We start from the raw sequence: 72,089 nt of genomic DNA on the forward strand, positions 1-72,089 counted from the left end.
GCCTCTGAAGTTAGATGAGGGCTATTAGACCCAACCGACGACAAAAGGTTTTTCTACCATATCGAAGATGGATGCTGCTGGTCTAGATTAAGGCCACCCTTTCGGGCCTCAATTGGTGTGTAAAAGGAGGGGCTAGATCTACTATTCGTATTCTAACACTTGCCATGAACGAGTTGAAATCACTATGCACACACCTAATGTCTAGCTAAGTTGTCCCTTGCATTCTGATATAAATCGGCTTGACCCGATTTGAATTAGATTTTGGATAGAATTAAGTACATAACTTGCAAAGACGATTTCGGATGATCCAACCATTGGATCCTTCTAAAATTTTTATATATTATCGTTCTTGAAGAGAGATTTACAACGAATTCAAAATCTCTATGTTTGGACAATTAGATCTAGAGTTATCGACTAAATAGTGGATGAAGGTCAGGATAAATTCTGCACGATCCAAGAAGAAGAGGTCGACCCTTAGAGACAATGGTGGTGCAGTGGATAAGAGGGGTTAGGCTGGATGAGACCTTGCCAACAAAAGAGGTGGCACGGGTTGGTGAAAAAGGAGGTGGGAGATAGTGTAGCCTTCGGCTAAGATGAGAGGGTGGAGATAATGGCGACCAAGCTTAAGCCAATAATCCTTCTTACTTAATTCCTTGATTGCTTTAATTAGAGCTGCATTTCACAGATATATATAGAGGCTAATCCTAAATTGACTCATACTAGGATTTGCCTCAAGGACTTACATTAGAGATAAACATGACTCAGCTAAATTAATCTTTATTATCTAGCTTGGATTAGTGCTTCGTAAGGTTGTAGATAGATTTCGAATCTGAGGACACACTAAATATGAAATTCTGGATCTAGACGTTGCCGATCTTTTCTAACTAGTTTCATATTATTTGGACATCTGCTGAATATCTTGCAAATATTTTTCTAAAAATTTCGCAAAGATAGATTTAGCTAATAAAATTCTAAGCTACTAAGACTAACTAAACTATAAAAGTAGATAAGATAAATAGACTCAACACATTGAGCCCAATGTCTCCTTGATGTGATTCGATCTGACCCGATTTGCATTACATTCGAACCTTGCCGAAGTTCACAGCTAGGTTGAGCCTTGGTTAGACCCTTGCTAAGGTCTTCCACCTCTTGGTTGGGCACCTCCCCACCTTGGACGAGCTTTAGAAAGCCTTGGATGCAACTCACAATCAACTACCACAAAATTAGCTTGAGTTGTGCTTACGTCAAACCGACTAGGCCTACATAGCCTCTTTTTTGGTTTTCTCTTCCCTTTTAGAGCTAAGAGAAGCCCACTTAGGTAGACTGAAGCAATTGGTTTGGCTCAACGACCCCGAACCCAAGCATAAAGGGATTAAATCCACCGAATTGCACCGAGCTGAGGATACAAAATTTTAGAACATGATGTGGTAAATTCGACTTGAACTGAGTTCAAGAGTGAAGAGGCCAAGCCAAATCAAGAGGGTGCAACTTGGGGACAGAGTTGCTGATCGAGTGGCTCGACAAACTGATGGACAAGTCCACTTGGGAGTTGCAATTGGACATCGTGGGGTGCTTTCCGAATTTCACACCTTAATGTTGTAATGCCTACATAACCTCATGATCATTGCGAGTCCATATCGAAAGGCAGAATTGGATTCCAACTCACATTGATAAAGTTAGGGTTATCGCAAATCTCCAAGGTGAAGAGTGAACTAGAGATCCAACGATTGGATGGTAGAGCACTTTTGGAATTAAGATAGATTCGGGATAGAGAATTAATATATTGGAGTGGATCGTGGAAAGGTGAGGCTGAAGAGGAATGGTGGTGAGCGGCCTATGGATATGGCAAGGTGGTGCGGATGGCAATGGTGGAAATCGGTTGAGAAGGGATAGAGAAAAAGTAGAGTGGTTCCTTAGAGTCAAGGGGTGTGATCAAACGAAGAGAAAGGCAACAATGAAGATCCTAGATGGTGGCTAGACTTCCAAAAAGCTTGGAGGTAGTCGAATAAGGATGAAAGAGATGATCATGCAAATTAACTTCAATAATCCAAAATGACTATCTAGGTGCACAACACATCTATTTATAGGTGGCTCCCTAACTCAACTAGATTTGACAATAGGATCGAATAGGCTTAAATCTTATTGTCTAATATAGGCAAAAACACTTAATTAAGACACCTAAATTGGGGTTCCTCACTATCAGATGTTCGAATAGTCTTGAGCGCTCGAACGCCTAATTTTTTTCTGGCTCTCAAGTAAATACGTTCGAACGGCCTTGAGGGCGTTCAAATGCCTAATTAATCTTCTACTCTCGGGTAAATGCGTTCGAACAACCTTGAGGGCATTCAGACACCCTATCCCGAGACTTGCTCCTCTGACTAACTAAAACTTTTATTTCTTCTACAAACAAACTATTAGATAATTATTAGAGTCCACCACGCTTCCCCATCATGTCCTCAAGGTGTAGAGTAAGAAAACGATCCATTATTATCTAAAGCTCCCATGTCCTCATTAGCATCCTCACAACCATCTATCAGCATCACACTTTCTATCGTGCATTTTCTATCATCTTTGTGCATCGGTGATTAGGTGCGAAGTGCTCGTCATAGCCAAAGCAAATACTCTTTGCTCATCACTCCTCCGCCTATGCAAGTGCGAGAGTTCAGACGACAGGTGGATGGCCTCTCTTCACGTCAGCTAAAGGCTTGAATTGAGCCTTTAGGAACTAGAAAACCTATTGCTAGTCTCGATACTACAACCTGACCACTTGTAGTCATGGTCGGTCGAGCAGGATCGTTATCGTCCCATCCAAGCCTTGGTTCTTTGTTTTTACTCAGTAATTCTTTGTGCTTCCTCTCCATTAATATAGCATATAGAAAAGCATCATCTAAGGTGAGTAGAAGCAAAGCTTTGACGTTTGCTTGGATCTCTCCTCACAACCCTAACAAAAAAGAACTCCGTAGAAGCGCATCCGGCTAAGTCGAGTTGCATCTACTATTAATTTTCTCAAACTCCTCTTGCTAAGCACCAATAGTAGTTTTCTACACAAGCTTGGTGAAGAGGGCATCAAAATTCTCATATCCTTCAGCGCCAAAATAACAAGCAATTTTAGCACTGAACTCCTCCTAACGCTCCAACCTACCATTAGTAGAAGCCGATTTGTACCAATGAAAGGTAGGCCCTTTTAAATGAAAACTTGCTAGTTATACCTTGACATCTTCCTTAGTCTGTTAGAAGGCAAAAAATTATTCAGCATGGTACAACCACTCGATTAGGTTTTTGCCTTTATATTTGGGAAAGTTGATGCTCATTGTTCGGGTGTGGATGCCTCAATCTTTTGTTAGTGGACGTCGTGGTGCAGGCCTCACAAGTGGATGCTCATGGTCTATTCGGTGATGGCCCCTCATGTCTTCTTTTTGTGGTTCATCATCTCGAAAGTCATGCCACCTATTATCTTCCTCAAAAGCCATCAGGTTCACCTGGTAAATCAATACGCCCAGGGGTGGTGTGGGCAACTCCTCTTCTATCGCTTCTTCTTACCTTTGTGGCATGGGCAACAATGGTTTATTCCTTGGTTGTGAGCATCCTTGAGGTTGCTTTGTGGGAGTGGTCTCCATGGTTGTGGTAACTGATGGAGGGTTCGGGATGGTCACCTTAACTGCAAGTGCATTGACTAAGAGTGCAGACATCCTCTCTTACGATGCCCTCACTGCTTCCTGTTCCACCCTCATCCCTTCCAACATATGAAGAAGTAGTATGTCTGTGGAGGCAAGTCTACTCTTTGATCTAACTTGGCCAACCGTGGGTGATTCTGATTAGCTCGGGTCAATCGGAGTATCACCCAATCTTTTCTTATGGTTCCATGATCATCATTTCTTCTGAAGACTTTCGAGACCTTGTATTCACCATTAATAGAGCTTCAAGATGGTCGAAGGTTCGACCAGCTCTGAAATGAAGTCATAAAACTTGATATTCTTGTTTCATTTTTGTTTTGGAAAAGCAAAGGTAACCGAGGGGTGTGCATTTGTGTCACCATTTGGTGGCTTTCAAATAAATGAAAGTGCCCATGTACATTAGAATGGTATTAATAATTATGAAATGTCTTCAAAAGTTTTAGTACTGTAATATCTTTCTCGCTTCTCCTAATCCTCCATTTTTTATGACTATAATTCATAGTTTATTTACAAAATTTATAATTAATTTATAAAGTATTTTACTCTACTCTTCTTCTACTTATTATTCTATATTTTACTCTTCCAGGACCTTATTTCCCATATATGATAGGTTTGCATATAATTGTTTCCAATGGAAAGAAAAGAGACAAAGAAGGTTAGTAAATATAATTGTAAAATTCGTAAATTAACTATAAAATTTAGAAATTAACTATGCACCTAATATGAAATCATACAATAAAAAAAAATATTTGTCCCTTCTTTTAGTTGCTCATAGTACCAATATTCTCTCTTTTTGAAAGGTTTATTATAGCATTTGATTCTTTTAACTCTTTCAACTAGGAAGAAAATATAAAGTATACTTAAGAAATTGTTTTAGATAATTGAAAGTGCTTATATACATTAGAAAGGCATTATTGATTATGAAATATCTTCAAACGCTTTGAATATGACAGTGTATCTCTTACTTCTCATCCCTTTTATTTATGACTATAATTCATAGTTTATTTATAAAATTCGCAGTTATTTTTAGAAAAAAAATTTACTCTATCTTCGTCTATATATTCTTTTATAACTCACTCTAAATATTCATCCCTATATGTGAATGAGTCGAATTACCATATTTCTCTTATATAAGAGATTTGTATAGAATTATTTTCAATAGAAAAAAAGGAAGATAAAATAAGTTAGTAAATAAAACTACAAAATTCATAAATTAACTATGTAACCAATACGAAGTATACAGTAAAATAAATATTTTCATTTCTTTTAGCTACTCATAGCACCAATATTCTCTCTTTTAAAAGGTTGATTATAGTATTTGATTCCTTTAGCTATTTCAATTAGGAAAAAAAATTTGATATACACTTAAGAAATTATGTTAGATAAATAGAAGTGCTCATATACATTAGAGAAGTATTAGTGATTATGAAATATCTCTAAAAATTTGAATAGGATAGTATCTTACACTTAAGAAGGAGTGAGAGATGAAAGAAGAAGAAGAAGAAGAAGAAGAAGAAGAAGAAGAAGAAGAACAAGAAGAAGAAGAAGAACAAGAAGAAGAAAGAAAGAAAGAAAAAAACAAAGAAAGAAACAAAGAAAGAAGCAACAACATAAGAAGAAGAAGAATACAAGTTATTTCTATCTATTACAGTGTCTCGTTAGTATTTAATGGAGCACTAAGAAGGGTAAATTTATAAGAAAAAAAGTCTGACTTGCATTGAAAAACAAAAATGGGCTTAAGTGAGAAAAATAAAAATTAAGTATATTTTTGGTGCAAATTTTCCAATTTATATTGTCTATAAGAGAGAAATTTATAATTCACACCCTATATTTCTACTATTCACCGGTCAAACATTACCAAGTTAAGGAGGACTTTAAAAAGGAAAGCTCTTCTATTCTATATGCACATTTTTGTCATATATGACTATAACAATAATTCATTACATGTAATTCTATTAATATAAATCTAAATGGTGGAATGTTAGTGCGATATTCTTGTAATGATAAATTCTTGAACAATTTCACATTGAGTTGTATACATTAGATGCAAATGTATGGTTAAATCATATAACTTATAGATAATCAAATTATTCTAAGAAATTAAAAACATTTGTAAAATTTGAAAAAAATAAAGCAATCTGGGGCATGTGTTACTGCATGTGATGCCCCTTGTTTCCTCTCAACTCCTTCATACTATCATGTTTCTTTTAGCACACCCAACGATAATGGCATAGCGTGTGGTAGGACACTAGCATTGAGTCGTTGTCACTCCTCCTTTTCCCTCTTTCTTCTTATTTTTCTTCTCTTAGTTCTTTTGTTTAGTTTCTTCTACAACAAAGCAATATCTCTACTATCTCTCTTATTTATGTCGCCTTTGTTCATCGGACCTATAGACCATCACCGTCGTCGCAGACACTCTCCAACCTCTTTAATTTAGTTTTCATGGCATGTGGACTCTTTTGGTCTTTCCGTCTTTTTGGTGCCATTGAGCTTTTAAGAAACAATTGGTCGGCCAGCGGTGGTCAATTGCAACCTCATGACCAATAAGCTTCTCCTCATTAGGGCCTTCCTCAGAAGCCCCTTCCTTGTACCTTGTCATAGTCCTTTCAACTTCGCGGTGGCTTGGCTCTGTTCTAACCTTAGTGAGCTTGCCAATTGCAATCTTGTGTTAGACTAGTGTTGAAACCCATTGCACATTTTCCTCCACCTCTAGTGTCATTGTTGGTGTGGTTGGTACGTAACATCCGCCATCAAATACACGTGCTCCTTATGTGGGTGAAACCCACGTAATGCCCATATGAAATGTTGGTCATTGTTTCAACATAATAAATTAGAGAAAACTCACATTTTCACAAATAATACAGATCGCAAAAGTCCATAACACCTATGCCACAATAAGCTCCAAAATACATATCCAAAAATATAAGCAAAGATTTCCACGTAGGGGCTACAAGCCATAAAGCTTAAATTTGCATGAGAATAAATAATTAAAAAAATATATAATAAATATCATCATTAAATTCTCCACGAACTCGGGCTCATCTACAAGCTGAAAATATTTCCATAAAAATATGGTGCGCATAAAGCCTAGTAAGTTTCTACTTCTACAATCTAAAAATAGTATAATAAATATGCAATAGTAGATAAATATAAATATGCACATCATGATCAAAATGAATACATCAACACCACTTACTCATCATATTCATCTAATGCGCACCTGCATTAGCAATCTACAACATAACATGCATCAATTCGGACTATCAAATCCTCAAACTCAAGCTCACACCGAGCTTTGCCCCTAGGCTAAGTCAACACTATACCACATGATAAGCATCACCTCAGACTATCAAGTCTGTAACTCAGACTCATATAGAACTACACTCATAAGCCACATCAACACTCACACCCAACCACACAATACCCATAATGGATGGTAGATCCTACTCTTCACTTTCTAACTTAAACACCCTAAAGGGTTTAACTCTCGTCAATCATTAGTAAATTGCTTATCGCCTATCGCCTAGCTAAATGGCAGCCTGATTATCTGTGATCAATAAACTAATACCTCAAGCATGGACCCTAATATATAAGCATAATACTATCCTCTGCCCCTAATCCTAGCTGGAGAGGTGTTGAGTATTGGCCAGACGCAAAAGTCCCTCCCTTTATAGTTGTACATGTGTGCAAGTGGTATGATAATATATAATACACAATAAGCATAATGAACACACATCATTATCATGTATTTCGTGCTATCACACATGATCATGCCCAACAGATATGTATAGAAATCATAATACGCATAATCTTACTTAACATCAAATAAAATTATCATATACGACATGCATTACTAATAATAAGAAAATATATGCACATGCATGATACAGATCTGATGATGCCATAAGGTAAGACATTGTATTTTTTACACAATTCCTAGATTATAGAAGTTTTAATTGCTTGACAACGCTTCCTAGATAATGGGTTGTAACTGCGTCACAGGATTATCCTCACAAGGTACGAGACCCACCTTAATATAAAGACAATAAAATATAAGCGTCACATTCCTATCACTAAACAATTAAATAATCCTACTGACATCCGCTTAGATAGGTCTATTTAAGAATTCTCATATTCATTAGTCAGGTAGGACTAGCACAGTTGTACCAAGGCCTAACGCGTTATTAAATGTAATTGAAATAATTTACCTCAAATTATTGTTCATATCATTATTATCAATTTACAGTAATTCACCTAGTCAATATTTAATTAATTAGCTTCATAAATTAGTGCAATTTGCTTAATACACTAACTTGTTAAGGTTGCTTTTTGTGAAGATGACTTTCTATCTGATTCGATAATCTGGACAAAACTTGGCACTAAACTTGCGAAAGCAATTGGAATCAATCTAACCGTTGCAATGATTTAATATTTGGATATGTTGTTCCTCTATGAGTTAAAAATTCAACACAACTAGAATCTCATCGATCAGGTTAATAGATCGAAAGTTATGTAGAAAAAAATGACAAAAGGTCAGGAGGTAGCAGGATGGATGTGGAACATGTGGTTAGAGTTATAGAAGATGATTATGGTATAGTGGATGGATGAGTGCTTTGAACAAGATAAGGTGGGAGAAGGGAGCTTATATGTATGGTTGGTCGCTAGAGGGAGGAGAGAGAAACGACGGAGGATTAAACTCGACCATAAACAAAAACTCGGGTTGGATTCCAAGGGGAATGAAGGAAGAGGAGAAAATGGCTCAAGCCTAGATGAAAGAAACTAATTTCCGTTCTATCAGCGAAATTAATTAAGTTCTCACTTAGATAAAGTGATTTATCCAAGTGAGAACTTAATTAATTTCTAGTGTCAATTTAGAAAGAGCTTGAATTCTCTTACGAAGCATATATTTCATATTGAATGAGGAGAATTACTTCATGTCTAATTGCTGGAGCTCAGAGAATGATACTAGAGCAATGAAGGCACCGAAAAGTTTATGTACCATCTTCTACCACGCGCGGATTGGAGACTTACATATTTCTTGGTGACAAAATTAATTGGAGGCTTTCTCCTACAGAATAATTTATCGTGAAGGAGTTTGAGTAAACGAGTCATTGGTGCAGGTGGTGTGATTATAAATGAAACTTGTTTCTGTGGTTTAATTGAGTAGATAGATCCGGTTTGGCAGATCCATGATATTTTCCTCTTTGGTGAGAGAGCTTTTCTACTTTTCTTATTCGTTAGCAACTTTTTATTTTATATTTTTACTGTATTTTGCTCACTAACGTGAGTTTACTTTTTTTAGTTTGAATAGTATTCAAATTTAATTTTCTTACTCAGTCTTAATTAAATTAATTTTTAAGTACGATTCTAAATTAATTTTTCAGACTAGTTGGATCTGGAAGAACTGACAGATACCTATAACCAGATTAATTGAGTGTATGTGCGTGGGTACCATATCCCAGGCAAAATCAATGTCCAAAAGTTTACGGTGTTTATATTGTCTAAAGTCAAATATTACCATGTTTTGAAGAAGAAACCTGAAAAAGTAAAGCTCTGCCATTCTGTACACGCGTTTTCGTCGTATCCAATTGTAACAGTAGTCCATTAAATAGAGTTCCACTAATGTGGATTTGAAATGCAAAAGATACTTAAGACCTTTAGTAGTATATACTTTCAACACAAATGCCTTTAATTGGTAAAGGTAAAAAATATAACTGTTGCCATCGTAAGTTCATAGGAAAATGATAAAAACTTCACATATCAAACATGCTGAAGATTTGAGACAGTGGATATTTGGGTGGTAGAACATCTCATACATTTTATTCAGATAATTTTTCCGGCATCTAATAACTTCTTTCCGGTTTGCAATACCAAAACTTCTGTCACATTATCAAGATAACACCCTGTGACCACTCTTATGACCACTGTTCTAAAAAAACACTCTTGTGACAACATAGAAAGGAAACTTGCATAAAATTTGTTAGATGCTGAAATTTATAAGACAAAAAAGTTCATAACCGTTGGACTTTCTTCATCTTTTCATAACATCTTCCATATCCTTTTCCTTGCTCATTAGGTTCCTGTGTAGAAAGAATGTGCAAATATAAATTATGATTCTATATCAATATCCAGAGAGAACGATTCAAATGTGCAACAGGTACATTTATTTGGATTTTTCTCAGACTGGGCATTACTTGCATCCAATAACAAAGAGAAGTAATAACTACCTGAAGATGCTTCAGCATGAGCGTAAAGAGAATAAATATGCAAAATGATCCTTCATAAAACAGGGATTGCAGTAATTGTTTGACATTTGAGGTTGACCAAGCTGTCCAAGGTAATCCACCTTTGTTTAACTGAGTGACCTTAATGGAAGCATATCTTGACAAATTTCAAGGAATGAATGCCACTCTAATTAGATATACTAATGGAAATGAATTGACCAATCAACTACAATCATAATGGTTTTCACTGCATTATTCCCTATTGTCAATAGCCCTTGATATAATGGACCTCTTTTTTCTACTCTTCCAAAACTCATCTTTCTTGCCCTTTTTCGGTTTTATATCAAACTTGCTATTGACTATTCCCAATATAGCACTTCTATCTCTTCTGTTCTTTGTTGCAGCTTTCACATCTAAAATAGCTCGCAATTTCTGATAGGATCTGGCATCGGGCACTTGTCCGCTTCGAACCATTTGCTTGTGATAATAGAATGCCCTAGTAAAATCACGCACCCGAACATAAGCGTATATCATGGTGGAATAAGTAATGGAATCGGGCTTCAAATTAAGAGCTGCCATCTCTTTCAGTAACTGTGGCAATTTGTAGTGTTGTCCTCCCCGTGCATAGGCGTTCATCAATATATTATATATCATGACAGTGGGCTGCAAACCTATCTTTCCGAATTCATATATCACATCTCTTGCTTGAACATAAAGGCCGTGTTTTGCCAAACCATCTAGAAGAATGTTAAATGTGACTCTTGTACCTTGAACTTTACTGTTCATCATTGATTTCCAGATCTCCATTAGCTTTTCTGTTTCACCAGCTCGCCTAAATGCATCAAGCAGAGCTGTGTAAGTCTCTATAGAAGGTTTTACTCCTTCTCTTTTCATATTCTCATATGCCATATAAGCTTTTTCATGCCATCCATCCACTGAATATGCATGAATCAACACAGTATATGAATGCGATGTAGGCTTTATTCCTTCTCTCTTCATTCTCAAAAAAGAATCTGCTGCCATGTCGCTCATTTTTCTCTGCCTACCGTAGGCACTTATAAGGCAGGTATATGATTTAACATTTGGTTTTAGACCTAAATTTTGCATCTCAGAGAGTAGAGATTCAACAATCTTAGGTTGCATTCTTCTACTATAGGCATCCATTAGAATGTTATAGGTTGCTGTTGTTGGCTGTAAGCCCTTTCCTTTCATTTCTGCAAAAAGACCTTCTACCTCTTCAACCTGGTTAGATTTTCCATAAGCATCTAGCAAAGTATTATATATGATTGTGTTGGATGCAATTCCTTTCTTCTCCATTTCTGATTGAATGATGAGGGCTTCCTTTTTCAGCCCCTCATCGCAAAAGGACTTCATAAGAGCGCCGACGACTTCCAAACTCCATTTGATACCTTTCCTGTTCATTCGTTCAAAGAACTGCCATGCATCCTTTGCACATTTCCCACTTCTCCTCATCATAGTTATTAGAATAGAACATGTCACATGATCCGGCTGGATATTGTTTGCTTCCAGAAGATCAAACACTTTCCAGGCATCTTCATACCTGAAATGACCAAAAAACATAATAATATCAGAGCAGATTAGAGGATACAAAAGAGAACACCAATAATATAGTATACAAGAGGTTAACAGTGCCATTTTTATGCTCTCCAACACCACTGATCTCTGCGAATTGCATAGTAGCCAAAAGATGCTTTTCGATACTCCTACATCTTGCTCATATCACAATGTTTTCCATCTCAATTTATTCTTTTTCTGATAAAAGATCTTTTTTTCCTTTTATATTTATTTTTAAGAAAAAAAATCTTGACGACCCTATTAAAATTAAGATAGTATGATATTCAGCTTACTAGCTGGCCCGGAGCCCTGATTTTACTTGCACAAAATTGTCTTCTGATCAAGTAAAATCAATGAACAAGACCTTCTTGAGGTACTTCAATAAATAGAATAATATTCCATATCTATGACTTTTAACATTAATATAAACTAGAAAAGACCAACTGTCTAAATTCATAAAAGAAAACAAAAGGTCATCAGGATGTGCCTCCTGAATAACATTTCCACCACAAAATAATTTAAAGGAGAACCTTTAGACAATAGTGAATTGCACCAATCATCTGAAATGAATGAATTACTTTGCAAGCCTTCTTTACTATAAAGAAGAAGACAGGGAGAACGCAAAAAATGTACCTAAAGTAATATTAAGCCAAGTTATCCAATTGTACTATCTTTCACGCTAGGAAGATGCCCAGCTCATAGACTCTATGCTTTAACACATTCATTACCCAAACCATGTTCTTCGCTCACTAAGCTGCAGAAGAAAAGAAACGCACCTTCCGCAGCAAGCGAGGCCGGAAATCGCGGCATTGTAGACACGCACATCCCTAAACTTCTTTGCCCGAGGCAAATTCCCCAAAAGAACGATCAGCTTCTCTCCCATCCCGGCCCGACCTAATACCGGAAATAGAACTGAGCATGCCCTCGGGGTCACCAGCGGCGGCTCCTGCAACCCCATCCATTCGAAGAAATACAAACACCCCCAAACCAATCCTTCCTCGCCCATCCTCCCCAACAATTCAATGCATTCCCCTTCCCCGATCTTTCCGACATAACGACCCAAAAAGTCTCCCAATGTAGCATTCTCTGGGAGCTTCCTTGCGATCCCAAGAATCTCCTCCACAACCCCATTTTCCGAACCCGGATCATTTAAGACCTCAGGACCCAATTCCTGTACTTGCTCATCTTCCTCTTCGTTGTCATCACCCAGGTTGGACTCGTCAGTTTCCACGTCAGCGATGTGCCACGAGGAGCGGCGATTCCTCTGCAGAGAGAGCCGGCCTTCCTGCTTCGGGTCTTCGATTCGAGTCCGGTTCTTGAAGAAACTAAAAATTGGGTCAGAGTCCTCTTCGTCTTCCACCTCGGATTCCGATACTTCTCCGAGTAATCCTTCCACTTCGTCCCCTCCTTTCTCGTCTTCTCCGGATGGTTCGGCTCCTTGGTCATGGAACTCGAGGTGGGGAAGAAAGATCGGGACGGAAGAGGAATACGAGAAGTTTTGGATTTTTGGAGGTCTCGGATGGAAGCGGAGTGAAGATCGGAAGGGAGAAGGAGAAGGAGAAGCGGAGGGATTGAAGAGGTGGGCATTGGGAGTTGAGGACGGGAAGGAAAAGGGTTCGAGGATTTTGAGCGCCATGGCTAGGAAAAGGAGCCGAGAAGCAGATAAATGAAATATCGATTAATCATCCAAAAACTATAGAAGAACTCAAATCGTCCTACTTCTTAGTCCGTAAGTTTTTTTTTTTCTCTTTTAAACAAGCAACAAAAACATTACTTAAGATTCCTTGGTTCACTTGTGTAATACGAATATGCTTCTTTTATAATAAGTCTCCTTATTCTAGTGTAATAACTAAACAATATCTTATCTTACTAGATTCTTACTCTAATATTATTTTAACATTCTCTCTCATTTTATTCTATACAACTTTTAAAAACTAATTTATTAGTACCTAGAAATTACTATTTTATCATTTTGAGCTGATAGCACTAATTTAACATCTAATCAGCTACAATTTGATTTCCCTCTCTCTCTTCTCTTTCTCTTCTCTCGAAAGGCAGCCATGGCCTTCATCACCGAGCCCAACGCAAAGCTCCCTCAACCTCTGCACACCTTCTCCGACGAAGCATTGCGACCACGCTTTGTACGACTCTCCTCCGACGAAGCACCGCGACCGTGCTTTACACGTCTCTCCTCCGACGAAGCAGTACGACCACGCTTCGCACACCACTCCTTCGACGAAGCACTACGACCACGCTTCGTGCACACTCTCCTTGTAGGAGCATATCTCTCCCATCTCTTCAATTAACCAGCATTAAACAGATATGTACAAGAGGGTAAAAACGAAGTAGATTGCGGGGTTATAACAAAGAAGAGTGCAGGATTATAACCCTGCATACCAGCGCAGTGTGGATTTATAATCATGCATTACCACACAGTGCGGAATTCTTACCTCTCATACTCGAGTCAGGGTTATAACCCCGCATACTAGCATACTGCGAGGTTATGACCCCTCAGCGCAAGAACAAGTCTGCATCTTCCCGCATGGAAAAATTTGACACAATACACTATTTACACAAATTATAATGTACAAATTACTTACATGAATGTGGCGTTTTGCCTTATGTTTCTCCATTGATACGCACACCTAATTCGGTTGAGAAGACTTCAAAGTAGTGCCTTTTGATGTTTTGTTGTAGATGCAAAGAGAGGTTATGCAAACTACAACTTAGAGCCATCGTCCTCCTCGACCGCATCTCCTTATGGTGGGGCAACATCTCCACCCTCGCCCACAATCGCTCCGACGCTCTCACTAAGTAGCATCAATGAACACCCGAGTACAAGGTTATTATAACCCTGCATAATATGGGGTAATATCCTACACACCAGAGTGTGGGGTTATAACCTCATACTATAACCTTGCACCATGCAAGGAAGTCCATAGTAGAAATGCCTCCATACTATTTACTATTTAACATATAGTCAAGGGTATTTTCATCATTGGGTTTAAAACATCACCAACTCTCAATACAATTTTATTATTTTAATATCAACTTTATATCACATCAAATATAATTATTACACCTTACACTACTATTGAACTAAACATTACAATAGCTTATACTAGTATTAGCCCTCTTCTTCTAGTTTTAAAAATTAGAATACTTATGCTTATTCCACCCTTATTCTACAAGTGAACAGGGGCTTGGTGTTTTGAGCTGATATTAGCGGCCAAAATAGGCAACAAGGAGGGGGAACCGAGCCCTCCCAGGTGCAGCTGAGAGCCATATTCCTACCATAATTAGCAAGCCAATCAGCCGACTGATTAGCTTCACGATAGTGTTGCGGTTCTTGATTTAGATGCATAGTGAAACCGTTTTAATTTGTATTCGTTTCTATTTATGTTTTGGGAAAATAAAATAGTTTCAAACAGATGTGTTCGAACCCAAATGGACTGCGTTCGAATGCAATCATTCGAATGCCTGATCTTATGTTCGCACATATAGAAAATGTGTTTTGGTCATTCTAACGCGATCTGGATGATTTGAGTTGCGTTGGATTTCGAACTCATAGAGGAATAACATATCAAAATTTCATATCAATCCAATGATTAGATCAATCCTAGTTATCTTCACAAGTTTCGTACTGATTTCTGTCCAAATTATCAATTTGGATAGAAATTAATATTCACCAAGAGCAAGTGTAATAAGTTGGTATCAGAGCCAGCCTTCCTTGGTGTGCATCTGCAATGACACCAACCACTAGATCTATGGTGACTCAAAGAAGAGAAGAAGAAAGGGAGACATTCCCGCGCGTGGGAGAGAGAAACTCTACACCTCCACACAAGGGAACCCAAATGTAAAAGGATCATGCACACACAATGCTGGCTCCTCCATCCTCCTTCACGGATCCAAACATGGAGATACTATCAAGGTCCATTGAAGCTTTGGGACAGATCTTATCACCATCCTTGCCCAAACTATTGAGTGGCATCGCTATTCATCAAAGCTAAGTCCACCTCCGTACGATCTGACCGGTTTCAATGTGGTTAACTTAGCCCTTTGACAGACTTCGCAAGCATGGATAAAACTCCTCACATCTCGTCTCAATCCTGACCACGTGCAACTTTAAGATATCCTCTTATAAGTCCTCAAGACACCCTCATGACCAGTTTCTAGAGTTTGGTGGAAGTGCTCCAACAATTTCTACCGCAATCCATCATTTGCAGGCACTCGAATGCATCCGCGGTCTAGTAGCAAACCTCCTTGATTCTCTAATTCTGGATGGCGCTCCGGATCATCCATCACCTCCTGTAACAATCTCAAAACATCCGGGTCAGATGTACATGTGTACCTCAGCTCGTCAAGAAAGGGAAAGGTAGGAGAAGAATAGGCTACAAGCTCGGCGGTATTGGGTTGGCGCGATAGTGCATCCGCCGCTCTATTTTCCATTCCCTTCTTGTATTGGATTTCATAATCATACCCCAGCAATTTTGTGACCCATCTCTATTGTGCCAGAGTGTGTATATGTTATCCCATAAAATATGGAAGACTCCTTTAATCGGTTTGGATAATGAATCGTCTACCGATCAAATAAGGCCTCCACTTTGTCACCGCATATATAATTGCCAACATCTCTTTCTCATAAGTCGATAATTGCTGAGATTTTTATAATAAAGCCTTGCTAAGATAGGCAATGGGACGTCCTCCTTGCATTAGTACAACTCCTATGCCAACATCCAACACATTACATTCCACAATGAACTTTTTAGTGAAGTCCGGTAGCACTAGAACGGGTGCCGTTGTTATTGCTGTTTTGAGTTTTTCAAAGGCTGTAGTAGCTTCATCCGTCTATCTAAAAGAATCTTTCAATAAAGAAGTGAGAGGAGCAGCAATCTTGCCATAGGCGATGAAGCGACGATAATATCCGATCAGCCCCAAAAATTCTCGCAATCCGGTGGTAGTAGTAGGAATAGGCCAAGCGGTCATGCATGCAACCTTTTGAGGATCTGCCGCTACACCATCTGCTGAAATGATGTGGCATAAATACTCCACTTGTGGTACTCCCCATATGCACTTAGATTTCTTGATCTTTAATTGATCTTGCTTCAACAAATTTAGCACATCCTTCAAATGCCACCAATGCTCCAATTCAGTCATGCTATACACCAAAATATCGTCAAAGAATACCAAGACATACCTTCGCAATAGAAGCCGAAATATATCATTCATGAGGCCTTGAAAGGTAGCTGGAGTATTAGTGAGACCAAAAGGCATCATCCAGAACTCATAATGCCCGTCCGGAGTCCAAAATGTAGTTTTGTACACATCCGTCGGGTAAACTCTAATTTGATGATACCTAGCCCTCAATCAAGCTTACTAAATATGGTTGCCCCTACAAGCTCGTCCAGCAGCTCCTCTATAACCAGAATAGGATATCGATCCTTGATGGTAATAGCATTTAGTGCTCGATAGTCAACACAAAAATGCCATGTCCTATCCTTTTTTTGCACCAATAGCACGGGGGATGAATATGACCTTTGGCTTAGTTGTATGAGGCATTACTACAACATCTCAGCTACCATATTGGAGATAACTTCTTTTTGCACATGTGGATACCGATATGGCCTCACGTTCGCTGGTGCAGCCCTGGGTACAATCTCTATGTGATGGTCCACCGCTCTCCTCGGTGGCTCCTCAAATAGTCCAGAAAAGTTATCTAATAAATTAAACAATTCAATGGTAGTACTTAAACTCGTTTGAGGCTCATTTCCTACTGGTCCTAACTGAAAAAGAGAGGTCAAATCATACGCACAAGGCAGCTCCACCAAAGGCTTCATCGTAGAAATCAGTGAAGACCGAATGCCATCAAGCCGCACATCTTTATTTCCTTGTTTAAATTTCATCCACATGCTTCGAAAATAAAATGTGACGGGTCCCAAGCTTTGTAAACACTGAGTGCTAGGACAATGTTCGCTCCTCGCAGCGCCAACGGATACAAGTCCACAATGATGTCGTGTCCTTGCACCCGTATACTGACTCGGCGACACAAACTCTCCTCCTTAAGCTTCGTGCCGTCTCCAATAGCAACGTCAAATCTCGTGGTCGGTTCGGCATCCAAACCCAATCTCCTTATTAACCTCTCGTCTAGAAAGTTGTGTGTACTCCCGGAATCGATGAGGATGTGTACACAATGCTTTCTGACAAGTCCGTCCACTCGTAACATCCTCGACGTAGAAGTACCTGAATATGCATGCATCGATATTTCAGCTTTGATATCTTCCTCCGCGCCCTCCTCAACGGCCTCATCATGGACCTCCTCTGGGTATTAATGTGAAGGTGAATGGTGGATGTGATTAAGGGATATAGACAAAGGGAATGAAGTGGTCGAGATCCCAAAGAAAAGGGGTGGCTCGATAGTCGAGGGAGATTAGAAGTTAGGAGAAACCTTTCTAATGGTAGAGGTGGAACGATGGTAAAGAGGGAGGAGGGAGATTAGGGTAGCAAGATGATAAAGAGGCAAGAAATTAATATTCCAATAGCATAATAAATTTGGTTGTCATCCACATACAAGTCCTAAAATAATAAGTAACCCTAATTCCAGAGGATTCCCGCCGATCACATTCGAACGCACAAAACACGTTCTCTGTATGTACGAACACGATGCAGGCGTTTGAACGCGTCTGACCGCATTTGAACGCGCATTATGCGTTCTCTGTATTTGCTAACCTAATGCAGGCGTTCGCAAGGGCATTCGAACACGACCCCACCTGCGTTCGAACGGGACTTACAGGAATTTTATTTTAATGAAAATAAACAACTAATGCAATAAGAAAAGATCCTAACAAAATATATCAATCTGTATTAATTGCTTCTATCGGAGAATTAGTATAGATAAATGTAGAAAAATGATATTAAGCAAGTTGTATTTTTTTAGCGAAGCTTATTAATTAAATATTGTTTGTGTGATCTTCTATAAATTTTGGTAATAGTGACTTGGGCAATAATTTTAGGAGAATATTTTTATTACATTTAATAACGCGTTAGGCCTTAGTACAGCCGTGCTGGCCCTACCTGATTAATAAAGATAGGAATTATGAGATGGACCTAACCAAGCTTGTAGTGGACATCAATAAGATTATTTAACTAATTAGTGATATGAATATTATGCTCATGCTTTTTATTTACTTTTCTTATTGTGGTGGACTCCGTACTCTATAAGGACGATCTCGTGGAGTAATTACGGCTAGTATCAAGAAAGTCGTTCAGGCAAGTGAAACTTCTATAATTTAGGAGTAGTGTAGAGAATGAAATATTGCACCTTATGAAATCATCACATCCATATCATGCATGTCCATACGTTTTTCTTACCGTTATTATTGCACATCATGCTTGGTAATTATATTTTGCGGTTTGGTAAGATTTCATATATTATGATGTCTTTCCATACTTTTAGAGCATGATAATGGAAAATATCATGCCACTTGCACATGTGCACGACTATAAAGGGAGTAACTGCTACATCTCGATAGTACTCGACACCTCCCTAGCTATGGTTAAAGTGGGGGGATATTCTTATACTTATATATTTTAGGGCCCACGTCTAAGGTCTTAGTCTATTAATCCCAGACAATCAAGCAGTCGTTTCGCTGGGCGATGGGCAGTTTACTGTTGATCAACGAGGCTCATACTCTTTAAGGTATTTAAGATAGAGAGAGAATAGTAGGATGATGTAGACCTAGCGGTACCCGAAGATGTAGGATGAGAGCGTCCATGAGCTACAGCTCATGATTTCTGCTCGGTGGTGCGATGATATGGAGTCGAGGCTCAAATAGTAGTATCGATGTGCGATACTAACCATGGTGATGGGCTTACGACTGAGGTCCTTAGTTTGCGGTTGAGGACAATCAGTCATGTTGTTCACCGGGTGATGGGCTGACGATTCTACCGCTAAGGTCTGCCCTCCCTTAGGTTTATACATGTAGTTCGGTGTGAGGATTGATGTGGCCTATGAGCGTAGCTCTACATGAGCCTATGTTACAGGCTTGGTAGTCTGAGATGATGCATATTATGTGGTGTACTGTTGACATGGCTTTTGGGTGGAGCTTAGTGTGAGCTCGAGTTTGAGGACTTGATAGTCAAGACTATACATTGATTTGATCATGATGCACATATTCATATTTATTTATTGTTGTATCATTCATCGCACTACTTTTAGACTATAGAATAAGAAAGTTGCTAAGTTTTATGCTCACCATCGTTTGATGAAAATATTTTTAGATTAGTAGATAAGACAAAGTTTATGGTGGAGCTGACGAAGAAATATCTTTAATTTTTCTTATTTATTTGTTTTTATAAATTAAGCTAGATGGCTTATAGCCCCTGCGTGGGCAATTTCTCTTATATATATGGATATGTATTTTGGGGCTTGTTGTGATTTATGGTGTTATGGGCTTCTTCTTATCTGTATTATTTGTGAAAATATGGGCCTTTCACTTGTATATGGTATTGAAGTATTGACTAGTAGTTCACATGGTAATCACGTGGATTCTATCCATGTGAGGGGAATGTGTTTGGTGGCAGGTGTTACAAGAAGATCTCCATAGGGGATTAGGAGCCAGTCTTGTAACAACTAGAAAAAAATCGGAACGCACTTTCCTTCCCTCTCTCTTTTCTTTCTTCTCTTCTTTCTTTCGTTTTTTTCTTTCCTGTTTCTTCTCCCCGCCAGAAGACCTCCCCCCGCCCCCCCTATCTCCTTCCCGCTAAGCCGGAGGGCCGCCGGAACCGCTAGCTAGTGGATCGAAGCGCTAAAACTTTAGATTTGTAATTAATTAATTATTTTTGAGTCTTTCTTCTCTGAAACCGCCGGTCTGCTGAGCTCCCCTCTTTGGTTGCCTTGTTGGCAGCTATTGCCTTCTTCGCTGGTCGGTTGGCACTATGGTGCCTTCCTCAGCAGGTAAGGAGTCACCGAAGTACCGGCTTGGCTGTCGACGATGGTGATCGCTGGCAGCTCTTTCTCCTGCTCTTCCTCGGCTAATCTGAGTCGAGGAAGTGGGGGGTGGTCAGGCTCGGGGTGGGTGAGACCCAGCCTGAGTATTGGGCTCGGGCTAGGTGCGGCCCAGCCTGAGTGCCGAGTCGGACTAGGCGTGGCCCAGCCCGAGTTTCTGCCCAGGCTGGGCTAGGCTGGGTGCAGCCCAACCCGAGCTTGGGGTGGGTTGGGCTGCCTGTAGCCCAACCTAAGTGAGTGGTAGGTTTGGGGCTGTAGGCAGCCTCGCCCTAAATTATGGGTGCAGCTTAACCCATGTGACTTTGGTGGATAGTGTGGGCTTCGAGTCCATATCTTAGTGGATCAAGTTGGTGGTCTTTGGGTTGGTTGCAGCCTAGCCCCTTTCTTTAGGCCTGATCTAAATAGGTCAATCGTTGTTCATCTATTTTATTATAATTTCAAATCCTTGATCTAATTATCTAAGTCAATGGGAAATATATTTAATTATTTTAGAGGGTCAGTTGCTAGTCATATTATGGGTGTAAATTAATTTTAATGAATTAGACCGTGAGCCTTAATTAATCAATATTTTTAATAGATAATAGTGTTCGCTACATAAATTGTTTTATAATCTTATTGAGCTAGAACATGGCCTAAGAGTGTCATTACAAATAACACATATCTGTATTAATTGCTCCTATCAAAAAATTAATACAGATAAATATAGGAAAATTATATTAAGCAAGTTGTATGTTTTTTACGAAGCTTATTAATTAAATATTGTCTATGCGATCTTCTGTAAAGTTTGGTAATAATGATTTGGGCAATAATTTGATGAGAATATTTGTACTTCATTTAATAACATCTCAGGCCTTGGTACAACTATGCCGGCTCTACTTGATTAATAAAGGTAGAAATTGCGAGATGGACTTACCCAAGCCTATAGTGGACGTAAATAAGATTATTTAACTAATTAGTGCTAAGAATATTGTGCTCATGCTTTTCATTTACTTTTTTTTATCGAGTTGGACTCTATACCCTATGAGAATGATCTCGTGGCGTAATTGCTGCTAGTATTAAGAGAGCGATTCAGGCAAGTAACTTCTATAATCTAGAAGTAGTGTAGAGAATGAAATATCGTACCTTATGAAAAAAATCACATTTATATCATGCATGTGCATATATTTTTTTTATAGTTATTATTGCACGTTATGCATGGTAATTATATTTTGCGGTTCGGTAAGATTTCACATATCATGATGTCTATGCTTGCTGTGTTGGATATATCATGCCACTTGCACACATGCATGACCATAAAGGAGGCAACTACTGTGTCTCGATAGTACTCGACACCTCCCCAGCTAGGGTTAGGAGCGTGGGATATTCTTATACTTATATATATTAGGGCCCACGCCTGAGATCTTAGTTTGTTGATCATAAATAATCAGGCAGCTGTTTCGCTAGGCAATAAGCGATTTATTGTCGATCAACGAGAGTCATACCCTTTAGGGTATTTAAGATAAAGAGAGAGAAGGGTGGGATGATGTAGACCTAACGATACCCGATGATGTAAGGTGAGAGCGTTTGTGAGTGACAGCTCATAATTTTCACATGGTGGTGCGATGATGTAGAGCTGAGGGCTCAGATGGTAGTATCGATGTGCAATGCAGACCTTAGTGATGGGCTTACGATTGAGATCATTAGTCTGTGATGGCGGACAATCGGTCATGTTGTTAGCCGGGCGATGGGCAGGCGATTCTACCGGTAGGGTCTACCCTCCCTTGGGGGTATGTGTGTGCTTGAGGGTGAAGATTGATGTGGCCTATGGGCATAGCTCTGCAAGATAATGCACTGATATGATCTTCCATTTTAGGTCGAGGCTCAATCTATTCCGAATTTCAGATCTAGACGAGATCTAACACGGAACTTTGGAAATAAATCCTGAAAGATCGTCGTCAGATCGACGTAAGATTTTGATATGTTGTAGCCTCGGAAAAGAGTTTTTCAACAAATTAAGTTTCAGGCGAATCGGATATAGAGATCTCAAGATATGTCCGATTAGTGGATAAACAGCAGGGGGTCTATCTTAGAATCCATGGATGGAGGCACGAGATCCTAGATGATGGTGGATGGTGGTGGACTGGCGTTAATGGGGTGGCACCGGTGAATAAGTCGTGGTGGAAGGGTTATGGGTGATGGAAGGGTTAGGGCAAGTGATGGATAGATTGGAAGAATGGGGAGGAGTGAGCTACCCTTAAGGGACTAGGGTGATTAGCCGAAAAAGGGAGGTTAAAAGCGGCGTCGCCGGGGATCGAGAGAACGGGGGCGAAGAAGATTAAGGAGACAAGGCAAGAACTCATTCATCAATAATAGTTCCATGGTTGCCGTCTACACCTTTAGAGGCTAACCAAACAATTCAAAATTGGCAATTATTAACCCTAAACAGTATATATTCGCCGACTGCGTTCGAATACGCCCGATCGCGTTCGAACGCACATATTTCGCACTTCTCTGGATTTGTGAACGTGATGCAGGCGTTCGTAGGCGCATTTGAACACGACGTTCGAATGCACAATTCACACTCTCTAGATGTGCGAACCTAATGCAGGCATTTACAAGCGCGTTCGAACGCACACCACCCGCATTCGAACACAACATACATAAAACTTGTTTTTTTAAGAATTAAACACTAAAATAAGAAACAAACACATCTCTAAAGTGTATCCATACTAAAGAAGACATCGGTGAAGTATGAATCGTATCAATCTACCACGTTCTGCAACCTTATCCTCAAGGTTTGAAATTACGGAAGCGATCTTTGAACTCGGACTCAAGCTCCTCCATGCTTTGGTTCCCCACATATCTAAAAATAGAGGAAGGGTTGGTGCTGAAAAGGAGACGAGCTCACTTGTGTCTGGTTGGGGCGAAAGAGCATCGGCCACTTGGTTCTCGATCCTCTTTTTGTAGACTAGTTCGTAGTCATACCCAAAGAGTTTCGTGGCCTACTGTTGCTGTGCTAGGGTGTGCACACGTTGCTCCATGAAGTAGGGTAAGCTACGCTGGTCCATGTGGATAGTAAACCGTTGGCCAATCAAGTAGGGTCGCCATTTGGTGACGGCGTGTAGAATTGCAAGCATTTCGGGCTCGTAGGTGGATAGCTGTTGTGACCGGTTTGACAATGCCTTGCTCATATATGCCACAGGTTTGCTCTCTTGCATTAAAACTACTCCAATGCCCTCACCCAAAGCGTCGCATTCCACCACAGAGGGCTTGCTGAAATTTGGTAGTGCTAGAACCGGTGCGGTAGACATGACTGTCTTCAATGCTTCGAAGGCCTTTGTCGCCTTGCCCGTCCATTGAAACCCTCCTTTTTTGAGTAAGGAGGTCAATGGGATAGCAATCTTGTCGTAGTTGGCAACGAATCGCTGGTAGTACCCCGTCAACCCAAGGAATCCCCTCAATTCTCGCTGATTAGTGGGAATCGGCCAGTCCATCATACTCTTGATCTTACTTGGATCGGCTTCCACTCCTCTAGCTGAGATTATATGTCTCAAGTACTCAGCTCGTGGCTCTCCCCAAAGGCACTTGTTCATCTTGACTTTTAACTAGTTTTATCGCAAGATGTTCAATACCTCACGCACATGCCGCAAGTGCTCGCTCCAATTCCTGCTATACACTAGAATATCGTCAAAGAAGACGAGCACGTACCAACGCAAAAGTGGGCGAAAAAGGTCATTCATTTGCCTTTGGAAGGTGGCCGGTGCATTGGTGAGCCCAAATGGCATGACTCGGAACTCATAGTGGCCATCGTGAGTTCGAAACGCTGTTTTGTGCACATCTTCCAGGTCGACGCAAATTTGATGGTACTCCGCTCTTAAGTCAAGTTTCCTAAAGTAAGCCGACCCTATGAGTTCATCCAGCAACTCCTCGATCACTGGTATTGGATATCGGTCTTTGACGGTCATCGCATTCAAGGCTCGGTAGTCGACACAAAATCACCAACTTTTGTCTTTCTTCCGAACTAGTAGCACCGACGACAACTAGACACTTCTACTCAGTTGAATAATCTCTTGCTCGAGCATTTCCACCACCAATTTGTTGATTTCTTCCTTCTGGACATGTGGGTACCGATAGGGCCGAACATTTACTGGTTCAGCCCCCGGAATGATCTAGATGTGATGGTCGTGCCGATGGGTCGGCAGTAGTCCTCGGGGTTCCTCGAAGAGATCCTTGAATTCTTGCAACGGCTCTTGCATGTAAGCAGCTATTTTTCTTAGTGGTGGATGTTCTGGTTCAGCAACAGCCATTTGCAATAGTAGAGCTCGGTCCCCTACACAAGGCAGGCCCAAAAGTGGTTGCAATGTCAGCCTTTGCCGCGGTTGATTTCCATCCAGCAGCACCCTTCGACTATTCCTCCGAAATGTCAGCGTAAGCTTTGAAAAATTAAATGTTATGAGCCCCAATCTTTGAAGCCATTGGGTCCCCAAGATAATGTAGGCACCTCGCAAGGCCAACGGATAAAGATCCAATGTGAAAGTTTGGCCTTGCAACTCGTCGTGGTTCCGGTTCGTATTATCTCGCCCACGGATCTAGATCTCCAAGGTGATCTCCATAGTGGTTCGCTCGTCGGATGGGATCACCTGCAACTGGGCCTAGTGGAACCATCCTTGCTTGTCTTTGCCCATAGGGTGGTAGCAGCAGCGGCTCTTGTGGTTGCAAATTCTGCGGGTTCATGGGAGTGGACTCGCGTCGTGGGGTCGATAGTGCATTCTTATTCGCCATGGCTTCCCTTATCGCCCGTAATTCCCACATCATCTCCATCATCATCTCATTGTTGATGGCCATTTGTTCGGAAAGAGACCCCAACACGGCTTGAATACTAGGTTCTTCTGTATTTCGATTTGATTGGGCGGTTCCACGGGTGGAAGTCCCCGCAACCATTTTCCCCTCCTCTATTGGGAGAATCTCTTCTTCCTCATCTCGCCGTGCAGCCATGGCTATGGTTATCATCATAGGAAGTGCGTGTCCGAGGAACGGTGGCTCTGATACCAGCTTGATACGATCTCCCATTTTAGGCCAAGGCTCGATCTATTCCGAATTTTAGATATGGACGAGATCTAACACGGAACTTTAAAAATAGTCCTAAAATATGTTGCCGTTGGATCAACATGAGATTTTGATATTGTAGCCCTGGAAAAGAGCTTTCCAACAAATTAAGTTTTAGGCAAATCAGATATAGGGATCTCAAGATATCGTCCGATTAGTGGACGAATGTTAGGGAATCTATCTTAGGATCCGTGGATAGAGGCATGAGATCCTAGATGATGGTGGATGGTGGTGGCCGGCGTTAATGGGGTGGCACTAGTGAATAAGTGGTGGTGGAAGGGTTAGGGCAAGTGATGGATAGATTGGAAGAAAGGGGAGGAGTGGGTCGCCCCTAAGTGACTAGGGTGATTGGCCGGTCGAGGGAGGTTAAAAGCAGCGTCGCCGGGGATCGAGAGAATGGGGGTGAAGAAGACGAAGGAGACAAGTCAAGAACTCAATTAATCAATAATAGTTCCATGGTTGCCATCCACACCTTTAGAGGCTAACCAAATAATTCAAAATTGGCAATTATTAACCCTAAACAGTACATTTTTACTGACTGTGTTCAAACGCGCCCGATCACGTTCGAACGCACATATTTCGCACTTCTCTAGATGTGCGAACCTGATGTAGGCGTTCATAAGCGTGTTTGAACGCACTCCACCCACGTTCGAATGCGACATACAGAAAACTTATTTTTTTAAGAATTAGACACTAAAACAAGAAACAAAGACATTCCTAAAGTGTATCTATACTCGAGACGACATCGGTGAAGTCTGAATCGTATCATGCACATTATGTTATGTGATGTTGACATGGCCTATGGGCGGAGCTCAATATGAGCCCGAGTTGAGGACTTCATAGTCCGAACTGATGAATTGATTTGATCATGATGTGTATATTCATATTTATTTATTGTTGCATCATTCGTTGCACTACTTTTAAACTATAGAAGTAGAAACTTACTGGGCTTTATGTTCACTACCTTTTGGTGGAAATATTTTCATATTAGTAGATGGGCCGGAGTTTGTGGCGAATCTAGCAAAGACTGGCTTGAGTCTTCTTATTCAAATTCTTATTTTTATTCTTATTTTATTCATGTAAATTAAGCTAAATGGCTTGTAGCTCCTACGTGGCTTTGTCTTATTTTATTATGGATATGTATTTTGGGCTTGTTGCGACCTTAGTGTTATGGGCTTCTTGTCTGTATTATTTATGGAAATGTGGACTTTTTCGCTTGTATATTGTGTTGAAATATTGACCAGTAGGTCACATGATAATCACGTGAGACCTCCGGGTGATCAAACCAGAACCATTCAAAGCAAAAAGGCCCATAATTGGGTTTATTGAAAACATCAAGAGAGACCAAGATCCGAGAAAGGTGAACAACATAATAAGCTGAAAATGCATCAAGGAAAGCCGGATTAAAGAACACTATATCAAGTCTACATAAAATTCTTTGAGAACCATGATGTTTATTACACCAAGTAAAGGCCAAGCTAAAGAAATACATATCAATAAGGTTATTCCTAGCAATCATGGTTCGAAAAGCAATAATAGAAAAGTTTGAATTGAACGGCCTCCCCCACCCCCACCCCACACACACACACATCTTATGTCAAGACTCATAATACAATTAAAATCTCCCATCATAATCCAGGGAACATCAAGAACATTAAGCATGCTAAGCTGATGCCAAAACTAGTTACGAAATAGCAGAATGGTATTAGCATAAATTGTAGAGAGCATAAATGGAGATTTACCTGGTGCTGCAACAATAATATGAATGGCCTAAGCAAAGGAAAGGACTTCAAAGACCTGAGCAGAAGCCTTTTTTCAGCCAATCATGATGCCGCCCATGGCCCCAGTTCCCAGGATAAACGTCCCTAGCCATAGCAGCCATAGCCTACAAAGAAAAAATCGGGACTTACAATTAGTGAGATGAGACTTAATGAGAATGAAAATTCGATAAGCATTGATAACAAATTTAACAAAGCAAAGCGACCTCCCTCTTGGTGATGCTGCAATAGTTCTAAAAGATTAGCTTCATTATGAAATCATGTCGTTAGAAACCACCGTTGACGGGGGGACAGCTTGCGAAACAGTCCCTTCCTCGGCTGCAAGAGACTTATGCCCTTTGAATTTTCCCGGCCGAGACATTGGTTTAAGTAGGGCCGCAACCTTGAGGTTGAAAGCAGGCGGGCCAACAAGATGTTACTTGAGGGTCACCTCGAAAATAAAGGGCATGAGATCAAGATCCACCAGATCGTCAGGATAGTGATGTCTTCGTCCATGGCCTGGCATTATGCTGAGTCAAAGGCGGCTACAACATGAGAAACAATAATTTGTGGAGAAAGGCTGATAGGAATAGAGTGATGTGGAGAAAGGCTGATAGGAATAGAGTGATGTGGAGTGGCAGAGGATGGAGAACCATAAGGAGTTGGAGGAGGTGAGAGGTGGCTTTATTAGGGATGGGGTTAGTGGTGAGTAGAAATCGAGGAGGCTAGGTGGCAGGGATCCACCATAGTGCTTACTGAGATTTAGATGGGATTGGCCACTTGGCAAATATCCATCGAAACCTTTAAAGACAAACAGGTGAGGGGCCCTTGGGAAGAAACCATGCATGGATTGAGGATCGGGCCCAAGGCAGCCTGACTAGCAATTATGAGATGGGACGAGGCAAGCGGCTAGGTATAGGTGACGCGACTCAAGGAGCGATTCGAAGCAATTTTGCTGGTGGTAAGAGATCTTGGGCCGCTCGATTGAGAACATGTGGCCTTATTAGAGGCAGGAAAGGAAGGCAAATCTTCGCTCACACCATGGCCCAACGCACTCAATTTACATTTGGTGGCCGATTTGCCACGCGTACGACCAATAGGACGCCCATTATGCGCGGTGGCTAACACCCAAGGCATCGAAGAGGTGGGGGCATGCCCGGTGACATTACTGTTGCTAGGATAAGGCACGATATCGATATCAGCTATAATGATAATCTCAACCGCAACACCTGGCGTTTGCTTATCGGAATCGCTCACCACCAGCCAGACGACGACCTTTATGAATCTTGGGGATCACATGAATCCAAGGGCTGAATTCTCCCCCTTTCATCTTGCATGTGCAACAACTGCCCCTATCTCCAGTTAAAGGCACAGAGATGGCTGGGATAGAACTCAAGGCTGCCAAAATAATAGAGCAGAGAGCAATACGATGCCCTATTCTCAGCGCCTTGTTTGAGAGGCTGAGACAAGTCCACCTCTATACAAACCCTAGCAAATTTGCCACAAACACTATCCTAGGTATAAGCATCGATTGAAGTCTGAAGCAACTTCTATGAGGATATCCAACAGCAAGTAATCAAATGGTAACCCAACAAACTGAACCTAGATGGGGGTCATGGTGATCTCCTCCCTAAGAGGTTGAAAGTCTAGCTCCCACAGCTTGAGATTAAGGACAAGGCCTCGAAAAGTCTAGGGGCCACCGGTTAGGATATGAACCTTATCATCCTCATTAGAGGATTTAAAAGTAAAAAAACTCGCTGCCATATCTATGACCTGAAGCGAGCCCACCAAAGTCCACCGGCGTTTGGTCTCCTTGGTTAGGTACACTAATAGAGGGGGGCGACTAAGGAACTTACTAATAGGGCTATAGCAACATTCCTCACGACTAGCCGCTAGTCGATCAGGATCAATTGTGACCAAGCCAACTGCGCTCCCCTTAACCTTCTACAATAGGGAGCTAGACGAGGGAGATGCACCTTTAGCAGCAAGACATTCACGATTATTTTTGAAGAGTTAGGCCCAAGACATGAGGGTCTATGGGGGAGACGATGTTCCATGGGCATGCGAGGAAACATAGGGAAGTTCCTTGCCCTAAGAGGGGTCTTGGGGTTGAGGTGGAGATGGGGGGTCCAGAGCTTGAGGCTTAGGGACAGAAGGTTGATCACTAGGTGAAGGAAGAGGGACTTCCATTTTTTCAACTCCACCGGGGGTTCACACAATGAAATTTGCAATATTCATATCCTTATTTTTAAAAAAAAATAAAAAATATTAATATAGTAAAATACTGTTATATATAAAAGGCATTTTTGTTAATAATGTGAGAGGGATCAAATATTTTTAATTAAGAATTCTTTCCTGTTAAACCAGAATTATGTCTTAATCTTATTGGGCTACTAAAGCCACTGTAGATATAGATTAGACAATTCGTGCGTCGGATAAGAGGAAATCCAATTAACTATGCTTCTAAATTAAATCACAAAACTCAAAAGCACCATTGAGTATTGATCCAAGGGAGCGTGGATCGTTCAAATTCATTCCGTTTATTTACATATGGATATCCGAGGAAAACTCTTCCTTAATCGGTTAATTATAGGAAACAACAACTTTTGGAGAAACACAAAAGTCAAAAGATTAAGAAAGCTCTTATCACTTTTTATTAAAAGATAAATTATACTGAATTATCTCTCTGGCTAGAGGCACATGACTATTTATAGACTAATAAAAAAACTCAAAATCCTAATCCGATAAAAAGGCAACTTTTCATTTATGGGAAGTTTCGATCTTGACTCATAAAGTTATATTTTAACTTAAATTATGAACACTGAATATGCGGAATCAAATTCCAAATTTTCCAAATCCATGGTGAAACATATAAATATACAAGGACATACTCTTGCTTAACAAATCATTAATTACACATAAAATACGCATTACCCAAGGACGTGAAATAAATAAATATATAAGCCTACTATTTCATTTTATATATGATAGTATATAAATTATAAATACATACATACACACACATATACGTGTGTGTATATATATTGTAACACCTTGTTAAAAATAAAAGAAAAAAATGTGTTAGGGTTTTAGTGTTGGCAATTGTGTATAAAATATTCTAAGTATTTTTATACATATACATGAGCATTTATACAAGTTTTGAAAGTATTTGGATTGAAGAATTTCAAGATCAGAGGATAAAAGTTTATGCATTCGCACCGCATTTCGCAGATACAAACGCATTAAGGTTGTTTGAACGCATGCACAGGCGTTCATAGATATAGAGAATGCGTTTAGGCCATTCGAACGCATGCACAAGCATTCGCAAATACAGAGAATGTTTTTTTGCCATTCGAACGCAGTCAAGGGCCTTTTGAAAGCACCCTGCATACGTTCACAGCACGTTTACACATATAGAGGAGTATATTTGCGCGTTCGAATTCAACCAGTGAAAATCAAGTCATCGCGTTTGAACGCACTTGGGCCCGTTCGAACGCACCTGAGAAACAAGTCAGTCCGTTCGAACGCACCTGAGAAACAAGTCAGCCAGTTCGAATGCACTTGGGCCGCGTTCGAACGCACCTACGTAATATGCAAATTTTGGACTTACGTGAGTTCTGATATGTCTTGGATTTGGCCTTATCTTGGTAACATATATAAGCATTGTGATGCTCTAACTCTAAGGTGGTTAGTGAATGCTTTTAAAAAACAGTTCTTGAGGCTACATCGTTCTTCTACCAACAAGGTATGTCTCTTCTACATCGCATCAAGCTTTAATCTTAATGGTCATCTAGATGAAGGATCAATCTCGAGGGCTACTAAAATTGAAGATCAATCATGGGAAGCAGTGAATCGTGGGTTCTAGCGAGCGAGACTGAGAGAAACAAAGTCATGGGGATCGATGGGTTGTTTTGTGAGTTAGTCTTGTAATTGCTACAGTTTTAGTTATTGGTTTTGATCATCCGTATTTTTTTCCCGTTTAAGTTTTTCCATGTAAAAATCTTGGTGTTCATCTTTGCTTTAGTTTTTTATATTTATTCCACATTTATTTAAGCAAAGGGGTGATACCATTACCTAGGGTTTAGATACATACGTGTGTCTAGGTTTTTTCAAAATGTGTGCACGTGACCAACACTTGCGCTGTGGCTTAGAGTGCACACATGCGGGGCATGTGCGCCCTTCCCACTCTCCTTCCCTCATTTTCTTCTCTCTTTTCTTTTTCTTCTCCCGCAACTGCCATCTTCCCCCTTTTGGATCTCATCGCTCTGGAGCTTGTTGACTCATGGATTGAAGCGTTGGAGCTCCCCCATTTATCAAGTAAGTTTAATTTACAATTAGTTAATTAATTTGCATTTTCTCACCTTCTCCTTCTCTCGGTTTCATCGAAAATCTAGTCGGTCGGTGGCCTCATGCCTCGCTACACCGGTCTAAGAAGCTTTCCCTTGTTGCTCTTTCTCTATGGGTACCTTTAATGGGTACCATGAGCTCTCAAGGGAGGCTACACCCCATAGCCTCCCGTCGCTTATGTTGGGCCCATTTTTTTGTCACCATTATCGCCGACTTTGCTACCCGACAGGTGGGTTAGCTTGCGAGAAGTCTTTGTGGGTGCCCAAAATATGCCCCTCACCTTGGTCATTGACCTTGGCGAGGGTGGTTCTCACCGTTGGCCATATCTGGTAGTTGCGCTCCCCATCGGCTAGCTTATGCTTGTCGAGAGGAGGGTGCTGCTATGGTTGATGAGGATTGTCGGTGGCTGGGATTACTGGCGGTCGGGTTTGTCAATAGCTCCCCTCCACTCTGACAAGGCTTTTCACAGTTGTGGGTGGTCATTAGTTTCTCCTCCAACTAGTTGGTATCGTAGGTTTCTTCCTCAGCTAGGGGGTGCCAACCAATGTGCTGGTCTTGGCTGGTAGCAGTAGTGCTCACAAACAGCCACTTCTCTCCTCTTTGGCTATCCTTGGCTAAGTGTCAGGAAATAGGATGTGGGGTGGTGGGTTGGGCGGGATGTGGTAGCCTAGCCCAGCTTGGGCTTGGGCTAGGGGTAGCAAACCCAAGTGCAACTTGGGTTAGGTGTGGCCCAAGTGGAGGGTTGGGTTGAACCTAACCCAGGTGTGACTTGGGTTAGGTATGGCCTAACCCAAGTGGAGGGTCGAGTTAAACTTAACCCAAAGCTTGGGCTGGGAGCAGCCCAGCCAAAGGTCGAGGTGGGTTTGGCTGCAGCCCAACCCAAGTTGGTAGTGTTGGGTTGGGCCACTATTAGTCCAACCCATGTTGAGTGGAGCTGGGTGTAGTCCAGTCCATGGGTTGGTGAGTTGGGTTGTGGCCTAGCCCAACCGGCTTGTTTCGCTTTTTTTAGGGTTAGGGATGTGGGCCCAATTTTTGTGAGTTAATTTGTAGCTTTTAGATTAGTGGCTCCTTATCTTATTTAATTTACTTTAATCTTTTATCTAAGTATCCATGTCAATGGGAGCCTTAATTTATTTTTCTAGAGGATTGCTTACTAATTAGAATAATTATTGTAAATTAATTTTAATAGATTAGACTACGGCCTGAGAGTGCCATTGCTAATTGTTCCTAATGGGGAATTAAGTCTAAATGGAGTTTAGCATGGTCAATTATAATTTTTGGTTAAATCATTTTTAACAAATGAGTCGGTAGTTTGTGTGTATCTGTATTAATTACTCCTATTAGAGAATTAATATAAATCAATGTAAGAAAATAGCATTAAGCAAGTTATTTTATTTAATAAAGTGGATTAATTAAATGTTGCATTTGTAGTTTATTTTAAATTTATAATAATCAGTGGAACGATAATTGAAGGTAAATTGTTTAAATTACTTTTAATAATATACTAGTCCTTGGTATAGTTATATCAGCTCTACCTAATTAATAAATATAAGAATTCTTAGATAGACCTACCCAAGTCTATAGTGAACGTCAATAAGATTATTTAATTAATTAGTGATAGGAATAATGTACTTATGTTTTTATTACTATCATTATTGAGGTGGACTACGTACCATGATAGTATGATTCTGTGGCATAGTTGTATCTAGTATCAAGAAAGCAATGTCAAGCAATTGAAACTTCTATAGTCTAGGAGTAGTGTAGAGAATACAATATATTACTTTATGGCATCATTGCACTCATATCATACATATATGCATATATTTATTTACTAATTAGTAATGCAAGTAGTACATGTTAATTTTACTTGTTGTTCGACATGGTTACACGTATTATAATTTTTATGCATATCTTTGGGCATGATTATCTATGGTAGCACGTAATATATAATAATGATGTGTGTTCCATTATGCTTATTTGTGCGGTATAATAACATGCAATTTGCACATATGTACGACTATAAAGGAACTGACTTTTACGCTTTGATAGTACCTAACTATTCCCTAGGCAGGGTTTGGAGTGGAAGATATTATTATACTTATATATTAGGGCTCACGCTTGAGGTCTCAGTCTATTGATCACAGACAATCAGGCATCTGTTTCATTGAGCGATTGACGATTTGCTATTGATCGACGAAAGTTATACCCTTAAGGGTATTTAAGTTAAAGAGAGAAGGTATAATGACGTAGATTTAGCGATACTCAATAACGCAAACTGATGGCGTTTATGAGCGATGACTCATAATTTTTCGCACGGTGATTCGATGATGTGAAGCCTTGGGCTTAAATAGTAGTATTGCACCCGATTGAGGTCTTTAGTATGCGATGACGAACATTCGATCATCTTGTTCATCGGGTGATGGGCTGGCAATTCTACCGCTAGGGTCTACCACTCTTTAAGAATGTTTGTGTTAAGGACATGATAGTCCGTTGAGTCTGGATTGATGTATGTCACATTGTAGATTGCTAATGTATATGTGATTAGATGAACACGATAAATATGTGGTACTAATGCATCTTTTAGACCGTAGAAGTGAATAGTTATTGGGCTTTAGGCTCACCATTTTCTGGTGGAATATTTTTCAAATTTATAGATGAGCTTCAGTTCGTAAAAAAGTTGGCAAAGATTTATTATTTTTTATAATTCTTGTTTATTTTTATAATTTAAGAAAAATGGCATGTAATTCCTACGTGGACAATTGCATCATTTTTTAGATATGTATTTTATGGACTTGTTGTCACCTTTGGTATTAGGGGCTTCTTTTATCTGTATCATTTGCGAAAATGTGAGTTTTTCTCTTATATATTATATTAAAATATTAACTAATAGGTAATGTGAAAATCACGTGGGTTTCACTCACGTGAGAGGCATATTTATTTGATAGCAGGTATATATATATATATATATATATTTAAATTAACTAAGGAAAATAAGATGAATAATTAACTGGAAAAAAAAATTTAGAAAAATCCACTACTATAGTGTTAGGTTTAGCCTAACACTATTGCTTAGAGTGGAAAAAAAGAAGGAAGAAAAAGAAAAAAGGAGGAAGAAGAAGAAAGAAGAAGAAAGAAAAGAAGAATGAGGGAAGGAAAAGGAGAAGACAAGCCAATGGGAGGGGTCCAACTGCTACTAACTAGCCAGTGGTCAGTCTCTCACTAATGGCTCGGTTCCCAATTAGCTTGAGCCCGAAAGAGAGAGTGAAGAGAGAAGAAAGAGATGAGAAGGGAGAGGGCTCACGATTAAGAACAACTAGGCGTTAGCATCTCAACAATAGTCTGAGATGGTCAAAGCCTGTCGATAGTAGGGGAGAGAGAACCCGAGGAGAGATGAAGAGAATAATAAGAGAGAAAATAGGCAATTAAGGTAGGTGCGGCAAAAGTTGACTCGACCTAATAACTCAACACGATAATCTGAGTTTTTAATAGATTTAAATTTAGTCTAATTAGGTTCGGATTATAAATGAATCAATCCATCTAACTTGATTATTAGAAGGATCATGCTAGTGTTTATTATCCTAACCTGATTAACCTATTTACGACTCGAACCACTAACCGTTTATAACCAGACCAACTATTTAGTACCAAATGATATCAATTAATAAAAACAAGAATTTAGTAGGCATATGAGTTCGCACATGGGAAAAAAATAAACTGATATTAAATGAAAGCATCTCTCCAACCAAACATTAAGACACCTTAGTTGAGCTATTTGTAAAGAAAAGCTCTTAGGTTTTAGTAATTATAAGTTTAGACTGTTGAAATTGAATGTGTTTATTTTTTGATACTAAATACATATTTTTCTTTATAATGAAATGTGCACAATTTTTACAAGATGCGTAGGCTTATTTTTATTATTTTAAAAACTAAATGGTTTTTGTTTAACGAATGCCCTCACCTTAGCCTATAAACAATGAAAATAATTTGTTAAGGTTAAATTTATTTATTTTATTTTTCGCACAAATCACAGGGCACTCTAAATTGGGATCCATTTCGGACAAGTTTCCGAATCTTATCGGACTAGATAATAGATATTATAGTTTTCGGATTTGGTTCAGCACGAGCGATCGCGTCGTCCGTCGGCGTAGGTTTGACGCAGCATCAATACCGGCGCTGGTAGGGCTTCCTTCTTCAATCCTCCTCCTCCCGAGAGAAAAACAGTAAAAGAGGATGGAGGGTTGGGATCCGAGCACGAAGTCTGCATTGACGCAGATCCCTTTGCTGACGACGCGGGCAGGGCCTCGAGATGGGGCGGCGTGGACGCAGCGACTGAAGGAGGAGTACCGCGCCCTGATCGCCTACACGGGCATGAACAAGCGCAACGACAACGACTGGTTCCGGATCTCCGCTGAGAACCCCGAGGGCACCCGTTGGAGCGGCACGTGCTGGTACGTCCACAACCTCCGCCGCTACGAGTTCCACCTCCAGTTCGACATCCCGGTCACCTACCCCTCCACGGCCCCCGAGATCGAGCTCCCATCCCTCGACGGCAAGACCCACAAGGTACAAACAGACATACTGACATAACCTCTTTTTTTTTTCGTTTGTTTGTTTCTTTCTTTCTCCTTAAAATTCCTAACTAATCATCATCTCCGCCCAGATGTATAGGGGAGGCAAGATCTGCCTCACGGTGCACTTCAAGCCCCTCTGGGCCAAGAACTGGTAGGCCTTCGCTAAAAGCCGAACTTCCTCCTCTCACTTTCCTTTTCTTACGGATTGATATCTTTGGTTCCTTGATTTTTGGCAGCCCCAGATTTGGGATCGCACACGCGCTCTGCTTAGGCCTTGCTCCTTGGCTTGCCGCGGAGGTGCCCGTCCTCGTTGACTCCGGCATGGTGAAACACAAGGATGATGAGGCATCAACTGCTGCCGAACCTTCTTCTTAAGTAAGCCACTTCATGTAATGTTCTTTGATCATGAAAATTAAGTATTGCTATAGGGAAAATACTGAGTGACTCTAGATTGCAGCAATCCTTTCACAGTTGGAGCTGATTAGGATTATCCGGTTCTTACTAAAATAATTTATAATTGTCATAATATTTGAGTACTTCTTGTGATTGTATTTCATATAGAGTTTCCCAGATTGTTAGATCCTACAGCTGCTCCTGAATTCTTTCTCTTCTTGCCTTGCCAAAATTGCTCTCTGTGATTCTCAGAAAAGGCACCTAGTCGAGTTCATGAGAATGAATGGAAAAATTAAACGATAAACACTCGTTGTTGCACCCCTCTCATGATTTATCAAATGAGAAACCAATACAAAAGTTAATTTTAATTTTGTCTATGTCTGCTTGATTTGCCCTGCATATACATTGGTGTGACGTAAAAAATTCACTACTAGCATAGCTTTCATCCAGTACTTATTCTGGGTTGATTTATTTCATCCTAGTTAATTAGTATAAGGAGCCAAACATGAGCTTCTGGAACTATGTGCTGGAAAGATGATATTTACTTCTTCTTTTCTTTGTGAAATTGATTATAACCATGTATGCTTGTTATGTTGGATCTCATCTTTTTTCACCTAATTTTGACTCAATAGTAATCCAAAAATCTAATTATGGATCTTTTATCTTTTTATTGCCTTCCTATGCCTTTCCTACTTTATTCAATAACCAGAGCTTATGGTCCTCTTAGTTTTTCTTTATTCCCCGCTGTAGCTTCTAGTGCTATCTCTGTGATATTACATGTTTTAGTCACTTAATAAGGAGGGATGATGGCAACTGCATGCAAGGAAGCTTGTGTTGGTCGGCTGTCGCCACCCTTGTGAATGCCGAGTTAGACGTTGGATCATTAAGGGCAAAGCTACATTTTGTGTTTATCATTTCTCTTGTAACTTTCAAAGATGAAACTTCATATGAGGTTTCTAGCATGCTTGGTAGATAGGGGTAAAAACGGATCCGATACGGATCGGATAGTGCTCAACCTATATCCGGATCCATATTTTTAGTCCGGATATAGATGGACGGATAGCAAAATTTAAAATCATATCCTAACTAAACGGATACGGATAATTTTCAGATAGAGGATCGGATTTTAAACGGATATTTATTGAATTTAAAATAATTATAATATTTTATTTAGATATAATTAACATAAAATTATTAAGAGTTTTACAACAAATAATTTTTTTGTATGTCAAATTTATAAAATTAGAGAAATTAATCTTTATAAATAATATAACGTATTATTAGTAACAATATTAATATTTACTATTTAAATAAGCAAGCTAAAAATTGTAAATCATTTAAAAATATATGCGGGTAAACTAATATCCGATATCCGTATCCGAATCCGAAAATTATATCCGACCCGTATCTGAATCTGTATCCGAATTTTTTTCAAAAATTTTATCCGTATCTGAATCTGTATCTGAATCGGATAGAAATTTTTTATCCGAATCCGATCCGAATCGGGTCTGATAGCGGGTCGGGTCGGAGTTAATCCGACCCGTTTTCACCCCTATTGATAGATCTATAATTATGCAAGGTTTCTCTATTGTTGATCTACCAATTTCATAGGGAAGATAGGTTGAACTAGTACAAATTGAACAAAAAATTGTTTTATCCCAGTTTTCAAAATTCCAAAAATTAAAAGAAAAATAGGAATATCTAGACTTCTATTGAGGTAGATCTACACTTATAAAATGGTGTATTTTACATAGATCTGCCAATTTTATCATGTATTGATGGCATAATACCCAAATTTTTTAAATTTTGGGCAAATTTTGTTCATAGCCTAGATGTATATGTGGCAGTAGATGGATGCCAAGTTAGGGGTGGCAACTGAACCAGGTCGGGCCTGGTTTATCACAAGTTAATTCGAGCTAATTTCAAGCCAACACGAACAAAATCCATCTATTAAATGGGTTGAAATATTAACATGAATATGACACATTTGTTAAATAGGTTACATGGATAACTCATTTAACCAGTAAACAAGTCATCTAAGAGAGTAATACTAAATGTCTTAAATAAGTTAGGACATGGATTAGATGGATTATATAAGATAAATGGCCAAATAGTTTACACAAGTTAAATAAGTTAAAAAGGTTACATGGGTTAAAAGTTTAAAAAAATTAAACGGGTTTATTTGGGTCATAAAAAAGTTATTTGAGTTATAAACAAATTGACATGTCCTAAGCCATTTAACATAAATGGATTAATTTGGGTTAAACGAGTTGAAAGTGTAAATAAATCCAATTAATAATTAGGCGGGTTGTCCTGATTATGACTTGAACCTTATTATACTAAACCTAAACTCGTTTAAATCCTTCAGCACGTCGGATCCTTACTTCAAGTCACCAATTCATCCTATGTGGGCATGGTGGACAGCTGAGTGATTTTTATTTATGTTATGCTCCCATTTGTGGTTGGTAGATAGTGGACTCAAAATGCAGTTGAATCATGTTACTACTTGTATGGTTGTATGATGCAATCTTTCTTTTCAAATTTTAATATGTGTAGTTTCAACATTGTTGCCGCTTATGTCTTAAGAACATTTCATTTTCAGTTTTGAGGTCTAATAAATAGATAAAACTGAAAACAGGCATTCCATGGTTGTGCCAAGATATGCTAGTCAGCCTACCACATAGTATGCTAGCTATGTCGAATAAGGGTCATCACTAGCCATGCCACTGGTGCACATTTCTTGGTTGCATGTGTGTGCCAAGTGCAAAGACTACAAGTATTGCTATAATGACATTTTCCTAACTTTGGTCCATGTTTCTTGACTCCTAATCTTTTTTTTTTTTTTTTTGGGTATCTTCAGTAAACCATATTGTGTGAACAAGTATTTTTGAGGAGATTATTGGGTGAACAACTTGCTAAAGCTTCTATGCTCGATCACCAAATTTATCTAACAGTACTCTTTCTAGCTTATACCAATTCATCTACTTCCAGTTTTGGGTGTAGAAACATTGCAATGTTGCTCGATTTTCTTTATATTCTGTTTGTTTCTCCACTTTCTTCTTTCAAAGGAAGACATTGTTGTGGTGTAATTGAGATGACAATTTCAATTTGCCTTAAATAATTTGAGATTCAACCCCAACAGTGATGGTGTTTAAGAGTAGGTTAGAGTTTATGCGGCTTTTGACCTCAGAGTAATGGGTTCATAACTTCCAATAGTTTAATAACTTATCTTGAGGTACTGGTTCGGACTACGCTCTTATGTTTCTTTCCCTGCTTCCTAATTGACCAAAGTTTAACGGGCCCGCCTCTTTGTTTTGAGCCACTTTGGTTTGAATACGATGATACTACGGAATTTACTTTCTCAGGCTTGCATGTTAATGACTAGTTTGCATAGTCTTAAAACTCAAGTTATTTGCACTGGAACAAGAATAGCTTTGTGGTTTAACATTTGTTAGAGAGAACCCTGCGGGTAAATATTTCATAAATGTAACTTTTGCGTACAATTTTAAGAATATTCCCTTTAATGTATGTATATATATATATATATATTGAGAAAAGCGTGCTGGGCTGAGTCATATTATTGAGTAAATTACTCCCTTCAATTTTAAACTATAGGGAGTAACCATTAAAGATAAAATTAAACTATTAGGACCAACTATAAAAGAGTTGGAAAGAGTTTCTTGTATAGAGATCAAGCATATGGGTACTAGTTATTATTTATGTTAATTAATAGCTCTATTGCGGAGGTCCTATAAGCATCGGTTGTGCGTCAAATGTTTGGGAGCACATGTTAGATAGGTTGCTTAGTTTGAATTATTCTGTTTTTTGGTTTACTTTTAACCGGTATAGAATCAAAATGCTGAGGGTTTGCCGTTTGCCCCCAAATGAGTCATTTTAACCATTTTCATTTTCCGGAAACAAATGCGAGCCAGAAGCGATTGTGGATATCCGTTGTGTCTAGCTTTCAGACGCATTGTACTTCTTTGACCAAATTCTTACTTGGTGGCTTCAGTAAGTATGTTACAAACATAAAAGCATATATTTATGAAAACTAACAAACATTGTCTAGCAAAATACCTATAAATTTACACAAAAAATGAAAACTCTCCAACCGTCTAAGAACAATGCTATTGCGTAATTACGGATCAACCATCTGTGTATGATCACATCATCACATTGATACAGATTTTATCTCATATATAACTTCAGATCATATGCAGACACGAATTTATTTATCTAGTGATATGCACATAGGGGTGGCAAAAATTGACCGAACATAAAAACCCGGCTATTTATCGGGTATAGATTTAGTCTAATCAAGTTCGGATCATAAACGGATTAACTCGCCTAACTTCATTATTAATCGGGTTGTGTTCAGATTTATACCACTAACCCGTTTGACCCGTTTAACTCGTTTAAGTATACGGGTCAAGTCAAGTCGGGTCAACCCGCCAACCGCAATATATATATAATTTCTAACTCTAAGACCTAACTACACACTCTCCAGAAGGCCAAGACCAAAGATGTGTGTCGTTGCCCTTAGCCTCTTACTTGTGCTCGATCTCCTCACGTCGTCGGACTCCTCACACCGCTAGATCTCCTCACTCATGCCGTCAGATCTCCTCCTCACTCACACCATTGGGTCTCTTCACTCTTCACGCCGATCACCTGTTAGATATCCCCCTCACTCACGCTGTCGAATCTCCCCCTTACTCACGTCGCTAGATCTCCTCACGCCACCAAGTAACATCGTCGGATGACGACGTCGTTGCCCTCACCCATTGACGTGCAAGCATATCGGCGACACCCTAGCTTTACCACTCTTCGGCGGTGCTGCTCCGTGATGAGTGTGTGCTCGTCGGTGGAAGCAACCCTCATGTGACTACAACTCCTCCAGCGTTAAGTACCCAATGCCGCCAATGGAGCTTAGCCTCGAGGAGTTCTCGCCTCGTCACCACGGGAGCTAGAGATAGGACTTTGTCACCATGGAGGTCCACTCCTAGAGCCTTGTCATTGCCGACACTTTGATCTCCGCTACCGCTTCGCCAACTCTGACAACACCTCCATAGCTAGAAGCCGGTGTAGATTTGTTACTAAATATTGTCAATAATTTTGCTAGATTTATGTTGTGTTATATAATTTTTGTTAGTTTGATTTTCGTTATGTGTTATATATTCTAAATCTTGCTGTATTAAGTTTTTATAGTAATCTTGTAAATCGGTTAATCTTGTTTTGTAAATGGATTAATCTCATTCTATAAATGGGTTATCTGATTTTGTAATTGGACTAATCTTGTTGTGTAAACAGGTTGACTATGTTGTATAAAGAATACAACTCATTTATTAAACGGATACGGATCGTATTACCCGTTTAATAAACGGGTAGTATTCATGTTTATACTATCTTAATCTGACCCAAATTTAACCCAATCCAAACCCAACTAATCCAACCCGATTGACACCCTATATACATATATGTCTGGATTCAAGCTGGATATACAATTAAATCATCGTCCAACAAATCTATGGCTTGATAGGACAAAAGATTACTGGGCCGTTTGTACTCAGCAAGAAAATAAAATCTGTTAAACATCTCATCCTGCAACAATATTAATATACTTGCTTTGCATAGTACTGTTTCTATCAACCATTTCACAAGGAAAAAGAAAAAAAGAATCCGCATTGTCTGAAAGAGCTTGAATTTGATAAAGACGTTATGCTACGATCAACTATAGAAATTACAAGATTGCCAAAGATCTGAAACCGGTAACCATCATGGGCCATACATAAGAAGATCTACATAACACGCCCTCAGAACCATCTGTTAGGAGTGAACTTCACAAGTCAACGTTACTCTGCATGATTTTTCTAAGGTAAAAAGACTTATCAATCTGGAATCCTGTAGATCTAAAACGTTACTCATCATCACTCTTGATGCATATCCTGCGGTGGAGCAAACATAGGATTTATTGGCCGGGCCACTACAACATTCTCATCAGGAAAGAGTGCTTTGATAAATGGAGGAGTCTTTAGTGGGTGTCGGCCTGTCATCCTTGGATACACATTTTCAAGAAAGTAATAAGCATGGCCAGCAATCATGCCCTGAGTCAGGATAGCATTGCCAGATCAGTACGATAGAACTAAACAGTACACATAAGTAACAGAAGAAACCCCCGATTAACCATATTTAAAATAAAATCTGAAAATCCTGAATAAAAGAATGCTAAACTAATGAAATAAAATAATCTAGCACATCAGATAGGAGATAAATCCATTAATTAAAGAATAAAGAGACAAGCGCAGGATTTAAGACTGAATATGAAAAACAGAAATATATGACTCCAAATCTCAGCTGTGCCTACATCCCAGGCAATCATCGCCAAGCTAAGGCAGGTAAGACAACATGGGGCTGTCAAAAATGATTAAGTCATCAAGCCACTCGATATTCAGCTTAAGTAAACTGACCTATCTTCCTTCTCAGTTAGTCAGTATGTTTATGCCTGATCCAATTCAAATTTGATTTAATTTGTGGGAGGTTGCCACTTATTAAGTTTCAGTGAAACAAGAGCTTTGGCCTATTTGTTCAAAAGAAATTATTTGATTTAATTTGATCTTTATTCAACTTAATAAATCAGGCTTGAATTAAATTGATTCAATCTTGATAAGAGGCTTGATTTGAGTTGGTCTTAATAATAGTTATACAGCAGCTTATTATGGATTCTATCAGCTTAACACAATAGTTTAGGAATTGAGCATGAATTGGAATTAATTGATCACTAATAAAAATTAACATTGACCCAGAGGCCCAAAATTAATTTTGAGCTTGCTCCAAGCTAGTCCTAGTCAAGCTTTAGCCCAACTACACTTGTTATGCAAGCAACTTGATGCCACAAATTTTTGGCCATCTAGATTTTCCAGCATAAAGGGAAGTCAACTGACTGGTTTTCTATCAAATTTGTGAGAAAATTTACGAACAAAATAACTAATATATCAAAAAGAAATGCAACTTCCTATAGTGATATGTTACCGGATCTATTTGTATATATACTAAGGGTGTATGATTGAATAACTCAAATCATGATCAAAAGACAGTTGAAATGAGAAGCATTGATCAATTCCACTCGTTGAGAAACATAGATGTGTTATGAACCAGATCTCGACCAATCCGGACGTAAAAAAATTATGAAAATTTATATAAAGTTCTAATGGTATTGGTTTCATATAAATTGAAAATCGTAATGAAAAGGTCGAGGTGAAAAAAAATATAAATAAAATAGAGGAAGGTCCGAACGGGGTAGATTAGTAAATATCCAACGTTGCAGCGATCATCAGAGGATAGCGGACAACCAAAGGTGGTGATGGATGGCTGTATAGTATGGTGGCTCATGGCGGAGGATAATAGTTATTATTCGAAGATAGAATTAGGATTCTAAGTTAGATTTACTCTTAAAAAAATAAACGGATATAACTAATTTACTCCAACGATAACTCAAGACTAAAATATAATTCTTAATTCTTCATTGGATTCTTAGATGAATAAACAAATAAGCTCAGCCCTTCTATATATAGAGATCGAATATAATGAGTCCTATTCAAAGTAGCCATAAAGGCTTATACGACTCGAACTATGATTTACCTTAGACTATTCTTAAAAGCTTATACGATTCGAACTAAAATTTGCCTTAGAGGCTTACATGACTTAATTAAACTTGTCTTAAATTAGCCATGAAGGCTTATATGACTCGAACTAAGACTTATCTTAGTCTATCCCTAAAAACTATATGACTCGAATTAAAATCTACTTTAGAGGCTTACATGACTTAATTGGACTTGCCTTAGACTAACTATGAAGGCTTATATAACTCAACTAAACTAAGATTTGCCTTAAAAACTTATATAACTTAATTGAACTTGCCTTAGTGGTTTACATAACTTAATTAAACTTGCCTTAAAAAGCTTACGTGATATAACTAGACTTACCTTAAGAGCTTACATAAGAGATAAACATAAATTAATTAAAAAATAAATAGACTATATCCATCGAGCACAATATCTTCATAATGCGATCCAACTTGACCTAGTTCGCATCAAGATCAATTCCACTCAGTGGCCAGCAAGACCACTTAACATTATTGTTCTAAGAATAGCTTTTTTTTGCTGTTGCAAAAATTACTCTTTTAACTCTCTTTCATGTTTCTTTAGTCGAAAATATTAACATGATCATGGAAGCAACTATGAAGCACAGACACTTCAAATAGCATGTCGTGTCCATGTCCAACACTTGTCGAACACTTGTTGGACACACTTTTGGACATTCTTGATATATTTTTTAGACATAAAATTTATCATATGCTATAAAAGTTTATAATAGGGATTATCTATTGTAGAAATTTCCTAGATATGCTATAAAAATATAATGCAACAATCACAAGTTAGTGAATCCAAATAAATTAATATTAATGTAAATTATTATAAAATCATAGATTCATCTATACCATCCACTATAGTTAAGTAATGGTAGTTAAATATTTATTCTCATAATATTGAATTGTATTGTCACATACCAACATTATCACTTTTGACTTTGTGATATTTTGTGCATTTTGTTTTTCTCTTATGAATAATTTACGCATGCATGTGTATTTATATTATAAGTTTAGAAAAATATTGCTTTAAACATATCAATGATATATATAATGCTTTTATTTATAAAAGATTGGTTCCTATCTCCGTGTTTGTAGTGTGTCGTATCCGTGTCCTGTGTCCGTGTCTTCTTAGGAAAGCAACTATTTGATACTAAGTAAAAAAATATAAAAAAAAACTTTAAAAAAATATATGATATTGAGTAACATACCAGAAGATCCACCCACGTACTGCTACCAACCAGAATGGAGAATCCTAGAAGGACCTGTAACATCACAAACAATAATATTAACAACTAATTCTCTCATTTTTAACCAACTAAAATAATAAGCATCAACATCATTGTTCATAGTAGATATACCACAGATGAAGATCACGTAGCAATTCTTTTTAAGTCTTGCTTACTTTAGGAATAAATTCAATTTTAGAATATGTATTCCTTTTTATTATTTTCAAAATGATATCTTTATTTTAGAAATAAGATGTAATTTTGATAAATAGTATTTGTATTCTAGAATAAAGTTATAATGATATTTAGCTGTTTATTCTAAAATAAAAAATTATATTTCAAAATAAAAAAAAAATTATTCCTGAATTGAACAGGGCCTTAAGAAATAGATCAAGGGACAATCATTTTAATCAACCATACAAAAAGCACATAATTGACTTGAAAACTTTTAAATACATTTCCATGTCCTCCCAAAAGGAAAACAAAACTATATGATAACAGAACAATTTCATGTCAAAAATGTCCCACTAGGTATGAGCACATATATACATACCTACTTTCAAGTGATGAATGAGAAGACAAGCAAATACAGTGTATAACAAAACACATAAAGAGAAGAAAATGACTTTACCTTTTAACGCATTATTTTGTCTTTTAACTGCAGTTGCTGACCTATACTAGCATATCATTATTCATAAAGAGAAGAAAATGATCCAACCAAGGCCATGTTATCCAATTTGTCATCCACAAAGCTTATAAAAAAAAAATTATGGAACTAGCAGTGTATCCCCCACTCTCAGGTATTTGCAATAAATAGGAAGGAAACACGTTCTGCTATGTTTGTTCTAACTGCTATCACTCACCCATGGCAGATATGCTGCTGTGAAAGTAAAAAGGCCCAAGAAACTCATGTGGATAAAAGGATTATGCTTGCTCCAGACATAGACCTGCAGGAAGAGAAAAGGTGATCCAATACCTCAAGAGTATAAAGGAAATCTTAAACTAAATGACACATGAGACAAGATTTCTGACATAAATTTTTGGATAGAATGAAAACGGTAAGTGACTAACCATCATGAACGTCAATGAATTGCTGAGAAACAAAATTTTGGCGAAAGTCTCAGAAACATATGGTATCATCCCTCCAATGAGAACAATCCCAGTAAGAACAGTGGCACCAAATAAGAGCATGTAGAAGAAATCTGCAGTTCGCCCTCTAAAAGAGTTTTCCTCAAGTAGCTTGCAGTATCGTGCAAGGAAGAACATGTGGAATAGGAAATCCAAATCTGGTTTATAACGACAGCATCAATAAGAGTAACTGAATATAAATAAGCAAGTCAAACTATGAAAAGAGATCAGCAGTTAAGAATTGAAGGAGAGGTGAGCTAATAGATCGATCAACCTACAACTGAAAATTGTGCACCTGTTGAAAAACCCAAGGAAAGGAAGCGAAAGAGTAATAAAATCAGAACATACCCATTTTACGGAAGTACAAGAAGTTTGTGACAAGACGCCAGATCTCAAATTTCTGGACAACGCGCTTGGGATTCAGATATAAATGATACGGGGATATGATCTGCCATAAAATTGAAAAAAAAAATTATGTAAAAGAATCAATAAGATAGTAATTTCCAGATATAAGCTAGACCCAGCATAACAAGAAACTATTGCTCAATTAATATCGACAAATAACCAAAGAAAGAAGACATCAAAACGCCCCAAATCAATGCCATTTAGATGATGAAATCGAACTAGAGAAGGGAATCGAGAGTGAAATCTTCGAAAAGTAAACGTGAATTAGCTCCCAGACCTAACAACCGGATGAAAAGGATAAGATTAGGGGAAAAGCAAACCTCCAGAGAGCATCCGACGGTGGTGACCACCGCGGCAGTAAGATAGGAGCGCGTGATGATGGGCATCTGCTTGTACCATTCCTCCACCGCTTGCGCCATTCTTCCTCTTTCTCCTTCTCCAACCACCGACTTGAGAGGGAGGGAGGGAGAGACAGAGAGATTTATCTACTGCACGAAGGAATGGAAAATGAAAGCAGAAACAGAAACCCTAACCCTTGATCGTTTCGTTCAGTGAAGTAGTGGAATGAGGGAGTCGAGGAGACGAAGGGAAGAAGAGAAAACACGGAGAAGAGGGTGGAGTTCGAAGGGTTAGATGCAGAGAGAGAGAGAGAGAGAGAGGAGAGAGAGAGAGAAGAATTCGGCGGACGCCTTTATTTTTCATTTATTTATTTATGCCGGTGGTGGGGACCAGGGAGAGCAAAGCCATGTCGCCTGCCCTCCACGTCAGCAGACGCTTGATGAGGTAGCATTTCCAATCACCAGCGGACACGTATCCTTAGACTTACTCCAAGGATGGCCTCCCACACTAGAGGTGGCAAAAATTGACCCGACCCAATAACCCGATTGTTAATCGGATTTGAGTTTAGTCTAATAGGATTCGGGTCATAAACGGGTCATCCCGCCTAACCCGTTTATTAATCGGGTCGTGTTCGGATTTATACCTCTGATCCGCTTGACCCGTTTAACCCGTTTAGGTAAATGGGTCGGATTGGGTCAGGTCAACTCACCATCCCTCTCTCTCTCTCTCTCTCTCTCTCTCTATATATATATATATATATATATATATATATCTAAGTTTTTCTAACCCTAACACCCAATACATATGACAATGATAAGTCCCCACTCCCCAACTCCAAAGAGGCAAGCGTCGTCGGCTATCGCCTCTTACCTATGCCCGTTGCCCGATCACTGCGCAGTCGGCCATCGCCTCTTACCCCTCACTCCTCACGCCGTCGCCCCCTTGAGTTTCATGGTTCCAATTTCAATCATAGCAGTTTTGTCTTTCTATCATAACACTTCTGAGCTTCAAATTTATATTTTCTTCTTGATTTTAGATTGATGTGTTCTCTCCAATGGTTGTGACCTGATAAGTAAAATGCTCTGCAAGGTTTGCTATGAGTATTTCTTCTATTCTTCTTATAGTGACCTGGTTGATAACCTTTTATCTTTCTTTTTCATTCCACATGTGGCTTTTAATTTTCTATGGGGCTTCTTGGATTTCTATTTTGGAGAAGTCCTATTAGTCTTGTTTTAGGCGTTGCACCTGGGGTTGCCGTATTGTCCCTAGTGGTACTTAGTCTAAAGGTTCGGAGGGGTGGAACATCCAGCTTACTGTTCATACTGGGGCGAGCAGATATGTGGATTTGGTACCCTGGAGTGAATTTTCAGTTTTTACTAATCTATTTGGGCTTGAGAAACTTTATTCTTGGTGGAGCTCAAGGAATTGATTTAAAGTTGCAATATTTCTTATTTAAAAGCCCCAACATCTCAAGATGCAAAAGTTGGAAAATTACACAGAAAATCCTTCCTTGGGGTTTTTATGCTTTTATCAGGTACTTCTTCCTCTGCTCTGTTTAAAACTGATTTGTTCTATAGAATTTTACTCACAGGAAACTTTCGTTTAACATGATTGCAATGCCGTAATGATTTGTTTCTATTCATATGTGCTTCTTGCTAGAGAAAATCCACCACCGAAGAAGTTAGCGGCAACTCCCTCATCGTCGCTTGGAAAGCATTCTTAAGTCAGACCTCTTGCTATACATGTTACTAGTACTCCTATTGAAGTATAGCAGTTATGGTCAACTTGTTGTATGAAAACAGAGAATTTGAGAGTTTGGAACTAAAATTATTTGTATGAAGTTTGTTCTAAACTTCATTGTATAGATTTTTGTTATGGTGAAATATTAGGATTGTAATTTTGATGTTGTATGAATTTTGAGTTAGAAATCGATTATTTTGTTTGTATAATACATCATTTATATATGATAAATTAGTAAATATTAAATTTTATATAAGATTTATATTAAATGGGTTAGACGGGTCGTGTTAACGTGTCAGGTTAACACAGCCCGTTTAAGTATACGGATTAGACGGGTCGTGTTAGCGCGTCGTGTTAACTCGATCCGTTTTAGACGGGGCGGGTCGTATTACCTATTTATTAATCGGGTCGTGTTCGTGTCAAAGTAAAATTGACCTGATTCGAATTTAACCTGACCCGAACCCGCTTAATCCGACCCGATTGCCACTCCTATAAACTCCCATACATCACCACCCTAGGACTTTTATTTTTTAATTTAGCAAAGGTAAAATTTCATGGATGGATTTGCAACAAAAAAAAAACAGTTCGGTTTTAGATTTTGCCGCATGTAGATCTTTCAACCTTGGAGGGAGAGAGAATTCGGCTATATATTTAATAAAATCTATTTTTTTCACTAGATTATATTATTCTGTTATTTTCTACATGCGCCTAGTAACAAATATTTATTATTTCATAATACGTAATATAACTATAAATTACTTTCTGAATTAGTTTGACTTTGTTAAAATGTACTAATATGTCACTTTTTGTCTTAAAAAATTGAGGACCGTAAGAAGTACAATTGTTTAATAATTATGAATTACATAATAAAGTAAAATACTAGTAAAAATATAAATGTTTAATAACTATGAATTATATAATAAAATTATGTAAATATAAAGATAATCGGACCTAAGAAAATAAAAGAAGTAGCAAGAGATATAGCTATAAATTGTTTTGAGTGAAAAAAAAAAGGAAGATGAAAAAAGTAGAGTAGTGAGAGATAAAAAAAAACAGAAAATTCTATTCTCACTACAAATTTGAAAGAGAAAGAAAACAAAATTCTGACTTATAAGATAAAACTAAAACGGGTCAGGTGAGAAAAATGAAAACCATGTATATTTTTTGTTAACTCTCGAGAATATCATCTCAAAAGGGGGGGAGCAGAATTCAATGAGATAAGGGCATCTTCTGCATAAAGGAAAACACATAGTTTATTACTTTGATGGCTTATATAAATCACTAGAAAACACATGTATTCAATCTGAACTCCACAAGCGCACACTCACACACAAAATGGAAAAGGAAAAAATAAATAAAAAATCAATTAACACAAAAGTTTTCTGCTGCTGCATATATCCACCATCTTGTAGCCTCATTTTTCACATCCATGTCCTTTGTTTCTGCTGTAGTACTAAAGGCTTAGAAGTTGGGACCAGCAGCAAGGATCTCCTCCGTCAAGCTACTGTCTTGGCCAATCTTGTAGTCTGCAAACACCTCAAAGTTATTCTTGAATAAAACTGCTAGTTTCATCAGCGTCTCCTTGTATGCTACCTTGTCCTCCCACTATCCAAGAAAAAACCACCAAGCTACATTAAATTTTGAACAAACCCACTAGGGTCGCAAATACTCTAACTAGCTAGCCACGTTTCAATAAACTGGAGGAATCAAAAGAAATGATAGTTTACAGTGTTTGTAGGGTCTAGGATCTCCGATGGCACGCCTTCAACTTCAGTTGGTATCTCCAGTCCAAACACCTCAGTCTTTCGGTAATCAACAGTCAGAAGGCTGCCGGAGTGTATTGCATCAATTATCCTCCGAGTGTATGATAGTTTAATACGACTGCCCACACCATATCTGAAACAAAATTAAGGAGGACGAGAAGAATTTCAATATGTCTGAAAGATCTAGGAGACATTAAGAGAAATCACACCAACTTTGAGTGAGTGCTTTTACCTGCCACCAGACCAACCAGTGTTGACAAGCCACCCAGTAGCACCATACTTCTGCATTTTTTCAGCCAGCATCGCTGCATACTTCGTAGGATGAAGCATTATGAATGCTGCCCCAAAGCAAGCAGAGAATGTGGCCTGTGGCTCCTTCACACCTTCCTCTGTGCCAGCAACCTATTTCGATAGGAAAGAGGCCAGTGATTGGACCAATTTGAGGTAAGGTTTAGTTGAAGGAAGGATAACGTTAATTTCTAGGCAAAATAAGATATGTACCAGAGCTGTGTAGCCACTGATAAAATGGTACATAGTCTGTGCCAGGCTCAGCTTGCTCACTGGAGGAAGCACACCAAATGCGTCGCATGCTAAGAGGATGACATTCTTAGGATGTGGACCAACGCATGGTATTTTTGCATTTGGAATGTACTCAATTGGATACGAAGCACGAGTGTTTTCTGTATCAAAAAAAGAAGCAATATTACTTATTTGAAAGCCAGGCATTCATGAAACAATATGAGGACAGTACCTGTAACAGATTTGTCGGAATAATCCACGTCGCGTGTATGCTCATCGAAAACAACATTCTCCAATACTACAAGGGAATTAATTGCATAACAAAGGATTAAATTTGCGAGCTTGATTTGGATATAAAGGCCGCACCGCACCTCTAGAGATGAGATAAATACCAGTTCCAAATTTTATAGCATTCCAGATATCAGGCTCCTTCTCCTTTGATAAGTCAATGCATTTCGCATAGCAGCCGCCCTCAATATTTGAGACACCGTTGTCACTCCAGCAATGTTCATCGTCGCCGATAAGGAACCTATTGTGATCCGTCGAGAGAGTTGTCTTTCCGGTGCCTAAAGTTAAAAGGGCGATGTACGTAGTTAACATCATCGATCAGGAGCAAGAATTAATTAATTACGTCTTACAATGTACGAGAGTGAACACAACCAGCCTATATATATTACCTGACAACCCAAAGAAGAGAGCAACATCACCATCTTTTCCCATATTGCAGCCTGAATGTAAGGAAAGGATCCGTCTCTTGGGCATGAGATAGTGCATCACACCAAACAAACCCTTCTTCATCTCCCCAGCGTATTGTGTGCCCAGAATAACCATTTCCTTCCTCGCCAAATTAAGGTCTATGCTAGTCGACGATGTCATATAGTGTGTGTAACGGTTGCAAGGAAATTGCCCGGCATTGTAGATAGTGAAGTCAGGGTTACCAAAATTCAACAATTCTTCCTGCGTAGGCCGGATACACCTGCAACCAATTCAATATTCTTTAAGATGTACATGATGTCCAACATCTACTCTGCTATATATCTATTAAAAATTTCTTATGTCAACAAATTTGATAAAGGCCTTTACTCTGAAGAAGAACATTGATAATTTTGGGTGTTTGAGCTCACATGTTATGCATGAATAGTGAATGGTAAGCCCTCGCAGAGATGATCCTGACTTTGATGCGATGCTCAGGATCCCAGTTAAGAAACTGATCATTGACATACACCTGCAGATCATACAGCAGAAGAGATCTCAGATTATTGACTATCTTCGTTTTGTACATGAAAATTAATCAAGTCTGTTGCCTTAATTAACACGAAAAATTAAACACCTACAAAAACTAGAAGTATGTTAGTGTAATAAAGCTAATAATAGATCATATGTTGGCTCTTTAAAGATATGCAGTTCATAGTTCAAACCATATGTAAGGAAGGTTTAAACAAACCGAAGGAGGAGGAGGAGAAATAATTAGAATAGTATACCTTGTCGAGAGATCTAAGATAGTCTACTGCTCTTTCCCTGTTCACCAAGAATGTCTGCTCATCCATCTCAATGTTGGGTGACCCCCTATTAGTTCGCACAATATAAGGAAGTGATCAATAAAACCAATTAAGAGACAAATGAATGAATTAAGCGTGGCAGGCAAGCAATCAAGTAGGAGAGAGGTACATACTTCCCCCACCAAAGCTCCTCTGCAGTGGTTTCATCCTTGACGACCCGTTTGTCCTTAGGAGATCGACCAGTCTTAGCACCTGACAAGGTTGCTAATGCACCTGACGATGTTATAAAGGACCCTTTCTCATACTTGACGGCTTGCTCATACAGCTCTGCAGGAGAGAGGTTGTACATGAGATGGGTGAACTTAAGGGAACTATCAGTGGGAATGATGGTGGGGGTGAAATAGTGCTGGCCGGCCCTTGAGGCCTCCGACTTCCTTGCCGGGTCGCCCTTCACCACGTTGGGTCCTGTTTCCCGAGTTAGAGACGCCAATGATGCACTGTGTCATTCATCACATTCTCCAGTAGCTTCAGCTACGCATCCCAAATTAATATTGAAATATATATATATATATATATATATATATATATATATATATATATATATATATATCTACAATATATTGTACGCATGCAGCTTGTACGTAAGTACGTACGTACCTGATGGATTGGAGCTGGATCTTTTGGCGGTCGTCGTCGGGGATGGCGGCGAAGGCCCCTCCAGTCCCAGTCCGGGTGGGCGTGGCGGGCTCCGACTTCTTCCTCTGGAGCTTGTGGAGTTCGTCGATGGTCTGCACCTTCACATGCGGCAAGCTGATGCTGCCGTCGTTGCAGAAGCTGAATTCATCTCCACTCACCGCCGCCATCAGTGAAACTAGATTTCTTGATCTTAGATATGCACGTAATGATCGACGGAGGAAGAGACACAAGGCTAGGCTATGCTTTTATATAATGCATTCTTGGAAATTAATAAACCAGCCAAAAAATGCTAGATTGTTCGGTTCTGACCTTTGTTTGCAAATTAATTGTTTTAATTTTACTATCTATAAACATATAGAACCTTTATTTTTTTCTACAATTAAACTACGTATTACAACATTTTCAACGGATTTAATTAATATGCCTATCCTAGATAATTAGAATAAAATGTATTTAGAAGAAAAGAGGAATTTAAACACGCATCGTATCGCTAAAGACCGGAGAATATTCCCCTCCGTGCCTTCCGTTAATGGCAAAACGAAGAGCTGTCTTCTGGTGAGTAGATGTCATGATCTATCATGAAGAGCTGTCTTCTGGCTAGTTTTCCAAATAGTTGATATATATATATATATATATATATATATATATATATATATATATTATAAGAAGATTTCCGAAGATATCGACCAATCTTCCAATAATTAGCCACGGTCGTTTAGCATATCAATACTTTTCATGATATAATCTGCCGCTGGTTTAGTGTTTGATTGTAATTAATAATTAATTAAGCATTCAGTTTTAGATATATCACCATACGCTTTCTCATGAAACCAGAGAATGTAAATTAAATGTTCAGATAATGTAGAACTAGGACACTTTCATGAAACTAATATTCCATGAACAGTATTAAAGAAACTGAGAGTACATGCATCCACACATACATTCATACATACATGCATATGGAGACAAGCATATTTCCTTTGTCAGAAAAGAGATGACTTTTTTGTCATATTAAATTAATAAACACAAAAAAAAGAAAAAGAAAAAGAAGACCAATAAAAGGAGTACGTAGTTAATCCTTTTTAATCATACAATCTCCAATGGAAGTATCTTAGACCATGCACTGAGGCCCCACTGCACTCAGGTTAGCTTTATTGCTTGCAATGGGTGGGATGCATGGGCAGACTGGAGCTCCATAACGGGAGATACGAAAACTGTAGGAAAATTCCAGAGAGAATTCTTTATTGGAGAATATCTTTAATTAGTCCAAAAGAGACTCGTATAAATTATTAATTATAGTGAATGAAGTTATATATAAATTTGCTTTCTGACCCTAGACTCATATATGATCTATTAATTATTAGTTGACTCATTAATTAACGCATTATCTAGATGGTTCACTGGATGAATTGGATTGATATTTTATATTGTGATCAACTAAAACCGTGGGTGTCTTCCAGTCCTAGAAGCTAGAAAGTGTATCAAATAGAATCGGTTATCGTGGGAATAGAAAAAACTACATGACCGGAAAAAACAAGATATAATTATTAATTTATGCTGGAAATTAGCATGCCATAGATATGAGATATTAAATGTCTCGCAGCCCATTGGGCTTATTACATTGTTTGTCTGTTAACTTAAATAAATAGCTCCACACGTAGCTTAATTCGGAGATATACAAACGCAAATGTGGGCTTGATTTGGTGACTAAGACATAGAAAATGGAAAGAGAAAAAGAAAAGATTAGAAATTGCAGTTTTTATTATTTTCAGCAAATTAATATTCACCCCTATGAGAATATTAGCTTCAGAAGCGTCAAAATATAGGATACAAATTAAGTTAGAGGAAGGCTGATATGACTCGGTCCATATTGGCTCCATTCGCGATATTAGATTCATTGGAATGAGCCTATTTATCTAGCTAATTTTTGTTTGAAGAAATAAAAGAATTTTTGCCGGAGGGCGTTCGAATGTAGGGACCGCATTCGAACGGGCCATGCAAACGCCTGCACGCATTCACAAAAACAGAGAACGCGATTTGCGCGTTCAAAAGGGCTCGGGCCGTTCGAACGCGATTATTCGAACGCCTGCATATGTTCGCAACGATAGAGAACTGTAATTTCGTGTTTGAACGCGATATAACCATCCAAACCCTGCGATCTTGGATTCGTTGAAAAGCTCTTTTCAAGGGCGACAACATATCCAAAATTTAGGAAGATCCAACAGTTAGATTATTCGTAGCTTCCTTCGAAAGTCACGCCCTTACTCTAGTCCAGAACCGTTTTGGATCGGATCAAGCTGGTTCATAACAGAGGCCTAGATAACTCAACCCCTAGATACAAAATTATCTCTATCCCTACCACTCCAAACACCCGATAATCAATGAGTGAACAATGGAACAAGAATTTTTTCTTTAAAAAAAAGGGATAATAAAAATATACCGGTGGATAATAGCCCAAATAGCCAAGGCCTCCATTTCAAAGCGAGGGACGAGCTAGAACTGGTTTGGCTAACTAATAGAGGCCAATTGATGAGTTATTATCATGGTTAAAAGGTATATCAAAATTTTGTTTAGTGTTGTTATTACAAGGTGGTTCCATTTGATCCATTGCTCAATTCTGATATCGGTTGTACCGCCACTGCTATTGCTAATGTTGAAAATTTTCATACTCTAAATTGTCTCTAGTCATGTGAATGGCCCTCTATGTTGTGTGCTCCTCTTTAGTCATAGTCTCCCTCAAAGCAAAATTTGTTCCTTGCCTTCAAGATTATCTAAATCATGATAGCCACTATGGCTTTGAGGTTGTGGTTGTGGGCAATGACCTCCCACACTTCCATACATGGTTTAGTGAGAATTAAGAAAATATAGATACATATCTAAACCGTAGACATAATTCTCAATAATTTACTTAAGTAAATAAAATACAGAATAATAATAACGAACTAAGCAAAAATGAACACCAAAATTTTTACATGGAAAAATTACAAACGGATAAAAACCATGATTTCAAATTTAGATCAAATTAATCACTAATAAATTATAATAGTTTATAAGACCGACTTACAAACAACCTGTTAATCTCCACAACTTTATTTCACACGGTCTTAATTGCTAGACCCTACGATTCATTGCTTCTCGTAATTGATTTCTAATTTCAGTAACTCTCGAGATTGATCTTCCGTCTTGGTAATTCTTAAAATAAATACTTTTAATGTCGAAGATGTTTAAAACCTCTATTAGTGAAAAATGTTATTTCTTCAAAAACTTCTTCTCAAAACAATAAATGGCGTACTCTAGGGTTAGGGCATCCTAATCTTATATACGTTATGAAGATAACTTCAAATTCTAATCAAATCAGGTCTCACAGATTCTCAGATTTCGCAAGATTTGTGACCCTATTTGAACATAAATCGCTCTCATTCAAACAGTTTGACTTAAATCTTTATATCTTCGATTGGCTTCAAACAAAATCCAGGGTATGTGCATTTGAATAGCCAAAACCATGCATTAAAAAGGGAATCTTTTGTTATAATAGAACCAGAAGTGATATGGATCATTCAAGAATCAAAGTCGATTTGCGTGTATCTTCGAATAGCTTCGAATGTCTTTTAGGGCGTGTTCAAACACGCTTCAAATAACATAACTTATTTGCTTCAAAATTTGAAAATCTTTAAACCAAATCTTATCAACACTTGTATATATGCTCATTTATATGTATAATAATATTTAAAATATTTTGTACACATTTTCTAATATTAAAACTCTAACAAGAATTATAGAGGAGGATAGAAGAGGTGTTCCACATCCTCATCCCATAGTCCACACATTGGGCATGGTTCAGTTGGACTAATGTGTGGACTCTAGAGGTTAGAGGAACATTTTCTCATAGAAATTTTCAAATGAAGGCTTTAGTGCTAGGGTTGACCTTGAGTTTCTAAAGGGCCATTAACTCGAGTTGAAAGCCTTTCGCTTTAAGTCTAAGAAAATTATAAATAGATTTAATTGTGGCCTTTCCTTTAAGGTCAAACCACCAATCCGAAAAATCTTCTTGCAACCCAATGTATAAGCCCAAAATAGAGTTAACTTCTTAGATGGTGCCTTAATTTTGGGTTTTGTTAGAGATGAATGGGACAATCATCTCTTCATTGTGATGCGCAGGGTTAAAAAAAGATAACATCCTATATTCCTATTTAAGGGAACCAAACCAATCCGAGCATAGTTAAGGTTGTTTACCAAATGGTTATTGCTCACAAGATACTTGATTCCCTCCTTTATTTTCTTAGCTATAGCCCAAAGGGCTCTCCAAGAGCACGAAAAACCATTCTTAGACTTGTTGGCCCAAGTGTCCAAAGGCCTCAAATTTAGGATTTTAGGCTTTATTATAGTAACCCAAAAAGCATTGTTACTATTTAGAAACTTGAAGACATTTTTCTCCATCAATGCTGATTTAGCTATTCAAAATTCAAAAATCTCTAACAGCTGGACCACCCTCAAATCTAAGTTTAGTATATTATTCAAATTCACACGATAAAGGATCTTACGACCTTTGCTCATTTCTCAAAGAAATCCCTTAGCCATCTTAGTCATAACCTAATCCAGAATAGTGTCAGGAATCCACATTGAGGCAACTCAATAGTTAGATATAGTAATCATAGTGAAATTGATAAAAATCTAGCACCTTACAAGAGAAAGAGTGTCTCTCTTCCACCAAATGAGTTTATACGCAATTCTATCTAGAAGCTCTTTTTGGTTAGCTACCGAGATCCTATTATAAGAGATTTTGGCCCTAATGTAGGTAAAGGGAAAATTACTAGTGTCAATATAAAGGATTTAATTAGTTACAACCTAAGGGCATTTTAGGTATTTAAGATTTTTAGAAATAAAATATTTTTAATTAAATATTCCTACAGTGGTAGTTCAAATCTAACTCAGGGCGTTTTCTATACATATTCCGTAAATCATACGGCTCAATTTGCAAATAGTGAAATTGTAAAGTATAAATGTAAATTTAGTTAAAAGACACGGTGTTATATACACATTTTTCTTAATATTAATATAGCATATTAGTAATTAAAATAAAAATAATTAAGCAAAAATAATTTACTAGATATATTAACACATTAATTTATATATACTAGCAACTAGTGGCAAACTCTAGGAGCTAGATATATTTTAGACATATTTTAAACTCAAGTATATGTTAACATTTTACACTAGAGATAACCCTCTTTAAAAAAAACAATCGAAATTAAACTTTCAAAAAATATTTAGCATCATCGGTTACTTGCAGTTAATGTGTGCAACATGGCCTCTTTAAATCATGCCTAATTCCCAATCTTTTAGCACAAAAAGAATTGGAAAAAAAAAGCAGTTCACAATGCTTTGAATTCTCTTCTCAACTATTTTAGATTGCTAAGAGTTAACTGATTAGAAATAGATGATACAAGAATTAATATACACGAGAGAAAGAAGTAAAGATAATAAATTTTATCTTTAATTTGCTGGCGAATGAAGAGGTAGGCATGAGCCTTACTTTTCTAAGAGAGCACTACACGTACGTCATATAGATCTATTTATATTTTATACACTTCCTACGACCATTGGTTGGAAGGCACCCACGAGTTTTAGCCACAATTAAAAGGAAAAAAAAAAAAAGTCAATCCATTCATCCAGTAAACCATCTAGATACTGTGTTTTAGTCAATAAATAAATAATAAATTAATAGGTATTGATATATGGTTGCATACTCCATTGACAATGTTTTGATTTTGATCACTAGTAGTTCGCTATTTCGTGAACCGTTCGAAGTACACGAAATGTACGTACATTATGTGGAATTTGTGATGGCTTTCAGAGCCGGTTGTTATCAGTCCTTTTTACCCTTCAACATGGAAAGAAACGAGCAAAGAGTATATGCAAAATCTCTCAGCCTTCCTGCCTGCTTTATTTTTTATATTATATTGTTTTAGGAAGTCTATTAATAGACTCGTTAAACAAATTGTATGATTTGATTACTTGTTCATTCTTTAATATTTTTCCCACAAGTATTACTATCTTTATAAGTTATGTCTTGATCTAACATTAAAATTATATTGTACAACTAATTTTAACGTGTTTTGTGTCCATAAGCATGTCATTACATAAATTTGCACCGGCAAAAAGAAAATAGCTTTTCCCACAAAAAAATAAGGCCTCTCTAAAACTCCAAGAGTGTTGATCAAAGCTATCATGTAAGAGGAAAACTATTTTATTTTTTGGCTATTCATTTCTTATGCACCCACTACTAACTTTTGGAGAAAGAAAAACTATTTGACTTTTGAGAAAGAAAAACTATCTTTGAAATAATCCTAAGTGAAAAAGATAGACTTGATAAAAAGAAAGAAAAAACTGTACCCCTAAGAGCTAACCCACTATGTATCTAAGACTTGATAAAAAGAAAGAAAAAACTGTACCCCTAGAAGGGAAAGACTCGCACTATGATGATAATTAAAATTGATATGAAAAAAGCCTATGGTAAATTAAGTTGGAAAGCTATTCCCTAGGTTATGCTGTGACTAAGTTAAGGTTTGAATTGAATCTTCTAGGTCCTCTATCCTAATAAATGGTATAGCCTCATTGATTTTTTTTTCTTAGTGTGAGATCCATTAAAGAGACTCGTTGTCTATCTCTTTTCATCCTATACTTTGAGTTCTTATTTTGTTTAATAATATTTTTGCTAGGGGAACCTCATAGGCTTCCTTATAGGGAGAGTGTACCCTCTTTGTCCCACATCCTCTTTGTTGATGGCATCCTTATGGTGGTAGAGGCTAACTTAGCCTTTGCTAAAGCTATTAAGCTGGCTTTAAGCAAATATTGCTCCTTGACCGACCAGAAGGTCAACTCAACTAAGTTCGATTTTTCTTTGGGACTAATAGACCCAACTGCATTAAGGAAGGGAGAGTAGTTGGTGTAGCCCCTAATCCCGGTGGTGTAGCAGGGGAGATCTTTTTCGCTCAAGAGGGAATCTTGCACTTGAGCCAGACCCCAATGTCCAACACCTTGACCACCACGTGACTCCCCGCCATCATTTTGAGAACGCCGTATCCTGACAATGGAGGTGGGGATGATGAGGAGGGAGGAGGAGGGGGGAAGGAATGAGGAGAGAGAGGAGAGAATGAGGCGAGAGGAGGGAATGAGGAGGGAGGAGGTGGGGATGATGAGGAGGAGGAGGTTTGGGTTTAGATCCGTTGGTGGAGAAGGATTGGGTTGGGTTTAGTTGCTTAGTTAGTTTGGGTTGGGTTGGGTTTAGTTGGGTTGGGTTGAAAGTATTTTTATAATTTTTTTAGTATAGTTAATTTAATCTAGGAGTTTTGTTAAATTTAACTAACATATCTAACAATACAGTAGAGTATTTTCTGTATATATTCACCAAATTATAGAGCTCAATTTGCAAATTTTGAAAATTTAGGGTGTAAATCATAATTTCATTAAAAGGCAGTGTGTTATATATAAAGTTTTCTAAAAATTAAACTAAACATTCTAATAGATTTTAACTTATGGGTTTTGTTGACATAGACACGTGGTTAATTTTTAGTAAGCATATTTTATCATATTTTATATATTTCCATGCTCATTAGTATGTTCTGATTAAGAACACATCCGAGTTCAATCGATTTTGACTTTAATGATTTTATGAGAGGTTAGGTCAGCACAAAGGGTAAAATATAAATTTGGTCAAGAAATTAAGCGTGTGAGTAGGCTAAATCAATGAGAAAAATAAGAGGAACATGCTAGTGGTGGTGATTTGGCAAAGGATATGGTTTGACATATGATAACCCTGATAAATGTTGTAACGCCACCCGCCTAGCACGGGCACGTGCATGCCCACGCGCCCACACGGCACGTGCGGTTCACACAACAGGACGGACGGGGTCCGTCATGCACAGATACACTCCTGTGCACATATAATTAGGGGTGTAAACGACCCGAGCCTGAGCGAGCCGGCTGCTGCTCAAGCTCGGCTCGAAATTAATTTTGAGCTTCTTTATTGGGCTCAAACTCGGCTCGCCTCAGCTCGAGTCGTGCCTGATCGATCCCGAGCCAAGCTCGAGCCTAAAACAAGTCTATTATCAAGCCTCATTCAAGCCGAGCTGGCTCGAGTTGGACCGAGCCAATTTGAGCCCAAGCCAAGCTTAGAGAAGGAAGGTAAGGCGGAGCTTAGAGGAGACGACTGCCGCGGGAGGAGGACGACATGGTGGCGGCGGCTTGGAGAAGAAAGGTGAGGCGGAGCTTAGAGAAGACGACTGTCGTGGGTCCGTGGCAGCTTGACAAGGTGGCACCGTGGCAGCTCGAGGAGACGACTAGTACGGGTGCCGACTGCCGACTATCGAGTGCTGAAGGAGGAGGAGGAAGAGGTGGTGGCAGTTCGAGGGGACGAGCAGGGGGAAATTAGATTTAGGGTAGGAGGCGGGGAGGGGATGTGGGACTTAGATTTTGGGATTAGGGTTTTATAATTTAGTTATATATCGAGCCGATCGAGCTGAGCCTGAGCGAGTTGGCTTCAGCTCAGGCTCGGCTCGATATTGATTTCGAGCCTCTTTTAGCAGCTCGAGCTCAGCTCAGCTCTGACCGAACTGAGCCGGACTCAAGCTCCAGTCGTGCCGAGCCCGAGACGAGCCCGAGTTGCTCGACAAGCTTGACACCCCTGCATATAATCATGACATCATCAAATAAAACTTGCTAACATATCCATACTCACATAATCCAACACCAAATAAATCATACTATCAACCAAATAAACCTATTAATATATAAATATTCAAATTCACAATAATATACACTAGACCACTACATAATCTGGCAAGACCCACACAGGCCACGACAAACCATCAAGATACAACTAAAGCAACTAATACATTAGTACGCTATAATCTGACATGTATTATACAAATCATCGTTTGATACAATAAAGTATAATTATAATAAATAACGATACAACTCAATTTCTATACAAATTATCATCTATACCGTCTTGCTCCTATAGTTCACCTCATTAATCTAAAATATCTTTTCAGAATATCTCAAGTCGCTATCACGTACTACATATCTGCGGGGGTTAGAAAAGAAATAAAGAGAGTCATGAGCAAAATGCTTAGTGAACAGAACTTATTCTGAATCAGTGATGCCAAATAGAGAGTAAATCATGTAATGAATAATATGAATAAGAAAGAGCATCATGTCATGAATGAACATATGAATGTATCATCAATAATATATAAATGTATGGTAGATATTATGTCATAACTGATCAAAGTATATAATCCTTGATAATGTATAAATAAATCTCCATGTCGTACCATCATCATAACTCTCTCTCAAATATAACACATATGATGCATACCGACCATGATAATACTATGATATCAAATACAATCACATATGATACATATTAACCACTCAATAATCAGGTATGTCAGATGATAATGAAATCATATGCATTTCTCAAAATCACAATCATCACCGACATCTCGGTATAATATCATCATACTAGACCACTTTACACAGTCAGCACTTAGTACCCGATCTCAATATCCTGCCTGTAAGCTCAAAGCATACCTTGTCATACACTAAGGGTATCTCAGTCATAATCATACCCTGCCATACACTAAGGGTATATCAAAATTCATCCGAATCGGGTACCCCACCAGTTAATATAAATCACATGAGAGTAACTCGCCACACGCATGCCTTAGAAAACGGTAGGTGTCTGATTGTCTATGCGCACAGACTCAACTGACCTCGGACATGGGCTACGAGATATCACATATCAGCGACCATAATCATCACTCTAGGCACCTCTAACCCTAGCACCTACTCGGGTACCCTCATGTTTTTTCTATCAACTTTCCTATCAATGATATTTATGCATTTTCTTCTATATGATAGATCACGTGTATATATCCAGTACTATAACAAGTCATGCATATCAAGAATTTAGGTGGTAAAGAAAAGAGGAAAATAATGCAATATGGTCTCCAACCATATATCTAACACATGTATATCACTGCTAGTTTATCACATGCATACTCATGCTAGAGATCACCCCGCCACAAAGTCATAACATTATAATCATCTCCAATCATCTCTATATATCATTAGCATACTCATATCCTAGATCAGCCTAATCAAATGCATGTTAAAATATGCTCAACTGAAATCATCTCTAGATAAGACTATATAATCATACTGAAGGCCAAAACATGCATATACATAATTATATAATATATCATAATTTGATAAAAATGTCTATGGGATAAGACTACTCATCGTCTAATCAGAAGACCCAATATACGTATCCCTCACGTCCATCGATCAATCATCACAAATCATTAGCAAGGTCCCCGTGGTCTCAAATAAGGGGGCTAAGAGTCTGAAAATATTTAAATAACATAAAATTAGTTGTTTATTTGATTATAATTTGTTCAAGTAAAATATGATATTTTATTAGGTTTAAAATTGATTAGATTCATTCGATAAGTTTAATTGTGATAATATTAATATGCTATTACCATAATTTATATTTATTTACTAAAAATCCTAGTTTGCTACTTATAGAATAAGTAATAAGTAAATAGTAATTTATCTCTTTTTTGTAAATAACCAAGACAACAATATATATAATTTAATAAAAATAATATTATTAATACTTATTTTGTAATACCTATTTTTATTTAATTAATTATAAATTATACGCAAAATAGTCATTATCCTATTATACAAAAATAATATGCAAGTCTAGTATTCCATTTTGTACAAACTATTAGACAATAATAATATACTAAAAATAGTTATATAAAATATAAATATAAATGTAAGATTATTATAAATGAGACTACATATATTAATCTAATAAATAATAACTAAACTATAAATAAATTTATAGGCAATATTTATAATTAAAATTAATAAATTATTATACTTAAAATATTTAGTAAAATTATATTAGTGAGTGTAAATTAACAAAATAATTAATTATGTACATAGACTAATTTATCTATCATTAGAAAATAATTATATATAAAAAATATATAATCCTCTTTGCTCAGTGCTGGGCTCGGCCCAGCACTGTCTGCTACAGTGCTAGGCCAAGCCCAACACTATTGCAGCAAGAGGAGGAGGGACAAAGAATGGAGAAAAAGGAAGAAGAAAAGAAAGAAAGAAAAGAAAGAAAAGAAAGGAAGAAGAAGAAGAGAAGAGAAAGAGAAGAGAAAGAGGAGGGAAGGGAAGTGCGGACCCAGGCAGGCGGGGAGGGCATCGGCCACTACTAGCTAGCTAGCGACCGGCCTCTCGTCGGTGGCTCGGCTCCGACGAGCCTGAGCTTGGGTGTGAGCGAGCAAGAGAGAGAGAGAGAGAGAGAGAGAGAGAGAGAGAGAGAGAGAGAGAGAGAGGGAGGGAAAGGAGCTCACCGCGCTTGCGGAAGTGGCGGCGGTGGTTTCCAAGGACGGCGACGGTAGCGGTAGGCCGGCCTCGGCGAGAGAGAGAGAGAGAGAGAGAGAGAGAGAGAGAGAGAGAGAGAGAGAGAGAGAGAGAGAGAGAGAGAGAGAGAGAGAGAGAGAGAGAAGGGAGGGAGGGAGGGAGAGGAGCTCACCGCGCTTGCGGAGGTGGCGGCGGTGGTTTCCAAGGACGGCGTAGGTGGTAGGCCGGCCTCGGTGAGAGAGAGAGAGAGAGAGAGAGAGAGAGGAAGGGAAAGGACCTCACCGCGCTTGCGGAGGTGGCGATAGTGGTTTCCAAGGACGGCGGCGACGGTAGGCCGGCCTCGGCGGGAGAGAGAGAGAGAGACTGAGAGAAAGAGAGATATAAAGGGAGAAAGAGAGGCGGTGGAGGGGGAAAAGGGCGGCAGGGCCGGGGCCCGCCGCAGCCAGCTGGCCGCAGCTGGTTGGCTACGGCAGCGGCGGTGGGCACGTGGCACCTCACCACACAAGTTGCCTTATGCAGCTAGCCGCATGGGCATGAGGCCAGCCACGTCATGCCCTTTTTGTTTTAAGGTTAGGTTGTTACAAATGTTACATCGTATTCTAAGCAGATTGTGAAGATAACTTGTAGGTTGATAACTTAGTAAAATGGAAGAAGAGAATATAGAGAAGTTGAATCATTTCTTAGGGATAAGAGGGCGACCAATCGAGGAGGAAGGAAGTAATTATGTCTCTATATCAAAGCTAGATTGACCAAAACTTAAAAGTTAGGGAGAGAGAGAGAGATAAAGACCAATAATCCTCAAATGGTCATTGCATAATCCAAAGGGGCTGCCTTAATACCTATTTATAGGCCAACCCACGTCCCAAAATAACTAATAGAGTCCTAATGCAAAAAAAAAAAGGGTAAAGTAATCAAGTTTGAGTAAAATTCTTCATTGGGCGTTCGAGACCAAGGGTGGTTTAGGCTTGTTTTTGGCCCAGTGAACCTAAACTATTATTAAACTAAAAGTGAATTGTTGATGTTTGAATTTATGATCCCTTAAAAAAATAGCCACTTAAGTCTGTGGAACATGACGTCTTGGACGCCAATTCATACGACACTATAGCTAATACTGATTTTATTGTAGCAAATGTTGAATATTACTTCTTTTTTTAACTCAAATTTATTACATTATTTAATTTTCTTCGAACGTACATTCTTCCACAAATAATGTGATTTAATCATACATTATTTTTAGATTATACAAAATATTTCTAAGTTTTTTTTGCCTATAAACTTACCTTTATATAAAATAATACTAAAAACTAACTCAAAAGTTTAAACTATTAAATAGTAAACTAACAATGTATACAATACTTTTACCAGTCAAAAATAAAATATTGTGGATTCACAAATAACAAACCGACTCTCAAAGTGTTGGGCATCACAAATTCTGCATGGTGTACACTTGGTTAATTAGAGGGGGGCTTCTTAATTATCTTTATTGATACTATTAATAATCTCCTATCCTTATAGCCATACATGCATGTGCATCGATCTATAATTACATTTGCGTAAGTGACAATCCCAGTAGGGCTTTCAGATATTTCCTGCTATTATATATGAACCTCAAAAACATCCGGTGAAAGAAAATTAAAATATTCTAGCTAGCGAACATATTCTGCATACTTGAGATTTGAGCATCTTACTTTCTGGACGACATATTCCTGCAATTATGTAGCTACGAATATTTCGGAGACTGCAGAGAGCTATCGCTTCTCCGCCTCCCCCAGACACGGCCTCTGCCATGCATGCATGCATGCATGCTTGGCTGCTTACTTGCTTGGAGCTCTATCTATCTATCTATCTATCTATCTATCTATCTATCTATCTCTCTATCTCTCTATCTCTCTAAGCCTAAAAGATGATTCAACCAACCAACCCACCCAATCTCCTATTCTCCTCCAATCATTTCAATCTCTCCCTACATAATGCAAGTGCTCTCTCACTTTCATGTACATATATATACGATACACTGGCCTCCTGTCTTTTTAATTGGCTTTCTCTATCTTCATATATAGGTAGATCCAACCCCCACCGACTGGGAGACAGTAGCATATCTAACCTCCCTCAGTAAACGTCTGCCTGCTTGGAAACATCAAACATGCCTTATATCTATATATTTGTTAAATAAAGACTCAGGATTCTTTTTTAATGTTCGTGACCATCTCAAGTAGAATTAACCTTTTCTGCGGCACGTGAACGACCTTATAAATTAATATTATGTAACAGTTTACATGATCATATTATTAATTCACTCTAACGATTACAATTTGATACAAGAGAAGAAAGTAATCAAACATGTCATTCTTTTTGTGGACGAGTGGTGTGGGGTAGGCTCTAGTTAGATGACAAAGCAAGCAGCTTTACTCCCTTAATCAATAATTAGAGTATACTTACGTGCTTAATTAATTGTAAGCTCTGATACATGCATGCACAAATCGAACATGACACCGCATACTGCTTGCCTTTCATTCTCTAGCGTGATGATTTAAGTTCCACTCACACCAAGAAAAAGAAGCGGGGGGAAAAATACATATTGCCTTCCTCTAGATAGAACAAAATTTTCAATTGTTTTCCTCTGAATTTTTATTTGCATTGTATAATTACTTTCTAATTCAAATTTTTTATGCAACCATTAATTTTCTATTAAAATCAAAGTTTAATTGGTTATGGTCATATGGAGTTTATTATATAACTCATGCATAAACATTTGCCCACTTCAAAATAATTTTTCTCTTCATTTGTCATCGATCGTCTCGTGTGGAATATATTGCACTATATCATGCGTGACTTTTTATTTCTTATAAATTCATTAAGCACAATTTAATTTAGTTTAATTGCTCATGAGCACCAAGTGTTACATGGACATGATGTATATAAGAGGGGTTGGAGGGAGTCGATGCATGGCAATTGCGAGGCCTCTATCCAAATTCATATTAATTGGGATGCGTGACCAATTTGAAAGGGTGGCTAATTTTGGTCTCACTTGTTCCGTGTCTACTGAACCTCAACAAGTACATACATAATTATTAACTTCCCCTCCATTTTCCTACGTACGTTTTTATTTCAGAAGCATACACGGATGCTTCCATATATTCATATTTAGTTAGGGATATGGATCACAAATATTTATATATATGTGGCTCTGACGGACGATGTTATCGGATTAGATCAGATCATGTTGGGTTGCGTCTTTCGTCTGAAGGAAAACCGACACCATAGCACATATGTCAGCAAACATCTCCATATCTGATGCAGTTAAAATCAGTACCAAGTAGTAAGGAGGAGTGGAGAATTAATATGCAAACTGCCCTCAATTGAGAGTAAAATTAAGCAGCCAATCGAGTGGGGGCACGTTCGCGTTACGAGAACGTACACAAGCAGCTAGGTAGCATTCGGATCTGATTCGATGGAGCAACTGGATAGATTTCATGTGTACGTTCTGACATTTTCCAGCTGAACGTAGATAGATAAAATCTTATTAATTAAGCTGTGCATCATGTTCCACTCCACAAACTCTTTCTTATCCATCGACGTCTTCCCAATTCTATCTATCCATCCATCTATTTGTGTCGCTCTGACGATCGACTGGCATCACGGGCTGGGTTTAAATTAACGGCCCTCGATCAAAAGAAAAAGGAAAGGGGGGAAATTATAATATTAAAAAAAAAAAAAGACTTTAATTGGCGTGCCGTGTGAGAGCGACCCCGCTGAAACGGAGACGTGACTGAAACGTTAGGTGACGTGTCAACCCCCTCACCCAGGCGGCCGCCGGTGCTGCTGGCCTCCTCAAAACTATACACGAACACCGTGTCCAGGATCAGGACGACTTCAGCGGTTCATTTAACAATGGACGGCAGTGATCAGGTGGTTTCATCGTATTTGCTGTACATGTTGAGGAGCAGGCAGCAAGGCCGCATAAGTTGGTTGGATTCTTGACAGCCACCTCCATACGGATTGGGATGAAAGAGTAGAGTAGGTGCTAATAAACAAAAGAAATTTAGACTAATTCTGAGTTTCCGCCGAGTTTCCGGCCTGGCTGAAAAAAAAAAAAAAAAAAAAAACTAATTAATTATTTCATAAATAAGATGCAGTGCACGCATTTAGTGCCGTTAAATTAAATAATCGATATATATGCACTGTCCAATTTTACTTGAAAGTTTAGAACACGTTCATGTTGATTTTAATTTAAGCCGGCTTCTCTTAGTGTGATCCTCAAATTAACTCACATGGCTGTCATTCCTATCCATCCATCTCATCGCAGACTCAGTTCCACCCTCCCCTTACCAACTCTAATCTCATCTCTCTTCCTCTCTATTTATACCACAGACCGAGAGAGAGAGAGGAAAGTCAAACATTACAAATAAAAATCTCCAAAAAATAAAAGTCGCCTATGCTATAGATAATATATATATATATATATATATATATATATATATATATATATTAACACAGGGATGCACGAACCTGAAAAAGTCTTCCTATTCTGCGTCCGTCCGCACAATAGTTTCTGTGCGAGAAGCCCACCATTTCCAAGCACCCTTAACTTAACCCGAGGTTGTAGTTTAACCCCCGGTACGAACTAGGGTTAACCACAGCGCCTTTATAAGAGGAGCCGAGAGAGCTCCACTTCTTCCCCATCCTTCCGTTAATCGTCCTCCTTTCTCATCAACACCACCTTGCATGGTTGTTTCGTTTACTCCCTCCTCCTTTTAATCCTCTTCTTTGTTCCTTTTTTTTTTTTTCCTCTCTCCTATTCCAATTTCGTAAGGTGAGGCTCGTACCACATTAAGCTCTAACATCACTTTGCCCGATTTTTAGGAACTTTTAATTGGAGAATAATTATATATATATATATATATATATATATATTGTTATGAGAATTGATCGAAGACTGACATACATATTTTGACAGTTCTTGTTTTGTGTGTTGTGCTCACGGGTCGATTTGGGATTGACTGTAGGTAAGGAGATGGCGGCAAATGGCGAGTTCACCTTCACGAACGGCACGGTGGTGGCCTGCAATGGGCTTCCCAGGATCCAGACCAACGCTAACGGAGGTGAGCATCAGAAGAAGAAGAAGATGGAGAACGGCATCTGCCACGACGACAGCGCCCCGCCGGTGAGGGCCCAGACCATCGACGAGCTCCACTCCCTCCAGAGGAAGAAGTCGGCGCCGACCACCCCCATCAAGGACGGTTCCGCCGGCTCCACCCCTTTCGCCACCATCTCCGACGAGGAGCGCCAAAAGCTACAACTTCAATCTATCAGGTAGGTCTCCACTATCTATTATTGTCCTTTTTAACTTAATATAATCTAGATTAAATATTTGGAAAGCTAAGAAGAAAAAGAAATCATGGAACATAAGATATGAGAGAGATGGTGATGGGAAATTTGTCACCGGAGCGTCGGTTCCCATGGATTCCGTAGATTCTGGTGGACCCGCCTGGAAAAAAGGGCTAAATTGGGGACTTAATTATTTATTAATCTTATTAAACTCTGGTGGGGTCTCAAATCTAAAGAAAAAAGGGACTCAAGAACTAAATGAAAAATTAATCCGACACAATAAAGAGAACCCTCCTCTCAAAAGGAAATACATATACTACAATAAAATATATAATATTAAAACAATGAATCAGAGCTACGCCTATCGAGAAAAGTATTACGAAAATTATATAATTTTTATTTCTTTCGAATAAATTAGAGTATTGGTTAATTATATCCTAATTTTCTCGGTCTGCGTTTCTCCATTTCGATATCTCTAATTGTATTATTTATATGAAAATATGTCTCTCTACAGTTTGGTACGATTATACGTTTTACCTATTTAGTTGCTTCTCCTCTTTTGTTGATCGTACTTGTTTCTCTACCTCCGTACATAGACGGAAGAAAAGATTTATATATAAGCCCATTTGGAAAGTCAACTGTTTGAAATATGAAAGGTCCAAAGGTTGAAAAATTCTCGAGCTCTGCTTGATAAGGCTGAGAAATAAACACGTGTGCATAATATAGTGACAATTAAACGTGATAACTCGAGCTCGACTTATATCAAGCTTTTCGAAAGCTTAACTTCAAGAGGAACATGGAAATTTTCTTAATTTTCTGAGGTGTTTATACTCACTTCTTCCTGTAATTGAGATCGAGTTTATATAATGATAATAATAATAATAAATATTGCATGCATGCAGTGCATCATTGGCGTCGTTGACTCGGGAGACAGGACCCAAGGTGGTGAAAGGTGATCCAGCGAGGAAGACGGAGGTGTCAGGCAAAGCAGGAGAAGTGGCGCATCACCACTGCTACACCCCTACAATTAGTGTTAGTGACAGTTCCCTCAAGTTCACCCATGTCCTCTACAACCTCTCCCCTGCGGAGTTGTACGAGCAGGCCATCAAGTATGAGAAAGGCTCGTTTATAACTGCCACCGGAGCACTGGGCACACTATCCGGAGCGAAGACCGGTCGGTCTCCTAGAGATAAGCGAGTCGTCAAGGATGCCAACACTGCAGAGGAGCTTTGGTGGGGAAAGTAAGATCCATTGCGCACCGAATCTCTTTTGCTGCTTGTTTAATTGCCATGTCTTGAGATGTTAACATTCTTGTTGATTGCTCATATTTTGGCTCTCTCATAGGGGCTCACCAAATATTGAGATGGATGAACATACATTCCTTGTCAACAGAGAGCGGGCCGTCGATTATCTGAATTCCTTGGATAAGGTACTTAATTGCATTGTCTTTCCCAGAATTCATGTAGCAACTTATATTCTCTTCGTCATAGGACTCTAATTTGATTGTATCTGCTGTTCTTTGTTTTGGCAGTTCATTGTTAATACTATAACTTTGTCAGACCTCTTTATAACCAACTGTAGAAACACAATGTTTTCCGTTCATCTACTACTAAATATAATTTCTCAGGTTGTACTATATGTTACTGTTGTTAATATAACTCTGTAATAGATTTGATTTAGCTATTTAATCCCCATTAACTTTACGTTATACTTTCTT

At 38.5% G+C, this 72,089-nt stretch overlaps 5 protein-coding genes across 8 annotated transcripts in view; 2 read left to right on the forward strand and 3 right to left on the reverse strand.

Moving 5' to 3' along the window:
- Positions 1-9,466: 9,466 nt before the first annotated feature.
- Positions 9,467-13,218, reverse strand: LOC140798384 (pentatricopeptide repeat-containing protein At5g50280, chloroplastic). Its single transcript, XM_073152189.1, has 3 exons — positions 12,250-13,218; positions 9,902-11,459; positions 9,467-9,754 (listed from the first exon to the last, which is right to left on the reverse strand). The coding sequence occupies exons 1-2, from the start codon at positions 13,107-13,109 to the stop codon at positions 10,151-10,153; spliced, it is 2,169 nt and encodes a 722-aa protein (XP_073008290.1). The 5' UTR covers positions 13,110-13,218; the 3' UTR covers positions 9,467-9,754; positions 9,902-10,150.
- Positions 13,219-35,716: 22,498 nt separating this feature from the next.
- LOC140799102 (ubiquitin-fold modifier-conjugating enzyme 1) lies at positions 35,717-39,769 on the forward strand. 2 transcript variants are annotated; one of them, XM_073153249.1, is made up of 4 exons: positions 35,717-36,229; positions 36,327-36,388; positions 36,474-36,612; positions 39,491-39,769. In XM_073153249.1, the coding sequence occupies exons 1-3, from the start codon at positions 35,897-35,899 to the stop codon at positions 36,610-36,612; spliced, it is 534 nt and encodes a 177-aa protein (XP_073009350.1). In that variant the 5' UTR covers positions 35,717-35,896; the 3' UTR covers positions 39,491-39,769. The 2 variants fall into 2 exon arrangements, with proteins under 2 accessions (XP_073009350.1, XP_073009349.1); XM_073153248.1 differs by having other exon boundaries at positions 39,269-39,606.
- A 2,460-nt stretch (positions 39,770-42,229) lies between these two features.
- LOC140799204 (derlin-2) lies at positions 42,230-47,742 on the reverse strand. Of its 2 annotated transcripts, XM_073153384.1 has the most exons (7): positions 47,568-47,742; positions 47,355-47,483; positions 46,978-47,077; positions 46,573-46,787; positions 46,365-46,448; positions 45,484-45,537; positions 42,230-42,731 (listed from the first exon to the last, which is right to left on the reverse strand). In XM_073153384.1, the coding sequence occupies exons 2-7, from the start codon at positions 47,451-47,453 to the stop codon at positions 42,555-42,557; spliced, it is 729 nt and encodes a 242-aa protein (XP_073009485.1). In that variant the 5' UTR covers positions 47,454-47,483; positions 47,568-47,742; the 3' UTR covers positions 42,230-42,554. The 2 variants fall into 2 exon arrangements, with proteins under 2 accessions (XP_073009485.1, XP_073009484.1); XM_073153383.1 differs by having other exon boundaries at positions 47,355-47,719.
- A 2,607-nt stretch (positions 47,743-50,349) lies between these two features.
- On the reverse strand, positions 50,350-53,258 carry LOC140799046 (phosphoenolpyruvate carboxykinase (ATP) 2). The gene is made up of 10 exons (XM_073153160.1): positions 53,068-53,258; positions 52,877-52,961; positions 52,520-52,620; positions 52,073-52,371; positions 51,788-51,961; positions 51,628-51,693; positions 51,378-51,556; positions 51,109-51,278; positions 50,841-51,009; positions 50,350-50,718 (listed from the first exon to the last, which is right to left on the reverse strand). The coding sequence occupies exons 1-10, from the start codon at positions 53,241-53,243 to the stop codon at positions 50,575-50,577; spliced, it is 1,563 nt and encodes a 520-aa protein (XP_073009261.1). The 5' UTR covers positions 53,244-53,258; the 3' UTR covers positions 50,350-50,574.
- A 16,463-nt stretch (positions 53,259-69,721) lies between these two features.
- The window catches only part of LOC140798902 (phosphoenolpyruvate carboxykinase (ATP) 1-like), a 5,253-nt gene continuing 2,885 nt past the window's right edge, over positions 69,722-72,089 (forward strand). Inside the window, exons 1-4 of one of the 2 annotated variants that reach the window (XM_073152988.1) lie at positions 69,722-69,857; positions 70,051-70,357; positions 71,275-71,613; positions 71,717-71,801. In XM_073152988.1, the coding sequence (XP_073009089.1) occupies positions 70,059-70,357; positions 71,275-71,613; positions 71,717-71,801 (723 nt within the window). In that variant the 5' untranslated portion in view covers positions 69,722-69,857; positions 70,051-70,058. The remainder of the gene's footprint in view (positions 69,858-70,050; positions 70,358-71,274; positions 71,614-71,716; positions 71,802-72,089) is intronic. The other variant, XM_073152987.1, reaches the window with a different exon arrangement.

Source organism: Typha latifolia, chromosome 12 (assembly GCF_019914945.1).
Source record: "Typha latifolia isolate L0001 chromosome 12, TyphaL0001v2, whole genome shotgun sequence".
In the NCBI taxonomy this organism is placed as follows: Eukaryota; Viridiplantae; Streptophyta; class Magnoliopsida; order Poales; family Typhaceae; genus Typha; species Typha latifolia.

Excerpts from the sequence above, each read along its gene's own strand:
- LOC140798384 (XM_073152189.1), bottom strand. The coding sequence starts at position 13,109 with ATGGCGCTCAAAATCCTCGAACCCTTTTCCTTCCCGTCCTCAACTCCC. Across the intron at positions 11,460-12,249 it reads GGCCTCGCTTGCTGCGGAAG|GTATGAAGATGCCTGGAAAG; the intron begins GTGCGTTTCTTT and ends TGGTCATTTCAG.
- LOC140799102 (XM_073153249.1), top strand. The coding sequence starts at position 35,897 with ATGGAGGGTTGGGATCCGAGCACGAAGTCTGCATTGACGCAGATCCCT. Across the intron at positions 36,230-36,326 it reads TCGACGGCAAGACCCACAAG|ATGTATAGGGGAGGCAAGAT; the intron begins GTACAAACAGAC and ends ATCTCCGCCCAG. Across the intron at positions 36,389-36,473 it reads CCCCTCTGGGCCAAGAACTG|CCCCAGATTTGGGATCGCAC; the intron begins GTAGGCCTTCGC and ends GATTTTTGGCAG.
- LOC140799204 (XM_073153384.1), bottom strand. The coding sequence starts at position 47,453 with ATGGCGCAAGCGGTGGAGGAATGGTACAAGCAGATGCCCATCATCACG. Across the intron at positions 47,078-47,354 it reads CCGTCGGATGCTCTCTGGAG|ATCATATCCCCGTATCATTT; the intron begins GTTTGCTTTTCC and ends ATTTTATGGCAG. Across the intron at positions 46,449-46,572 it reads ATTCATTGACGTTCATGATG|GTCTATGTCTGGAGCAAGCA; the intron begins GTTAGTCACTTA and ends CTCTTCCTGCAG.
- LOC140799046 (XM_073153160.1), bottom strand. The coding sequence starts at position 53,243 with ATGTACAACCTCTCTCCTGCAGAGCTGTATGAGCAAGCCGTCAAGTAT. Across the intron at positions 51,962-52,072 it reads TCTCTTCTTTGGGTTGTCAG|GCACCGGAAAGACAACTCTC; the intron begins GTAATATATATA and ends TTTTAACTTTAG. Across the intron at positions 50,719-50,840 it reads TCCTAGACCCTACAAACACT|TGGGAGGACAAGGTAGCATA; the intron begins GTAAACTATCAT and ends TTTCTTGGATAG.